Source organism: Sarcophilus harrisii, chromosome X (assembly GCF_902635505.1).
Source record: "Sarcophilus harrisii chromosome X, mSarHar1.11, whole genome shotgun sequence".
Taxonomy (NCBI): Eukaryota; Metazoa; Chordata; class Mammalia; order Dasyuromorphia; family Dasyuridae; genus Sarcophilus; species Sarcophilus harrisii.
In genome coordinates, this window is record NC_045432.1 from 6,001,190 (window position 1) to 6,073,278 (window position 72,089).

The following is a 72,089-nucleotide window of genomic DNA, read 5'->3' on the forward strand; positions in this document are numbered from 1 at the left end:
AGAAAAAATCTGGAGCATGGAATCTTACAAAAATGAATGTTGAAAATTATCTTTGCATGTATTTGAAAAAATGAAATCTTATTGAAAATTTTGAAAAAGAAAAAAAATCAAAAAAAAATCTAGCTAGAATCTGACCTCCATGTCCTTTCTGGCAACTATGAAGCACTGTACTTAGTGTTGTCTCTACCATTTAGGAGTCCCAGCTCTCTCCATGCATGAGGCAACAAACAAAACTGGTCACAGTAGTAGCGGTGTCGAGAAAGAGTGAAAAAAGAATAGAAGAAAGCAGGTGGCATCTGACGGGATTCTCCCAAGCATCTGCCAGGATGACTGGCAGATCAAGCCAGAAATCAAGCCAGAAATATTTTGTCAGGGGCAACAATCTGGAACCAGGGAATCCCTGCCATGGCCAAAGCTGAAGAAAACTGAGTAAACTACAGCCAAATCATGAAAGTGGGCGAGCAAATTGTTTTGACAAGGGTCTAGACTGCTTTGGTGTCTTATTATTATTATTGTTATGGCTTTTTATTTATAAAATATGTGCATGGATAATTTTTCAACATTGACCCTTGCAAAAACTTCTGTTCCAACTTTTCCCTTCCTTCCCTCCACTCCCTTCTTCCCTGTACCCCCTCCCCTAGAGGGCAGGTAGTCCCATACATGTTAAACATGTTAAAGTTTATGTTAAATCCAATATATGTATACATATTTATACAGTTTTCTCATTAATACAAGAAAAATCAGATTTAGAAAGAAGGTAAAATTAACCTGGGAAGAAAAACAAAAATGCAAGCAAACAGTAACAGAAAGAGTGGAAATGCTATGTTGTATCCACACTCATTTCCCGGTGTTCCTTCGCTGGGTGTAGCTGCTTCTATTTATTATTGACCAGTTGGAACTGATTTGGATCCTCTCATTGCTGAAGAGGGCGCGAATATAAGACACATAAGACAGCAAACTTAATCAGTAAAATGTGAGTATTCTGACTGCTCCACCAATTGACCCTTCCCCCCTTCTTTCTCTCACCTAAGACACAATAATATCCCAGGCCAATTAATAACCTTACAATGGTTTCTATTGTTGTTTATTCTTTTTCCTTGAAGAAGACCATGACCTCAGGGTGGTGAAGAAGACCATGACATGCAAGTGAATGGATTTAAGGGAAGGAGGTGTGTGCAAGGTCATCTGCCTCACTTTCCCCTCCAGAGCCAGCTGGGTCCAGAGGCAAGATATAGGTCAGAATGACTGGAGGTGGCCCTGGATGTAGTGGGAGACCTTGGCCTTTTAAAACTAAGGTCTTTCCCAAGTTTCTTCAAGTGAAAATCAAACTTCATTGCAGTCTTATTTTAAGAAATTGCCATAACCACCTCAACTTTTAGTAAGCACCACCCTGATCAGTCAACAGTCATAAACATCAACCCAAGACCCTCCACCACAAAAAGATTATGACTGCCTGATGGCTCAGATGATGATTTGCAATTGTTCAGGCAATAAAGTATTTTTAAATTAGGGGATATACATTTTTATATTACAGTATAGAATAAATATAATTTTTATATGCACTGCAAAACCCAAAAAAAATTGTCTGATTCGCTTTATTGTGGTGGTCTGGAACTGAACTCACAATATCTCTGAGATCACCTATATCACCTATATAGGATGGGGGAGATCTGGTTAAGAAGGAATTGGCCTGAAAAAGATCTGGAGACTTAAGTAAACTGCAAACTCACTCAGTCTTAGAATGGCCAAAAAGCTAGTACAACCTTGGGCCACATTAAGAAGACCAAACTCTGAGAAACAGGAGGCGAGAATTCAGGTGCATTTTCTTGATCAGATCCCATCTCGGGCCAAAAGTTGCCCAGGGCAACCAGAGTGGGGAAGTGCCTTGGGGCATTATCATATGAGAATGGGCTGAAGAACTGGACCAAATTAGCCTGGAAAAAAGAAGACATAGGACCTGAGGGCAAGGCTGCCATGTGGAAAGGAAATAAAAACAAAACACATACACCAATTTTAACTGTGCCAAGTGGCTGGTTTCCACATAGAAGGCGAATGATCACTTCCTTAATATCAGAGAAGCAATTTCTTTGGAGTACGGAATGTACAAGATGACCACGGAGGTCCAGTTCTGTGCATCGACAGTCACCAGCCCTTATATGAAACTCTATTACTTGCCTTCAAGTCTTAAAAGCTTAGGTGCTGACCTAATCATTTTGCCCCATCCCACTTCACTGTCAATTACAGGAGACCCATGCTACTTTCCAATAAATCTCTCGGTTTGTATCAGAGACCTCTGTCCCCAGATATTTAGCTAACTTCATTTAATGGGGCCTTGCTGAGAAATCCCTGGAATAAGGAGAAAGAAAAATTCCACTCAAAATAACTACAGAAGGTAGAACATATTTTGGAGTGTATCCACCAAGGGACTAAGTGAATTTAACTTATAAGACAACCTTTGCAGAAATAGACCATAAAAATTGGAAAAACATTAATTGTTCATGGGTAGGACTAGTCAAAATAATAAAACTGATGACACTGTCTACATGTGTTTATTTAGTGCTAAACCATTCAAGCTCCAAAAGAAATATTAACTTAGAAAATATAATAGCAAAATTTACATGGAGGAACAAAGATCAAGAATCTATTTAAAAAAATCTGATAAAAGTGGGAAGGAGGAAGACTTATCACTACCAGATCACAATCTTAGAAAGCAAAAATCATTAAAACCATTTTGAAAGTATTGATCTCACATAAAGTCAAACTTTAAAAAGATTCAATTAAGAGAGAAATCTATAATATATGTCAGCCATGTTAATATTGTTTTAGATATGTGTATATATGTGTGTATGCGTGTGTGTGGGTACGTGCACATACACACAAATATGTCCATGTTTAACGATAGCCTGCTTAGGGGAGGTGGGGAAAAAAAGAATAAAGTAAAAAGTTCACAGCAGAGAACAAAAGAAAACCTACAAGGAAGCAAAGAAAATATGGGCAGTTATGACTATAATGTCTTCTATTATTATATACTTTCTTGAAATGGGAATTTATTGTTACATATTTTGAAATCTCTCTGATGTTCTATTGGGCACATGACGATATATTTTGTTTCGTTTTGCTTTTCTCTGTTTCTATGCCTAATTTTGTTTTTTCTTATTTTGCACTTAAGTTTTAAATAAATACATTAAGAAATAAAAAATCATGTGGTACTAGTTAAAAAGAAAGAGAAAAGTTGGTCAGTGGAATAGATTAAGTACACAATTTACTGCAACAGCATAATGTTTAATAAACTCAAAGACCCCAAGGTACTGAGGAAGGATTCACTATTTGACAAAAACTACCGGGAAAACTGGATATCAGTCTAAAAAACGGCAATTCTGTTCTCAAAGAGGACCAATGACATCGTAGATGATGTCTTGACTTACACATGAATTTAAGTGAGGCAAAGCTGAAGTCATCAAAGTCCAGTGGTAAGACAAAAGTAAGAATGACCAGCGATGGCCCAGGATACAGTGGAATCTTTGATCTCTGAGCCCTCCACAATGCATGTTTCACCTAAGGCATGGCTCTTGGAACAAATTGTTCTCATCTGCCCATTCTGACGGGGAAGTCTTTGCATGTTTGGGGGAATCCCCTGACTTCCTGACAGAATTGAGGCCTCTTAGCTGCCCTCAATCTGTAATTTGTTTCCAATATCAATCCTTTGGATCTAAATGAGATATCTATAGGTATACATAGGAGAGATCTTGATCTATGCCTAGATTTTGATAGCCTGTAATTTTTAAAAATAGTTTTTAATGAATAGTTAGCTTTTGCCCCAGTAGCTGGGATCTTTGGATTTATCAAACATTAGGTTACTGTGCCCATTTGCTTCTATATATTTTTTATATAATGGTTCCATTATTTAATTTCTCTATTACCCAGTATCCAATTTTCTTTTCTTATTCAATTTCTCTGTTTCTTACCCTGTAGCCAATTTTCTTTTCATGGTTTTTATAGAATATGTTTAAATATGGTACTGTTAAACTCCCCTTCTTCCCAATATTTTTCATTAATTACTTTGATATTCTTGAACTTGAATTCATCTGAACTGCAGATGAATTGTTAGCTTTTCTAAATATATAAAGTAATACTTTAGTAGTTTTGTATGTCAATAAATAAGAAAATTAAATTAGGTAATCGTCATTTTTATTATACTGGCTCAGCTTACCCATGAACAATTAATATTTCTCTGATTATTTAGCTTTGTCTTTATACAAAGAATGTTTTATATTTATGTTCACAAACGTCCTGTGTGTGTATGTGTCTTGGCAGGTAGATTCCCTAGTATTTGTTATTGCTTGAAATTATTTTAAAGGAAATTTCTCTTTTTTTCTGCTAGATTTTGTTAGTGATAAACAAAAATGCAACTTCTAGGTCATGTGACCAACCAGATATCAGACTAAACATTTTCTCTGATCGCAACAACCCCTCAAACCTTTCCAAAACAGAAATTAAATGACAAAGATGAAGCAACTTCAAGTGCTTTTGTGGTCTAGTGGTTTCACACTCAAATAGAAATAGGGTCTACTCTTTTGTATATAAAGATTCTAGCATGACACATATTGACTAGGTTTTAAAATGCAATGTTATCTGTTTCATTATATTTTTTATTTTGCTAAATACATTTTAATCTACTTTAGGTGGCGCTTTGGACTAATAGGTCGTAAGTTTGACACCTCTGATTTCGGACACCTAGAACCCAAAAGAAAGTTTAAAAGACACAAGATGAATTGAAGCCCTCTCCCCACCACCCACCCCTTCCTTTTTCCCCTCCTCCCTAACATCTGCCCCACCACTGGTAGCTAGACTATACTTGCTGACCCAAGACTAACCCATGGAGTTACAACAAAACCCAGTTCTCTCTCCCTCTTCTTAATATTGTGAAGAGCTGGGCTTCAGGCTTCAGAAGTTTACTGGGCTTTGGTGGCTAATGCTGCAGTAGATTTGTGCTATAAAAGCTTTCTGGAGGACAGCAGAGAGAAGAAAAGGGGCAGAACATATGTCTGGACTAGAAAGAGTTCAACCCCATATGTCAACCCTGCTCACCTACCCAGAGCCTTATAGACCCAACATAGAAAAATCAATTCTATATCACCAATGTGGTGATAGTGCTCTGAACTGCCTATGTCAAGTGAGAGAGAAATGAGAAGCAGAAAGAGGGGAACATATTACTGAAGAGGAGAGGGAAAGAGCCAAGCATCCAGCTGGGGCCAGTTCTATCCCACCAAAAATGACTTGGACAAAGAGTGAAAGCTGGCAAGTCATGATTTTTCCAGTATGGGAGAAGACTGAGATGCTTTGAAGTCTAGTCTCCAAGGAAACCATCACTAGAGGGAAGGAAATCAGGAAGTGAGGGATAAGGGAAATCAAAAGGAAAAGGACTGAAATTACCAAAGACCTCAGGAAGAAGAAAACTCAAAGATTTTGACTACAAGTAAATGAATCAACAAGGAAAACCCTGAAAACAAAAGGAAATATGGCCTCTGAATCTAATAAATGTGTTCAGGCAATCTGAATAAGTAAAAAAAAAAGAACAACAAAGAAAAACAACCCAACACTTGATGAAACACATAGAATTTGAGAAGAGCATAAAACCACAACATAGTGCTTCTGAAAGGTTTAAGAGCAAAATGAGATTTCTAAGAGTAGAATTTATGGCCTACCCATAAGGCCCATAAGGGAAAAAGCAATGGGCACAATAGAAAAAAAATTGGATATTAAAGGCTAAGTCTTACAAAAGAAATAAAAGAGAGAACAGTAGATTGGGATATAAATACACAGAAATGAAAGCCAATCTAGAGATGAGAAGCAAAAAACAAGAACATTTTAAAAAGATGCTGTTTATCCAAGCAAAACAAACTGATCTCAAAGAGAGAGAAGATAGAGTGTAGAGAACCTAAGGATCATAGGTCTCTCAGATGAACCCAAATCAAAAAAACTGAACACTATAATACAAGAAACACCAAAAAACCCTGTCTAGGCTTTCTGAACACAAATAATAAAATACCAATTGAAAGAATTCATAGACCTCCAGAAAACAACTGCATAAAAAACAGAAGGCTGAAAATCTCAAGACCTAGTTAAATTTAACAATTCGATTCAGAAAACAAGTTCTACAAGTGACCTGGAGAAAATTCTTCTACTACAAAGGAAATTTGAAGAATACAAGACTATTCTGCCACCACTAAAAATGTGGAAGGGAATGGATTTAATGTTCTAAAGAGCAATGGAGTTTAGGATACAGCCCAGGGTAACCTACTCTGCAAATCTGAACTTAACCATAAATAAAAAAGACAGATGTTCAATAATAAAGAGGAGTTTGAAATATTCTTAGAAAGAAAACCAGACCCGAAGACATTATTTATTTCTTGAATACCCTGGACAATAGAAATACAGATGGGATAAAGGAATGTGAAAGCCAAAGACAGCTGAGTGATAACAGAGAGACCCAAAAAAGACGCTTTTCTAAATGTAATCAATGAGACAAGAGTGAAGGTGGAAATCAGGTTAAGGTAATAGTGAAGAGTTGGGCCTGGGGACAGAAAGGAAAAATATTCTGCCTCATTACCAAGAGGACAGGTTCACAAAAGTGGCAGGGGACTAGGGAAATAGAATGTAATGTGTGATGTTCCCAGGTCAAATGGAGGGCTCCTTTTAAGGGGAAGGTGATTTCTATAGTGTCTCATTAAGAGAAGAGTCTCCAGCAGAATAGGTGAGAAGAAGAGTGGAAGGATTTAAAAAGGGGAGGGGAATAGGGAAGCCTTGTTTTGGTGGTGAGATGGGTTCCTCTGCTCCTATGGGTTAAGGGTGATGTTCTTTGAAGGGCGCTAGGCATTGTCTGTGAGATTTGGTGACTGAAAAGCTCATTCATCCTACTTTTTAACAGGATGGGGAATTTGGGAGGCCATATACCTAGGGAAGAAATTTTGAGGCAAATGGAAATGAAAGTAATCAGGCGGCAGTGGTAGTGTCCTCCTTGTCACCTACAGGTATTGGCATTGTTCTGGAAATGAGGCACAATGGCAATTTATATTTGTGTTCACATTCATCCTGTGTGTGTATGTGTCTTGGCAAGTAGATCCCCAAGTATTTGTTATTGCTTGGAATTATTTTAAAGGACATTTCTCTTTTTTTCTGCTAGATTTTGTTAGTGATAAACAAAAAAAGCAACTTCTAGGTCATGTGACCAACCAGATATCAGACTAAACATTTTGTTTAGGGGCAGGGGCAGAAAGTTCTTAGAGAGTAGAGCCCTGAATGTACATCCCAGAAGTTTTGATTTCATGAGGAATACTAAATCATTATAGGGGTCATGAACTGAGAGTCTAGACTAGACAGAAAAGAGAATACAAATAATGAATGGAGAAATCCTTTTTGGAAAGATGTACCAAAAAAAGTTTAAAAAATTAATTAACAGGAGTAGTTGATAAAGAGAAGGAGGAATCTCTTTGATTAACTGAGAGAAAAAAGAATTCAATAACTAAATAAAATCAGAAAAGAAAGAAGAATTAATAAACAAAACTCCAAAGGAAAAGAGGTAACAAACAGAAGGGGAAAAGACCCAGGGGAAATAGGACCACCTTTAAAAATATCAAGGCAAAAAACAGAAGAGATATAGTATTGTATTTACAAGAGAAGAGGGGAGAAATCACAACTTGGAAAAAATTCTATAAATGAAGGAAACTATAAACCTCAATCATAACCTTATAAATGAATTAGCAATCCAATAAAACGAAAAAGAGTGGCAGATGAGATAAGAAAAGAAACTTGTGATAATATCCCGCTCTCGTTTTTGGACAAATCAAACTGAAAAATAAACAAAGGGGGAAATATAGAACTCAATAAATGGCTGGAGAAACTAGAGCTAAAAACCTTCTGACATCTTTTAAATAAGACTGAAAAACAATATACATATTTCTCAGCAGCACCGAACTTTTATTTTATTTTTTAAAAGCTATTGCTTATTTATTTTAAGCATTCAATTTTTTAATATTTTGAATTCCAAATTTTCTCCTTCCCTCTAGCTCCCCTCCCCAACCCCTTGAGGAGATAAGCAACATGGTATCAATCATATAATATGTGAAACTTTTATAAAAATTGATCATTTATTAGGGCACAGAGATATTGAAAATAAGTATAAATGGCAGAAATAGTAAATATATCCTTTACAAACCATAATAACATAATAAAGTTTTTGGTTCAAGGACTACAAATATAGGACAAAGATCCAAATGGAGATTTAATGGTGAAGATTAGGAAAAAAAAAAAGGAGGTACAAAGTCTCAAAGACGAAAATAATTTTTTGAAAATTAGAATATGGCAAGGGGAAGCCGGTGAAGTTATGAAATAACAAAACAGATTATAAAGAATGAGAAAATAGGACAGAATGTGAAACATTTTGAGTGGGACTGATTGGATGAAGCTTTCTCAATATTGAGACTAGTTATGGAGCAGAATTTAATTAAAGTCAGCAGGGATAAGAAAGAAGTATGTATATGTGTGTGGTGTGTATGTAAGTATATGTATACATATATCTTTTCTTAACTGTAGGTTGCTTGGGGGTGGGGAGGGAAGGAAAAGAGGAGAAAAGGAATAAAGTAAATAAGTTGTGCAGCACAGAACAAAAGAATAATTTATAAGGAAGTAAAGAAAAAATGGACATTCATGAGTATAATTTCTTCTACTAATAGATATACTTTTGATCTGGTCATTTGTTGTATATATTTTGAATCTTCCCTGGTGTTCTGCTGGCACATAACAATATTGTCTTTTGTTTTGCTTTATTTTGTTTTGTATTCCTTTTCTGTTTTGCTTACTCGGTTCTTTTTTCCAAATTAAAAAAAAAGAGAGAATTTTTTTTAAAAATAAGAATATACTGGAATTTTCCCAGTAACTACAAGAATGAAGCAAGGCTGCCCATTTTCTCCATTCTTATTTGATGAAGTTATGGAAATGCTAGCAACAATAATAAGAAGAGATAAAGAAATTAAAGGCATAAAGCAACTGGAAACAGAGTGGATGCCCATCAATTGGAGAATAGCTGACAAAGTTATGGTATATGAATGCTATGGAATATTATTGTTCTGTAAGAAACGATCAAGAGGATGACTTTAGAGAGGTCTGGAGAGACTGAAATGAACTGATGCTGAGTGAAATGAGCAGAATCAGGAGATCATTGTACATGGCAACAGCAAGATTATATGAATATCAATTCTGATGGGCGTGGCTCTCGTCAACAATGAGCTGATTCAGATCAGTTCCGATGGTCTTGTGATGAAGAGAGCCATCTGCACCCAGAGAAAGGATTGTGGGGACTGAAGGTGGATTACAACATACCATTTCACTCTTTTTGCTGTTGTTTGCTTGCATTTTGTTTTCTTTCTCTTTTTTTTCCTTTTGGATCTGATTTTTCCTGTTCAGTGTAATATTTGTGGAAATATGTATAGAGGAATCGCACATGTTTAACATATATTGGATCACTTGTCAACTGGGGGGGGGGGGGGGCAAGGGAGGGAAAAAATTTGAACACAGGGTTTTGTAGGGGTGAATGTCAAAAATTATCCATGTATATATTTTGAAAATAAAAAGCACAAAGATAGATAAAGAGGAAATAATACTATCCCTTTTTGCTGATAATAGGTTGTTGTTGTTGTTGATGGTCCTCTGTTTTCAAAGAGGACCAGTGACTTTATGGATGATGTCTTGATTTGTGTGTGAATTGGATTTAAGTGAGGTAGAGTTGCACAAAGTTATTGGTCTCACTCTCTCTTCCAGAATTACCAAACTCCAGCGTCTTGACAAAAGTCAAGATAATGTGATGGCCCAGGAAGCCATGGATGACTTGGCATCTTCAATGCATGATCAAATTTGAAGTGCTCCATAGTGCCTTCATGGCTCTTGGAACAAATTCTTCTCATTTCCCCATTCCCAAGGGGGAAGTTTTTATATGTTTGGGGTAGACGTCCCCCTATCTCACTAATGGATTTGAAACTTGTTGGTTACCCTAAACCCAGTTTAGCCTTTTGGTCAAGACAGTTTTACCAGGAGTGGGGTTACTGCACATGCTACGGCATCTTAGAATCACGGGTGAGAACTGGATGACAGGTGGATACCAAAGGGAGATGAAAAGCCCTAAAAGGGGCTTGGCAAGCCCTAACACCAGAGGTTCTAGTCCTCCCTGAGCACCCCGTATATCTCACAAGTCGTGGCCTATGTGATAGAATAATATCGTGTTATAAGAAATGGCAAAGAGATCGACTTCAGAGAAACCCCACAACATTTACATGAACTGATGTAAAGTGAAGTCAGCAGAACCAGGAGAATGTTGTATGCGGTAACAGCAATACTGAGTAATGGACAACTATAAATAACTTAGCTATTCTCAGCAATCCAATGATCCAAGACAATTCTGAAGGACTTATGACGCAAAATAGTACCCGCTTTCAGAGAAAGAACTGGTAAGAGTTTGAATCCAGTTCAAGCATACTGTTTTCACTTTCATTTTGGGGGGTTGGGTTTTCTTCCACAAAATGACTAATATGGAGTTGTTTTATATGATTGCACATTGCATAACCTAGTTCAGATTGCTTACCGTTTAAGGGAGGGGGAGAAGAGGGAAGAAGTGGGGAGGGGAGGGAGGGAGGAAAAAAATGTGGAATTCAAAATTTGGATTTTTCCAAACACATTCAAAGATCATTCACTTTTGCAAAACCTTGTGTGGAACTCAGTTTTTAAAAAATGAATGGCTCTTCCCTTGAGCTGTCCTAGGTAATCATTTAAAGTGGTGAGGTATTATTCTCTTGATCCAAAGAACTCCACGAAATCATGCAAGTCAAGGGGATCAAATCTCCGGGTCCACTCCAAGAGTACCTAGAAACAGCCCAAGCTATCAAGGGCACGCATATCCAAAAAGCTACCAAGTACTTGAAAGATGTCACATGGAAAAAATTCTATGTTCCTTTCCGCCGACATAATGGTGGAGTTGGCAGGTGTACTCAGGCTAAGCAATGGGGTTGGACACAGGGTCCGTGGCCCAAAAAGAGTGCTGAATTCTTGCTGCATATGCTTAAAAATGCAGAGAGTAATGCACAACTGAAGGGTTTGGATGTGGATTCTCTTGAGCATATTCAGGTTAACAAGGCCCCCCAAAATGCTTCAGTGTATGGTCAGCTCCTGACCATGGGTTTGAATTGCCCCATCCATGAGTTCTCCTTGCTACATCGAGATGATCCTTACTGAAAAGGAACAAATTGTTCCTAAACCAGAAGAGGAGGTTGCTCAAAAGAAAAAGATATCTCAGTGGAATTGTGAATACATCCAACCATTCTGGAGAGCAATTTGGAACTATGCTCAAAAAGTTATCAAACTGCATACACTTTGATCCAGCAGTGTTTCTACTGGGCTTATATCCCAAAGAGATACTAAAGAAGGGAAAGGGACCTGTATGTGCACGAATGTTTGTGGCAGCCCTCTTTATAGTGGCTAGAAACTGGAAACTGAGTGGATGCCCATCAACTGGAGAATGGCTGAATAAATTGTGGTATATGAATATTATGGGATATTATTGTTCTGTAAGAAATGACCAACAGAATGATTTCAGAAAGGCCTGGAGAGACTTACAGGAACTGATGCTGAGTGAAATGAGCAGGACCAGGAGATCATTATATACTTCAACAACAATACTATATGATGACCAATTCTGATGGACCAGGCCATCCTCAGCAACGAGATCAACCAAATCATTTCCAATGGAGCAGTAATAAACTGAACCAGCTACGCCCAGAGAAAGAACTCTGGGAGATGACTAAGAACCATGACATCGAATTCCCAATCCCTCTATTTTTGCCCACCTGCATTTTTGATCTCCTTCACAGGCCAATTGTACAATATTTCAGAGTCCGATTCTTTTTGTACAGCAAAATAACCGTTTGGTCATGTATACTTATTGTGTATCTAATTTATATTTTAATGTATTTAACATCTACTGGTTGTTCTGCCATCTGGGGGAGGGGGTGGGGGGAAGGAGGGGAAAAATTGGAACAAGAGGTTTGGCAATTGTCAATGCTATAAAGTTACCCATACATATAACCTGCAAATAAAAGGCTATTAAAAAAAAAAAAAGAAAAAAGAAAAAGATATCCCAAAAGAAATTAAAGAAGCAAAAGCTTATGGCAGGGGAGTAAATATGACAGTGCCATGAAATATTACACTAAAATATGAATGCTGAAAACTGTTTTGACATGTAATGAGAGGGAGACTTATTCATTCATTCATTTATTTAAGTCTAGAGTCCTGCTGCTATCCATGCATACCTGTGGTATTCCCCATCCTCTGGGCCTTTGCAAGCTATGTCCATAGCTCATTTACAAGTGAGGCCAGGGAGGAAAGAGTATGTAAGCTCTGCCCTTCAGTCATGGCCTGGGCTGTCATGCTCTGATTGCCCTTTCCTTGAGACTGTCCCATGGAGGGAGACAGTGCCCTGCTTCTGTGTCACCTTGAGCAGGTGAGGCTGGGAGAATCCCTGACACTACGGTCTGAGCCTCCTGTGCCTCATCCAAGCTCCAGGTTTGGTTTCCAAATCCTCAGAAAGGATGGCGTGATCAGTTCTGGGGCTCCAGAGGCTTGCAGGCCATGCCCAACATCTCCCTCCACCCCCAAAAGCTCCCAATCCCCACTGTACAAGACAAAGAAACTGAAGCAGAGGATCCTAATACAGGGGGGCAGAGAGCAGAGCTTGAGACAGCAAAGAGAGAAAGGAGGAAGGGAGAATGTGATAGTGCAAGCAGGCCACAGGAAGGCCCCGGCTTGTGGGCTCAAGGCAACAGCAATGTCATGAGACCAGGGTGGGGGGAGGAGAAAGGAGAAGCTGTTGTTGTTCTCACCCACCTTTCTTTCTTTGACACTGCTTTCCCCCAGTGCTGCCAGATCCCTCTTACTGGGGACTGTGGGGGAGATCCAGAAAGAAACTGTGGATTAAGAATCAGGAGCCCCCCGAGGCTGTCAGGTGGGGGTCACTATTTCCCTCACATGGAAGGCCCCTTAACAAGGGCCTTCTCTTCTGCAGGCCCCCACTTCCTCATCTGCACAATGAAAAGCTGAGCCTCACTAGTCTGTGAGAAAAACTGCGCGAAAAAACAAAAACCTGAATTTACACAAGATGAAGATACTCTCTGAGTTCAGCTCTGTTGGGGAAAAGAGGGGAGATGAAGTAGAAAGCACTGAATTAGGAGACAAAGGAACTTTGTAACCGTGTGATCTTGGACAAGTCTTTTCACTCTTCCTGAGTCTCAATTTCCTTCCCTGTAAAATGAGGGAGTTAGACCAATTCTCCAACTCTATGTTCACAGTTTATGGAGAAAACAAGGTCAAAGAGAAAGGTGTTTGGGCTGACTTTGGGCCACCGTGTGCTTCATTTATTGGACTTAGATAAAATGCATGGGCCCTTTTGTAAAGGAGATGGGACAATTACGGGTGTTGAGTGTCCTGACACAGTCAGTCAAGATCACCGTGTCAGGGGATTTGGCTTTGTTAGGAGAGAGGGCTCATTTAAGGGGGGAAAGGGTATACGAGGAAATGACTGTAATTTAGAAACAAAAAGCATCAATAAAAAAGGCTTTTTTAAGTTTAGGAGACAATGAAGCAGTCGGCAGCCTGGGGAATTAGGGTGTCTAGAAAACTAGTGTTTGGGGTTTAGTTACTGGTTTATAAATAATAAAACTGAAAACAAAATTAAAATAAAAGGGGGGGGGGTTTCTCAAGCATGGAATAACACTGCCCTAAATTGCAATGCCTTTGCCACTTAGGAAGGTCTCAGAGTTAGTATGGCCAGAATCTTCCTTCAGCCCCGCGCCATGGATGGGATGAGGGGCCTCTCAGACCTAGTCGGGTCACCCTTCCCTTAACAGCTTCACAATTGGTTGGGTTTGGGTTGGGTTTCTTGTTATTGTTGTTGTTTTTAAGGGGAGAGGTAAATGCAGAAGGTAATTTTAAGACATCACCTTATTCCTTCTGGAATGACACAATGGGGGCAGCTAGACGGCGCGGCGGTGGCCAGCACGGCGGTGGCCAGCACACCAGCCCTGAGGTCAGGAGGGCCCGAGTTCGAACGGGACCTCGGAGACTTGCCACTAGCTGGGCAAGTCGCTCAACCCCGATCGCCTCACAAAAGAAAAAGAAAAACAGAGAATGGCACAATGAGCCCCACGTGGCCAAAGTCCAACCTCGGCAGCTCCGCGGGGCATCCGCCACTGTACCACGACGGCCATTCCCAGCGGCTCAAACATTCTGGAGAGGAATGGGCAGCTCCGAGAGGGCCAGCAGATCAGGCCGTTAGAAGGGCTCATGGTGGGATGGCGGGCCTCGGCCCTCCAACTCCCCCAAAGGGCCACAGGGACCGACAGAAGGGGCTTCCAGCAGGTTTTGGGCTTTTTTTCTATTTGGCTCCAGCCTGAGCGCTCATTTGTGAGGAAAGTCCTTCCACTGGCTGAGGCTTTCCTCATGGCCGGCTAATCAGCCGAAGCCTTCAATTATTTCAACCCAGATAAGAAGGGGGGCTCTCGGGCTTCATTTTATCACAGCCACATGCTGCTTGGAACTCCCAGAATACTTCTGCTTCGGTGATCCATTTACAACTCGATTTCATGTCATTTTTCTTAGTTATCTTTTGCCCTCCTTCCTCTCCTGGAGTCCACCCTAAATTCCAGCGCAGCGGCTTTGAATGGAAATCTTTACCTTTCCCCGTGGCCCTTGTAAATTCCTTTCCCTTTTTTGGCAGCTGGAAATCCTAAGACGCATCTCCCTTCCTGGGACCAGCTGGAAACTATAGAAACCTCAGGAAACCTGAGGCTATTGCTCAGAGCTGATTTAGAAACCCCAAGGCTAAGCACTAGCAGTGTGACCCCTCGCTCAGTTCGCCTCAGTTTCCTTATCTGTAAAATGAGCTGAGAAGGAAATGGCAAAGCCCTCCAGTATCTCTGCCAAGAAAACCCCAGTGGGGTTGTGAAGACAAAGAGCCAGACAGGACTGAAATGAACAAACAGCACAATTGCTGAATGCTTTGACAAATCTGGGTGACCTCCTAGTTGTCAGGGTGACATGTAGAGGTGACAAATCTCAGTTATCTCCTAGATGTTGGGGTGACAAATCTGGGCAACCTCCTAGATGTCGGGTTGTTGAGAGTTTTGAATGGCAGCGAGGCCTATCAGTGACTCCTCAGCTATATTTTCCTGTCACTCCAAACATGGCCAGAGCTGTTTTAACTAGCGTAGCAAAAAGCTGACAATAGCCTCCGTGGTCAACAAGTGGATGTCGGTTGAATATATTTATGGGAGTGTGGAGAAGCACTGTGGCAGGCGTGGCACCCTGGAGACCACAGGACTTGGAGTCAGAAAGGTCTGGGTTCAAATTTACTAAGCAGCTGAAAGGGGCGGGGTAAGAAGTGGGGCTGGGGGGGGGGGGTGTGTCACTTCCCCTTTGGGACCCTCCAGCATTTGGTGACTGGCTGCAATCTGAATTATGCCAGAGAGCTGACACAGCAATGAAATCACAAGGAAGAAAGGAAAGAGGGAGGGAAGGAAGAACAGAGGGAGGAAGGGAGGAAGGAAGGAAAGGAGGGAGGGAGGGAGGAAGGAAGGAAAAAAGGAAGGAAGAAAGGAAGGTAGGAAGGAAGAAAGGAAGGGAGGAAAAAAGGAAGGAAGGAAGGAAGGGAGGAAGGGAGCAAGGAAAGGAGGGAGAAAGGAAGGGGAAAAGGAGGGAGGAAGAAAGAAAAAGGAGGGAGGGAGGAAGAAAGGAAAGAAGGAAAGAAAGAACAAAGAGGGAGGGAGGAAGAGCAAAGAGAACAGCTGACATTTATTTGGTGCTCTCAGGTTTGCCAAACACATCTCCAACATTCTCCTGCTAGCACCTCTCCCTCTCCCAGGTCGGGGCACAGGTCCATTTTACAGATGTGCACACCAAAATTCAGGGAGATAAAATGTTGCGGCCAATATCACTGTGCCCCAGTAGGTCCCCTAGTCCTCATCAGGAAGGCCCACCAGATCAGTGGTCCCAGAACTGAAGCAGCTGTTTGGCCTGGCTTTATTTATTTGGCTCAAACACTTTCAAACTGCTTACCCAAAGCCTCAGTTTCCTCATCTGCAAAATGGGGAAAGCAAACACTTGCACTCCCTTCCTCTCAAGCACTCGGGAAGAAGTGCTACTTTCTCTCCCAGAGCAGCTCAACACCTTCTTGTAGGGAGCTGCCGGGGACCCGAGAGTTGTGACCTATTCAAGGCCACACAGCCAGTACTTGGCAGAGGAAGAACCCGAACTCAAGCCTTCCTGAGTGAGCACACTGCCTCCCGGGATAGGGCCGATGTTCTTGTTCATAGAAACACTGAAGAGAAGGGGGCTGAGGGTTGGCCGAGCTCCAGTAGAAGCCAAGCTGTCGGCCAGGTAGGCCCACTTGCTCCCTGCCCACTTGCAAAAAGTCCAAGATGTTATCGTTGCGAATCCCCAGCCACAGTAGGTGGAAGGAGAGCGTGTACAGTGGCGATCTCCTGCCAAGAAAAGGGAGCTGATTTTCAGTTGTGTGACATCATTTCCTTCCGAGGGCTCCTGACCTCCTGCCTTTCATTTCCCTGCCCAATCAGGGCCCGGAGCACATGGGCCGGCAGGCAGGAGCGGGACCGCTGCCGATCTGTGTGTGAGTCACCCTTCTCTGCCTGTCTGCCCTGTGCTCACTGGCCCCATGACTGGTGGAACCGTTCGTAGCCACGGGTGATCTCGAAACCTGATGTTGGCTGACCTTCTGCCCCCTGCCAGATACAACTGGGATTAGTGTGAGGCTTGGAATAACTTCCTGCGATTGTCCTGGAGTGGGGGCCGTCTGGCAAGCTCGGTAGCTCTGTTTGTCTGGCTTGGGAACAGAGGGACAAAGTTCCTGCATCTTTGCAGTGGGATGGCCTTGGGAGGTGAGATGAGAGATCCTGAGGAAAAAATGTTCAGCACAGATAAGTGCGCTAAAATGGCCGCCCATGGGCCCTCCACCACCATCTGGCTTGGTCACGACCTTCTCCGTGCACCTTGGGGTCCCCTCGCTAAGCCCCCGTCACCTCTTCAGTACCGCAGAATCTCCCAATTGGAAGAGATCTTCGGAGGCATTTAGTCAAACCTCCCACCCACTGCAGGAATGTCCTGTTCAACGTTTTTTATCAACAACTTGGACAAAGGCAGGCTTATTCAATTTGCAGATGACACCGGGCTGGGGGTGGGGGCTCCGAGGGGGGGCTGGGGAGGGGAAAGCTAACATTCCAGATTCCCAAAGCTCCCCGTGGGCTGGAACAATGGCCAAATCTAAATAACCGAATGCAACCAGTCAAGGGAAGTCCTCTGTCAGGCTTTTACAAAAAAGACAATTAGACAAGTAGAGGCTGGGGGTGGGGGGAAGAGGGATACAGGGGTACAGGGGTGGACTGTAGTGCTGGGAGTCACCCCGAGCTCACTACAAGCAGCGGCCTGTAATGGGCCAGAACTCTGGAGAAATATACTTGAGGCAAGGATTCTTACAACAAGGTGTTAACTCAGTGGAACTGATGAGACGATGGTTGTCTAGTTTTGCCCGATCATTAAGAGTTCTCTAGTTCAGTAGGATTGAACTAATCTTACAACAAATAATGGTTCCCTAGCAAGAGAACGATATAACTCAGTATGATGAATGCATTTAATTGTAATAAAGTATTTAAGAGGTCAGAGTCACACCTAGAGGGGGGATTGAACAGACTCGGAGAGGACAGACGACTGGAGGCCGGAGCTGAAGCTTCCATCTTCATCAGCTGGCCTGTCCTCCTGCTTACCCCACTGACACCAAGGCTAACCGCAACATTACAACCGCCATGATAACATGGCAGCCAAAGTCGCAAGTTGGATCTTGAGTGGCCGAGTGGCCAAGATGAGAGAAATGTAGGCAAGCCACATCGAGAGGACTGGGTGTGGGACCAGGACCAGGACCAACCTTGGTTGGTGAGCAAGAGCAGACTTCCACACCCAGGGAAAGGCTGTCACCAGATAGACTTGTGACTGAAAAGATAAGCCAGTCAGATAGCGGGGGGGGGGGGGGGGGGGGGGGGGGGGGGGAGAGAAGGGCCTATACATGAATACACTCATGGACTCCTTGGAAGTGGTGCAATGTCAGGATGGGAGAAGGTGGCCCAACATATTAGGCCAACCCTCAAGCCGGCCAAGAGGCCTTTGTGGTGGAGATGGGTTGTGATCAAAATCGATGGAGGGGACGTCCACCACAGTAGATCCATCGCAGGCCAATAAGTCCATGGAGGACAGACAGGACATTGAAAGATTTCAAAATGATGCCATGTGAAGACTAGTTAAAAGGGATGACTGCACAATTTGGGGATTTCTTTGATTTCCACCTGCCCCTGCACTGGCTACATCCCCCTGCATCACCTTTCGCTTCCTTTCATGATCTGCCTTTCCTTATTAGATCATGTGCTTCTCAAGGCCAGAGGTTGTCCTTTGGATACCCAGTGTCCAATGCCTGGCCCATGGGCACTTAATAAATGTCTTTTGACTATTGATTAGGAATAGTAAGCTTGAAAAATAAAGCACACTGACTGACAGGCCTATTTGTGAACTTCAGAGAGCTCCCCTGAAGCAAGAAGATGAGCCCTGTTCTTCTTGACCCTTGAGGACGGACCCAGCAGCAGCATTAAAGGCAAATTGCAAAGAGGCCAAATTTCAAACATCAGACACTCTGAAGGAAAAAGGCCCCGAAAAGGTTCTTCATCTATCAGGGAAGGCCTCCTAGTCATTGCATATAACAGAGTTTGCCAATGGTTGTTAAGTAATTTTTCCATTGTGTTCAACTCCTTGTGACCCCATTTGGGTTTTTTTAGGGGGGGAGGCAAAAATGCTGGAGTGATTGGCCATTTCCTTTTCCAACTCATTTTACAGATTAAAACAAAAAAAACAAAAAACAAAGGCAAACAGGGTTAAGTGACTTGCCCAGGATCACACAGCTAGTAAGTATCTGAGGGCAGACTGGAACTCAGGAGATGGGTTTTTCCAAGGTCCAGGACTTTATCCACTGCAGCGCCACCTAGCTGCTCCCACTGCCATCTAGTTGCTAACAATTGTTTATCCTTTGTTCTTGAAGAGGACCAAGACGTCAGGGAGGTGACAAGCAAGTGAAGGGGTTATTTAAGTGAGGGAGGGCTGTGCAAAGTCACCTGCCTCACTTTCTCCTCCAGAGCCAGCTGGGGCCAGTGGCCAGGCAGAGATCAGGATAAACAATTCTAAAATGAAACCAGCTGCCTCACAAGGTACTGAGAGTGAGCTCCTCAAAACCACATGTCTCCAGCAAAGCCGGGCTGACCACATGTGAGGGATGCTAGAGACAAGACTGCTGCCTGGGGAGGAAATGAAAGCAAATGACCTCCATGAGCATCAGGCTGCCACCAAGAGTCTGGCCAGCTCCACTCCAGAAAAGCTTAAACTTGGAGCAAAAAGGAGCTTCCTAGTCCGTGAGGCCTAATTCAATTCCCCTGCAGCACTAATGCCGTTCAAGTCAAGTCAAGTCAAAATGCTGGAAGCACCTCCCAGGTCCCAGGCCCAAGGCCTAGAAACACCGGACAAGCAAGACAAACAAGGAAGTGTCTTACCCTCAAAGAGCTAACATTTGACTGGAGGAAGCAGCATATCTACAGAGAAGGCAAGCTGAGATACACCTAATGCAAAAACATTTGGAGGTGGAGAGGGAACGCCCTAACTATCAGGATAATAGAGAAAGGCCTCTTGGAGGAAATGGCACTGGAGCTGGGAGTGGCTGTGAGCAGGAAAGGGTTTCAGGTAGTCTTTCTTTACAAAGGTTCAGAGATGGACTATTCCATGCTAGGGCATTGACTGCAAGTAGAATCAGTGAGGAATAAAGGTGAATTCCGTCTAAAAAGAGAAGCTGGAACAGGTTGGGGTGGAGGGGGCAAACAAAGCAAGCTACATTTTACCCATCTCTCCCTGCCGAACCCCTTTGGCAGCATGTTGGTAAAGTTTAGAAACTCACAATCATATTTTTAAATGCATAAAATGAAATATATAAGATGACAAAGGAAACCGGTTCTATAAAGAACAATTTTTATAATATTCTATAAAGAGAATTTATTTTATATTAATATATATTGATTATATAAACATTAATATTAATGTCACATTATATTCTATAAACAGTTTTAATAAAGAAAATTTCGGTTTTTTCCATCCAAGTTTACAGGGCCCCTCAAATTTACGCACAGATGGTCTGGGAGGTAGAGTTCCCAAGGCAGCACTTCCCTCGAGACTCTCAGGAGCCGTTGAAGCTTCCTGCACTAGAAGGTGATGGTATAGAAGGTGGACTGCAGCAAAAATTACGCGTTGAGAAGCAAGTTATAAGAAGACTGGGAAGGGAGAAGGAGGTAGGGAATGACGGGCTTTGCTACCTAACAGAGACAATAGGGAGCCACTACAGTTTAATGAATAAGGAAGTGACATAGTCAGAGCTGTGCTTTGGTGGCTGGATGGAGAATGGATTGGAACTGGGAGAGATTTGAGGCAAACAGACCCATTAGCATCTACTGCAAAATCCAGATGTGGAGTGATGAGGGTATGCACCAGACAGGTGGCAGTGTAGCAGAGGAGAGAAAGGAACATATATAAAAGCTGTTCTGAAGGCAGGAATGAGAGGATTTGATGACATGGGGAGGAATGGGGTGTGAGTGATAGTGAGGAATCCAGGATGACGCAAGTTGGGAGCCTGAGGGACTTGAGAAGACGGCATTATCCTCGACAATAATAGGGAAAGTAGAAGGGGCAGAGGCATTATGGGAAAGATGAGTTCAGTGGTAGACATGTTGAGTTTCAGATGTCTACTAGCATCCAGTGTGAGATGTCTGAGGGGCAGTTTGTGGGACTGTAGGTCAGCAGAGAGGTCGAGGTAGGAAAGAGATGGGAGAATCATCAGCATAGAGATGGCCAATAAGTCCATGGAGCTGAGGAGATCCTCAAGTGAAGCAGGACAGAGAGAGGAGAGAGAAGAGGACCCAGTACAGAGCCCTGAGGGACATCTACAAGTAGGGGTAATGCTCTGGAGCAGGAGCCAACAAAGGACACGGAAAGGGCAGAGAAGTGGGAGGAGAACCAGGAGAGAGGAATGTCTCAATAAGCGAGGGAGAAGAGACTGTGAAAGGAGAAGAGGCTTTAAACTCCTAAACGTTCCCCAACTGGTTTGGCTTGCCCTAATCACTTCCTCCTTGGCCCTCTGAGGTCCCTTCCAATTCTAAATGGATGAGATCCCAGGATCCTAGAATTAGTGCTTCACAACATCAGGAGCTCAGCAACCCTTAAGGATACCAAACATGACCCCTTCGCTCTTTATTTGGCTCCAACAAAATACAGAACATCGATGTCAACAGTTTTATATTAGTCATGTTTCATTGGTACTGAATGAGAATAAATTTATTGCTTGCTGACCCTCACAAGAATTCAGAGAAACTTGGGAAAACTTATACGAACTGACGAAGGGTAAAATGAACAGAACCAGGAGCACAATTTGCAAAAACTCTGTAAAGGAAAACAACTTTGAGGTAATTTAGGAGACCTAGCAAAAGAGAAGAAGGAACAAGTACTTGGATAAGAGTAGTTCTAGAAGAGAGCCAAAGTTCATGGAGACTAGAAAGGCGAGGAGACCAACACTTAATAAAAGCTGTTGAAAGGTTGAGAAGAATGAGGACTGAGAATTGAGGATCGAGGACTTTAGAGTTAAGGGATCATTGGCAACTTTGGAGACAGCACAGGTTTAGCTGAATGACAAGGTCAGAAGCCAGAAGGCAGAGAGTTAAGAGAATGAGGGAAGCGGAAGTGGAGGCAGCTATTGTACACAACCTTCTCAAGAAATTTAGCCACAAAAGGAAGGAGAGATCAAGGATGATAGTTGGTGGGCAATGGTTAGATCAAATGTAGGTTTTCAGAGGATAAGTGACAAATGGTTGTGTTTCTAGGCAACATGGAAACAGTAGATAGGGAGAAATTGAAGATTAGAGATAAAGTGAGCAATCTTCTGGAGAAGATGGGATGTAAGGGGATCAAGATTGCACGTAGAAGGAAGGGCACACATTTGTGATGAAAAGAACCACTTCTTTGTGAGAGATGGGATGAAGGAAGGACGAGATATCTGCAGGATATTGGATGAGGTGGATGGTGGAAGGAAGGAAGGGAGGGAGGGAGGGAAAGAGGGGGGGAGAGAGGGAAGGAGGGAGAGAGGGAGAGAGGGAGAGAAAGAGAGAGAGAAGAAAGAAGGAAGAAAAGAGAGAAAAAAGAAAGAAAGAAAGAAAGAAGGAAGGAAGAAAAGAGAGAAATAGAGAGAAGGAAGAAAGAGAGAGAGAAGAAAGAAAGAAGAAAGAAAGAAAGAAAGAAAGAAAGAAGGAAGAAAAGCGAAAGAGAAAAAAGAAAGAAAGAGAAAGAAGAAAGAAAGAAAGAAAGGGAGGGAGGGAGGAAGGGAAGGAGGGAGGGAGGGAAGGAAGGAAGGAAGGAAGGAAGGAAGGAAGGAAGGAAGGAAGGAGGAAGGGAGGAAAGAAAGGAAGAAAGAAAGGAGGAAAGAAGGACCAGTGACCAATTATAACTTTTGAAGACTCATGATGAAACCTGGATCCTACCTTTCAGAAGAAGGTAGGTGCAGAAGGAAGTGGACACTGACAGACACGGCCAACGTGTCGCTTGGTTTTGCTTAACTATATTCCTTTGTTAGAAGGGAGCATGCTATTGGATGGTTGTGTTAATGAGTGTCACTAGAAAGTGACAGATGTGTTTTTAAAGCATCAATGAAGCATTTAAAAAGTCATTCCTCTTCACATCCAAGCCCCTTTTTATGAAGTCGCCTTTTCCATCTGCTAAGGCCTGCACGGCCCCGATGCCTTTCCCACGATACTCAGTGGAGAAAGTGGAGTTTCTGCGCTCACTGCTTTGAAAACAAAAACATTGCAATAAGCTGGCAAAGGAATGAAGCGTGAGGCAGAGACACTTAAAGCGAGCTTCCTGATCCTGGAAGCTTGCCAGGCAGCCCCGGTTAGTTAGCTGGGCCTCAGTTAAATGAACTAGCTTGCCTGAAGCCAAGCTAGGTCATGGCCCACATTTGTCTGTAACACGTGAAACCTAGCTTGTCTGCCCGCTTGCAGACTCCCCTTTCCAATCTGGCGTCTTATTAGCTGCCAGAACGATCTGTTAATGTTTGTTCCCTTTCTCGGAACTCCTCGGTGGCTCCCAGTGGCACGCAGGGTAAGACAAACATGTCAGCCTGGCACTTGGGGGCCGCCACGAGCTGGATGCCACCTTCCTTCCTAGGCACATTCCATATTCCTCTTCTCCCAAGTTGTTTACACTTCAGCCAGTCGACTCCGAGCTGTTCCCCAGACCCCGCTCCATCTCTGGATCCCAAGTATTAGAACAAACAAGCAGTGCCCCCCACGGCCTCCTTCCCTTGATGTCTCCTCATCCTTCAAAGATCAGCCGTGGCCCAGCTGTCAGGGTAGGGTCTTGCCCGGTCTCTCCCGTATTTGTTCATCTGCGCACACATTCTATCCTCCAGTAGAAGGCAGGCTCCCTGAGGAGAGGAATTGCTTTCTTCTTGCCTCTGAGTTCATCACCCCTTGTAAGTGTTCACTGAACTGATGCAAATGCAAAATACCAGAAGGCACCAGATGACTAAGGAAGTGCCCACCAGCTGAGAAGACCCCGGAAGCACCCCATGTGCCCAGCATGGCACGGAAGAGAAGGGAAACGTGGTACCCTAGCCACGCAAAGGAAGGCCGAAGACCCAGGCCCCAGCGCCTCATTATCTGCTGGCCTGGCAGGCAGTAAATCCCGGCCATGCACATGCACGGAGAGCCTGGAGATTTGAAGACAAACTCTTGCCGTGGAGGATTGCATTAGACAGAGACAGGGACAGGGACGGCCACGCTAGGGGCTGGATATTGCTCTCATTCCCCATTTAGAGATAAGAAAGCTCAGGTTTGGGAGAGGTGGTAACGTGCAGAGGGTCATGCAACTGTTACTGTGGAGGACAGGCCTTAAACCCAGGCCTCTCCTGATTTGAAATCCAAGTCACTCTACTATGACATGTGACCACTGGCCAATACTGCCCCGGGATAGGGCACTCAGGATGCGCTGCATATCCAAAGTGAAATCGACTTCCCAAGACTTCTGGGATCTAACAAAAACTGAAGGCAGAACCAGGAAAACAATACACGTGACAAGTACAGCCATGTCGACAGAAAGAACAAAAAAGACAACTGGATGCTAGGCAATTATCATGGCTACCTGGCCTTGAAAAGACATGAAGAATTTTCAGGTTAGAAATATATCTCCTGGGGCAGCTGGGGGGTACAGTGGATAGAGCACCAGCCCTGAAATCAGGAGGACCTGAGTCCAAATCTGGTCTCAGACATTTAACGCTTCCTAGCTGTGTGACCCTGGGCAAGTCACTTAATCCCAGTTACCTCAGCAAAATATATATATATATATATATATATATATCCTTCCTTCCTTTGCAAACGAGATAGACTAGAGGTACCAAACACAACCTGCTTTAGGTGGCTCAGCTAATGGGGTATGTTTGCTGAACTTTTGGGGTCTTTTTTAGTCTTTATAATGTAATAAGCGATTGGCTTTCTCTCATGTTGTTGTGCCACTAGGAAGGCAAGTGTGCATGGTGAAGGTAATGGGGGCCCGGCAAAAGAGTTAGTCCCTATGAGCCTTTGCAGAGCACTTGTTGATGCCATCCCTACAAGGACCTGGGAGCATGTACTTTGTAACCGGTTCTGCTAGGATAACCATTTGGATTGACTGAGTAACCACAGTGGCTCACCCTTGTTACCCACTAAGCATTGCTTTGGGCCACCGTTCCAGAGCTAAGCAGGGACATCTCCTCCTCTCAGGGTCCGACAATACCATGAGGCTTGGGGACGGGATAGCTTCTCTATCGGTCCGAATCCCCAGCACTGTATTCTCCGCCTCACCCTTTGCTAGTAAGTGCCAATAATTTGCACTTCAGTGCCATTTAGCACATCAATTAGTCCGACTGAACATTTAGCAAGGGCAAATGTATCCTGCCGTCCCCAATATTTGGGGGTCTAGTCTCCCCTCTACGGCCCTGGCCCCCGGAGAGAGTAGTTTCACTTAGCCCAGGTCCGACAGAACCCCGATCCCTACCAAGCTCATGCCCAAATGCCACCTGGCTGCCCCAAGAATGCTCATCTCAGCTTGGGCTAGTCTGGGTTTGGACGTGTACTCCCAGAGCGCGCTTCTTCCCGGGCTGCGGCTTCCAGCTTCCTATGGCTTGCTCTGCTGACCTTTCACAAGCTCAGACACTACTCCTTAAGAACAGAAAACAAGGATGAGGGCCTCCTGTTTCTTAAGGCCACTTGACCTCAGAGGAGAAGATCTCACACCTTTTCTCCTTACAGCATCATCTTTCACCAAAAAACACAATCAAAGGACTTTAACTACAAACAGAGTAGCCCAAAGGACTGAGGTGGGGTAGGGAGGGAGAGAGAGAGAGAGAGAGAGAGAGAGAGAGAGAGAGAGAGAGAGGACTGAAGCCCATGCAGGCCTTTGGAATATTGATGCAATCAATCAAAGAGCTTCCCATTCACCATATGGGTAGAAAAGCAGAACCAGCTCTTGACTATGTACACATGACCCCCTATCTTGCCAGAGTACTTCATTAAATGTCATTAGGAATCTCCCAGGAGGAGCCTTTCAGTCTCTCCATAGCAAAGGCGCATATACCAAACCCTCATCACACATTCAAAAAGCAAAAGCCATCCAGAGCCTGCCCCTCTTCTTTTGACTTCTTCATGCCTACTGGCTTTTTAGTCAGAGAAAAGAGACTGGGCCGTAAGAGGGAAAGGCCCTGAACCCTCTTCACCAAAGCCGGCATGGGGCCCATAAATAGGGATCTCAAATCTTTGCCTTATCATTTGCTCTTTGATTTCAGGGAAATAAAACTTCAGGCTGCAAATGTGGTGAACTTCCAAAAATTAGGAAAGCAAGGCAGCTGCAGGCCTAGAAGCAGAATCCATGCGGGAGTTCTCAGACAGCTAATCTATTTGTGAAGCTTTAAGGAATAAGGATTAATCTTTGGGACCCAGGCAGGAGTAGCTGAAATAAAGATCCATCCAGCAGCATAAGCCTTTTGATGTGAACTTGTCAGGAACAATGCTATGTGTACTTGGTGTTTTCCCAAGAGAGAGAAGTAGGAAGTATGTTCCAAGAGAGGAGGAAGTATGTTCCTCAGGTGTTGCAGGGAAATGTTTGTACTTCTGTCCTTGGTATATACCTTCAAAATGAATAGCACTTTTTAAAAGATAATTCACGACAGAGCCAAGATGGCAGGTAAGAGGCGGCCGCCAAGCTGAATTCTACCAACATTCCCCTCCAAACAATTTTAAAATAATTTTTTAAATGGCAGCAGAGCCAACAAAAATTCAGGACGAGGGATTCTCCCAGCCCAAGAAAACTTGAGTAGGCACGAGAATTCTGTAACATGGAGGAAGATTTCTGGTGGAAGGCTTTCTGGAGACCACACACGGGGCAGCGGCCTCAGTGGCCACAGCAGCCACAGCAGCTTCAGGAATTTTCAGCCCAGAGATGGTAAGCGGGTCTAGTCAGAAAAAGATTATAGGGGCCTTTGCTGGCATTGGGCAGAGCTGGTGCTGACTGGCAACTCTACCACTTACACAGGCTTCTGGATTACAGTTCCAGGGAGGAGATAAGCACTAGGCGCAGGTCACAAGGAAGCAAAAGCCCTGGTCACAATACCAACGCAGATAAGACGATTAGCGTGTGTGGCTTCAGGAGATCAGGGGCCCTTTCTTGGTAAAGATCAGAGTGCGATCAGAAGAGTAGTGATTGTACCTTTCCCAGGATCGCACCACTTTGGAAGGACTAAAAACTTGCAAACTCCCAGAACTGTCTCTGAAAACAAAAGCACAAAAAAGGCCTGAAACTTAGAACAATTCCTGCTCATCCTCAAGCGAGCAGATCTCAACTTTAACATGAAGTTCAAAGTGAAGAAATAGACAGAAAAAATGAGCAATATTTTTGCTCAACAAACAACAACAACAATAACAAAAAAGAGTCCAACCATAAAAAGCTACCATGGGGGCAGGGAATACCAAGACATAAACTCAGAAGAAGACAATAATGTGAAAACAGCTACAAAGCCTAAAAGAAAAATGCTAATTGGACTCAAGTCCAAAAAGAAGTCCTAAAAGAGGGAAGGAGGGAGGGAGGGAGTGTGGGGCGGAAGGGGGCTTGGAAAAGAAATGAAAATAAAGTAAGAAAATCATGAAAAAAGAGTCAACTGTTTGATAAAAGAGTCATAAAAATACTGAAGAAAATAATACCTAAAGAAAAGCAAAATTGGGCAAATGGGCAAAGAGGTACAAAAACTCAGTGAAGAAAATAATTCCTTAAAAATTAGAATTGGACAAGTGGAAACTAATGACTCCGTGAGGCATCAAGAAACAACAAAACAAAACCTAAAATGGTGACAAAGTTTAAAAATAAATGTAATATTTCATCAGAAAAACAACTGTCCAGTAAAATAGATTGAGGAAAGAGAACTTAAGAATTATAGGAATATAGCATTACTACTACTAGATCTCTATTCCAAAGAGAATTAAAAAAAAAAAAAAAGGAAAGGATCTACTAGCACAAAAATATTTATAGCAGCTCTTTTTGTAGTGGCAAAGTACTAGAAATTGAAGGAATGCCCATCAACTGTAATGGAATATGATTGTGCTAAAAGAAATGATGAACAGGATGCTTTCCAAAAAACTTGGAAAGACTTACATGAACTGATACAAAGTGAAGTGAGCAAAATCAAACACTGTACACAGTAATAGCAATACTGTCCAATGATCAACTGTGAATGACTTAGCTATTCTCAATGATACAATGATCCAAGACATTCGATGAAAAATGTTATCTATTTACAGAGAAAGAAATAACAGAGCCTGAATACAGATCAAAGTATACTATTTTTCACCTTTTTTGTGTTTTTTTCCTTTCGATCTGTTTCTTCCTTCACAACATGACTAACATGGGAATATATTTTACATGATTATACATATATAATCTATATCAAATTGCTTATCATCCTAGGGAAGAAGAGGGAAGGAGATATTTTGGAACTCAAATTTTTTTAAACAAATGTGAAAATTGTCTTTACATGTAACTGAAAAAAATACTATGTATATGTTTACCAAAAAAATAATATTTATATGTAACTGAAAAAAATACTATGTATATGTTTACAAATAAAAAGAATTGTAGGAGTACCTGCAGGCATGATGAAAGAAAGAGCCCGGACAACATATTTCAAGAATTATCCAAGAAATATAACCTATTATCTTGGATCCAGCGGGTAAACTGGAAATTGGAAGAATCCACCAATCACCTCTTGACACAGATAGCAAAATAAAAACTCCCAAGAATATTACAGCCAAATTCCAGAGCTCCCGGGTCAAAGAGAGAAGACTTTAGGCAGACAGAAAGAAACAATTCAAACATTGTGGAGCCATAGTCATGGGAAGTTTTAGTGGCTTCCACATAAAAGAACTGAAGAGTTTGGAATGGGATATTTTGGAAGGCAAAGAGCTAGGTTACAACCAAGAATCACCTACCCAAAAAACTAAGTGTGATCCTTCAGGGGAAAATAGATATTTAATGAAATGGAGGACTTTCGAGCATTCCTGATGTAAAGATCAACACTGAATAGAAAATTTTACATTCAAACACAAAACCCAAAAGAAACAAAAAGGTTTTTTTTAAAACCACCATAAAGTTAAAATGTTTACAATTCTATATGGGGAAGTGATACTTGTAGCTCATAAGAACTTTCTCATCATCGGGGCAGTTAAAAGGAGTTTACATAGAGAGGGGCATGGGTGTGAAATGACTATATTGGGAATGATCTCCAAGGAAAGGAAGGAGTTAGAAAAAAGAATGCATTGAGAGAAGAGGGAAAGGAGAGGTAGAACAGGGAAATATTTTTTCCATAAAAGAAGCAAGCAAGGAAGAGCTTTTACCATGGATTGTGAAAATGGGGAGGTGGACAGGTAATGCTTGAACCTCACTCTTATCAAAATTAGTTCAGAGAAAAAAAATATCTATCTATATACATATATGGGAGTTGTGCACATATACAGATAGATACATTTGTGTATAGAAATGGAACTTACCTAATAGGGAAATGGGAAGGGAAGGGGATGAAAGAAAGGGGGGGGGGGCATGTTGATAAAGGAAAGGGTAGATTAAGGGAGACATTGGTTAGAAGGAAAATAGAATCAAAATTCTGAGGAGGGAGAGGACAAAAAGAGAGAAAGGAAGAAACAGAAGAACTTAAGGTGGAGGGAAATGTGAATGTGAAGAGGATGAGCTCACCCGTAAAGCAGAAGCAGCTATCGGGATGGATTAGAAACCAGAATCCAACGATATGTTGTTTACAAGAGACGCACTTGAATCGACACACACAGTGAAGGGAAAAGATTGGGGCAGAATCTAATATGCTTGAGCTGAACTAATAAAAAAGAGGCAGGAAGACCAATCATGATCTGAAGCAAAGCAAAAGCAAAACCATACATAATTCAAAAGGATAATCAGAGAAACTACATTTTGCTAAAAGGGATCATAAACAATATCACAAAGTTTTACAGCAAGTTTCCATGACAAAGGCCTCATTTCTCAAATATATACTCTGCATATAGAAGTGAGTCAAGTTAATAAAAATAAGAACCACGCCCCAGCTGATAAAGAGTCAGAGAATCTAAACGGGCACTTTTCAGAAGAAAACATCCAAGTTATCTATGATTATATGAAAAACTGTTCTAAATAATTTTTGATTAGAGAACTACAAAACAAAGTAACGCTGAGGCATCATTTCCCACCTCTTAGAAATGACAAATGCTGGAGGAGAAGAGGGAAAAAGATATACAGTAGCGTGTATATCGGCACAAGCATTCTGGAAAACTTTGTAACTCTGACCAAAGGGCATGCTGACTCAGCAATACCATTGCTAGGCCTGCATCCCAAAGAGATCAAAAAAATATTTATAACAACTCTTTTTGTGGTGGCAAATAATTAGAAATGAGGGGAGGCTCATCAATTAAGAAATGGCTAAAATTGTGAAAGATTTAATTCTCTGATCAAAACAATGATCCGAGACAATTAATTCTAAAAGACTTATGATGAAAAAATATCATCCCCTTCTAGAGAGAAAACTGATGAACTCTGAGTGCAAAATGAAGCATCATTTTCACACTTTATTTTTCTTGCCTTTTCTGAAATATGATTGATGTGGAAATGTGTTTGGCATGATTTCATGTGTATAGCTGATATATTGCTTGCCTTCTGAGTCCATGGGGGAGGGACATGGGAGGAAAAGAATCTGGAGCTTCAAATTGAAAAAGAATATTAAAAAGAAATGTAAAAATTTATTAAGCCCCTACTATGTGCCAGGCATTTTGTTAAGCTCCAGGAATAGAAAGAAAGACAAACAGTCCCTGACCTCAAGGAGCTCACAATCTAATGGTATAAGCCAATAAGCAAAAACTATACACACAAAGCTGCAGGATATATAGGAAATAGTTATTAGAAGGAAGGCTTTAAGATTTTTTGAAACTTGAAGGAAGCTCCTAAGCCAGGAGACAGAGATGATGAAAGAGAGCATTCCAAGAATGGAGAGAAAATGCCTAGAGTGGGGAGATGGAGGGCCTCCTTCCTGGAACATCAAGAAACAGTCTGTGTCACTGGATCAAATAATCTGTGTTGGTCTGAGGTACCACCTCACACCTCTCTGATAGGCTAAGATGACAGGAAAAGATAGTGAGAAATGTGGGAGGGGATGTGGGAAAACTAGGCCACTAATGCATTGTTGGTAGAGTTGTGAACTGATCCAACCAGCCTGGACAGCAATCTGGAACTATGTCCAAAGGACCATGAAACTGTACATACACTTTGACCCCACGGTGCCATTACTGGGTCTGTATCCCAAGGAAAGAATAAAGGAGGGGAAAAAAAGTGTTTGCAGCGGCTCTTTTTGTGATATCAAAGAATTGGAAACTGAGTGGATGCCCATCAGTTGGGGAATGGCTGAACAAGCCGTGGTATGTGAATCTTATGGAATATGATGAACAAGCTGATTTGAGAAAGGCCTGGAAAGATTTACATGAACTGATGCTGAGTGAAAGGAGCAGAACCAGGAATACAGTGTGCACAATAACAGCCAGAATGTGTGATGATCAACTGTGAAAGGCTTGATTCTTCTCAGCGGTTAATTTCTCAAACATATACTGCATATAGAATTGAGTCACATTAATAAAAATAAGCAATCCCAATAGACTTTGGACAGAAAAGCTGTCTGCACATAGAAAAAGAACCAAGGAGACCGAATGTAAATCAACACGTGCTATGTTCGCTTCTTTTTCTGTTGTTTTTTTTCTAATTTCTCCCATGACGTTTCCCTTTTGCTCTGATTTTTCTCTCCCAACATGATTCATAAAGCAATGTATGTTAAATAAATAAAAAATTGAAACTGCTAAAAATAATAATAATAATAATAATATGTGTGGGGCCTTATAAGGTGTAAGTTATAAGAAGACTGGAAAGGTAGTGGAGGGGACCAGAGTATGAAGGGTTTTGAATGTCAAAGAATTTTGTATTTGATCCTGGAGGTGATAAGGAGCCACTAGAATCTATTGAGTAGGGCACGTGGCATGGTCAGAGCTGCACTTTAGTTTTTATTTTTACTTTTTTGCTGAGGCAATTGGGGTTAAGTGACTTGCCCAGGGTCACACAGCCAGGAAGTGTTAAGTCTCTGAGGTCACATTTGAACTCAGGTCCTCCTGACTTCAGGGCTCTATCCACTACACCAGCTAGCTGGCCCGAGAGCTTCACTTTAAGAAAATCCCCATGGTGACTGAATGGAGAATGGAGAGACTTGAGGCAGGCTGACCCTGCAGGAGACTACTGCAATAGTCCAGGTGGGAGGCGATGCAGGTGTGTACCAGGGGGTGGTGTGTCAGAGGAAAGAAACAGAGATAGCGCAAAGGTGAAATTCACAGGCCTTGACCACAAATCGGATACAGGAGATGAGAAAAAGTGGAGCGCAAGATGACGCCGCTTCTGAGTCTGAGGGATTTAGAAGCCGGTGTTGCCCTTGACAGAAATAGGGAAAGCGGGAGGAGGGAGAGCAGAGGGTTCAGAAGGGAAAATGGCACTTTCTCATTTTGGACATTTAAGATGCTATATAATTTAACCTGTATACCATATATTGCATTGCTGGCCATCTAGGGAAAGGGGTGGGAGGAAGGAGGGGAATCTGAAACACAAGGCTATGCAAGGGTCTATATTCAGAACTTATCTGTGCATATGTGTTGAAAAGAAAAAGCTTTAAAAATAAAAAATAAAATAAAATACATCCGATAACTGAAACAATTTGCACTAAAAAAAGACTAATAGGAGCACTATTTAGTCAAAAAGCATCAAAAAGCATGTATGTATGTGCAGTTTAGCAGCACTGAAGGCCTAGTTTCAAACTACTTTATAAAATGAAAATTTAAAAAAATGCTCACAGCAAAAAAAAAAAAAAAAAAAAAAAAAAGAAGAAGAAGATGCTACTGAAATCCAGTTCAAGATGTCTGAAAGCCATTAGACGTGAGACATTGGAGTCTGCAGAGTTTGGGCAGAAAAGGTATACGGGAGAATAATAAGCAGAGAGATGGTCATTAAATCCACAGAGCTAAGGAGACCATCAAATGAAGTAGTCTAGAGGGAAAAGAGGGCCCAAGACTGAACCTGGAGGGTACCTTTGATTTGGATGAAGTTTCGGCAAAGGAGACAGAGAAGGAGCAGTCAGAGAGATAGGAGGAGAACCTGCAGAGAGAAAGATGGCCCGAAAACCTGGAGAGTGTCCAGGAGGAGAGAGTGATGGGCAGTGGCAAAGGTTGCAGAGAAGTCAAGGAGAATGAGTAAGGAGGACTATGGATTTTTTTTTAATCATTCCTATGTTTAACTTTGACATTTTCTTTTTTATTATTAAAGCTTTTTATTTTTCAAAACATATGTATGTGGGGCAGCTAGGTGGCGCAGTGGTTAGAGCACCAGCCCTGAAGTCAAGAGGACCCGAGTTCAAATCTGGCCTCAGACATTTAACACTTCCTAGCTGTGTGACCCTGGGCAAGTCACTTAACCCCAATTATTTAAGTCAAAAAAAAAATATGCGTGGACAATTCTTGCAAAACCTTGTGTTCCAATTTCCCCCCCTTTCCTCACTCCCTCCCCTAGATGACAAGTAGTCAATTATATATTAAACATGGTAGAAATATGTTAAATCCAATATATGCATACATATTTATAAAATTATCATACTGTACAAGAAAATTCAAATCAAATCAGTTAAAAAAAAAGAAAGAGAAACAAAATAAAATGCAAGCAAACAACAACAAAAAGAGTCAGAGTGCTATGTTGTGAACCACACTCAGTTCCCGCAGGCCTCTCTCTGGGTGTAGTTGGCTCTCTTCCTCACCAAACAATTGGAACTGGTTTGAATCATCTCAGTGTTGAAGAGAGCCACGTTCATCAGAATTGATCATTGTATAGTCTTGTTGTTGCCGTGTATAATGATCTCCTGGTCTTGCTTGTTTTCCTCAGCATCAGTTCGTGTAAGTCTCTCCAGGCCTTTCTGAAATCATCCTGCTGGTCATTTCTCACAGAACAATAATATTCCATAATATTCATAAACCAACAATTGTGTTATAAAACATAATTCATAAACCACAGCCATTCCCCAACTGATGGGCATCCACTCAGTTTCTGGCCACTACAAACAGGGCTGCCACAAACATTCGTGCACATACAGCTCCATTTCCCTTCTTTAAGATCTGGGGTATAAGCCCAGTAGAAACACTGCTGGATCAAAGGGGATGCACAGTTTGATAACTTTTTGAGCATAGTTCCAAATCACTCTCCAGAATGGCTGGAACCTTTCACAGTTTCACCAACAATGTATCAGTGTCCCAGTTTTCCCACATCCCCTCCAACATTCCGCATTATCTTTTCCTGCCAATCTGAGAGGTGTGTCATGGAACCTCAGAGTTGTCTTAATTTGCATTTCTTTGATCAATAGTGATTTAGAGAAAAAAATAGTGATTTGGAGCACCTTTTCTAGACTAGAAATAGTTTCCATTTCTTCATCTGAAAATTGTCTCTTCATAGTCTTTGACCATTTATCAATTGGAGAACGGCTCAAATTCTTATACATTTGAGTCAATTCTCTCTATATTTTGGAAATGAGGCCTTTATCAGAACCTTTGACTGTAAAAATGTTTTCCCAACTTATTGCTTCCCTTCTAATCTTGTCTGCATTAGTTTTGCTTGTACAAAACCTTTTTAATTTAACATAATCAGAATTATTGATTCTGTGATCAATAATGATCTCCAGTTCTTTGGTCACAAATTCCTTCCTCCTGCACAGATCTGAGAGGCAAACTAGAGAATGATGGATTTGACAGCAAAAAGTTCACTGGTAACTTTGGAGAGAACAGTTCTGGTGAAATGATTTAGTTGGAAGCCAGAGAAGAAGAGGTAGAGGAAAAGCAGTGTTGTAGATGGCCTTCTCAACGTGTTTAGTCCTCAAAGGCAGGAAAGATATGGGATGATAATAAGAATGAATAGATCCAGTGAGGTTTTTCTGAGGTTGGGGAAAATCTGGGCATGTTTATAATGAGAAAGTAACCAGGAGGCAGGAAGAAATAAAATAAGTGAGAGATTCAGAATGACAGAGGAATAATCTACAGGAGAGGCCAAGCCAAAATGGGATCCTCTGTGCAGGTAGAAGAGCTGGCCTTGGCAAGGAGAAGGAATGACTTACCATGTGAGACAAGGATAAATGAGGAGAGAGTGGGAGAAGACATCTGGGTGATATGGGATAAAGGGGAAGAGAGAAGAGGAAGCCTCTGGTTTTTCTGTTAAAATATGAGACAAGGTTCTCAGTTGTAAAGGGGAAAGAGGGGGAGCCATGGGAAGTAAAGGAGAAATGAAAAGATTTGGAAGGACCACTATAGAGAATGGAACGGTGCATTGATAAGGATGGTGTAAAAGGATTGCTGAAGAGCAACAAGGGCCCAGTTGAGGTTATAAACATAGATTTGTAATGGACCAAGTTAAAACAGTCATATAGAAGAAAAGGCAGCAGATGGTGGGAGTGAGCCAACATTGAGACTTGACAGGACAAAATTAGCAAAATTGTCGAGGGAACTCCAGAAAAGAAAACTGAATCGATCCACCAAGGCAGTCAAGATGAGAAAAGGAGAAGAGTTTGGCTTAGATTGAGCAGGAGTGAATACTTGGGAGACAACTGAGACATCAAAGAATTGTAGGTCATGATGTGGAGAGAGTAGGATTTGGTGTGAGAAAGCAGAGGAAAAGGTGGAAAGGCAATAATATATTGGGAATAAATAAGAGAACCTCAGAGTTCTTGAACATGGAGATGGTGTATCTGGGGGTGCATCTCTGTGAATAGCTGAGGTGGGGTGGAGGAGTGAAGCAGGTCATGGGCAATGAGTAAGTTGAAGAACAGGGTGTTTGAGGATCCAAGGACCATGGGGACTGGAGATGGCTCTGGATGCAGTGGGAAACTCTATCCTTATTAAGCTGAGGTCTTTAACAGTCTGTTGATATGCATGTTGAGGTCCCCTAGCATCATGGCAAAAGTTGGGGAGGACAGTAAGACTCTGAGCCAAATACTGATTCACTGAGGAAGGAAGGGGAGTGTCCTGGAGGTCTGCGGAAAACAGCTACCAGAATTTTGATTGGGTGATAGAGAGTGTGTGTGTGGGGGGGGGGGAGGTGTGGGGTGTGTGTGTGTGTGTGTGTAAATGGAAATGAGGAGTGAAGAGGATTCCAACTCCCCCACCTCTAGTCAGGTAGGGAGATACTGAACAGTCTGTCCCAGGGAGGGAAGGAATAGAGTCTCTGAGAGCCAGAAGATGAAAAGATTTAAGATGAAAGCAAGTTTGTTGTCTATGGAATAAGCAATCCAGAGGGCACGGTGGGAGGGTGGACAGCTGTGGGATGGAACATTGGGGCAGAAATTGAGGGGACTGGAATTGAGGGATTGGTGATTGAAAGCCGGCAGCTCAGAATCACCGGAATGAGGACAGGAGTACAGGAGGCCAGGAAGGGTGAATGAATCAGTAAGCTTCATTTTTAGAAAGTTATCGATGTCAGAAGGAGAGGGATGCTTTCCTTCTCCTAAGGCAGACAAATCAGACTGGAAATGCCACCTCCTTCAGGGGCCAGACATCAAACGGGGCTTCTCTTTCCCCAGGCGGCCGGAGAGCAGACAGGAGGCTGACTGGGACGAATGGCTGCAGTGATGTCCTCCACCCTCCCCATAACAGCAGGGGACTAGAAGCCAACTTGGGGGGTGTCAGTGTGGGGCAATGTGAGGGGAGATGTTTCTCTAAAATTCCCCATGGCCTATAAGCAGAGTTAATTGGAAATGTCATTCTCTTGGAGGAAGATGGGGAATACTCAGTTAAAATGCTCTGAAAATGTTAACGACGACTTGAGCTAGAGCTAGGGCAAGGGACGGATGCCTCAGGTCAGCCACTTCAGGGGCATCCAATGCAGAAGGCACCTGTCTCATCTCAAAGCTGGAGCACTCACCGCATCTCATTAAGCAGCAGAACTGAGGCAAACAAGAAGCTGCCAGAGCCCTGCTCCCCCAGGAATGCTCCAGGCCACTCTTGCTCCCAGAGGGGCCCCAAACCACTCGCTACCCTTCTCTTTATGAGTCACTGACACTTATTGTATTGGTTTATTGTCTCTATTATGTTTATTAGTTTGTTGAGCCTTTAAAAAGTGACATCAGGCAGGAAGTAAATTGTTCCCGGGTCAGGCCAGGAACATAGGTCTGGGTGGGAAGGGCTAGGGAGCCCGGTGCATATTTGGGATTTAGCCTATGTTCGCCAAGAGGACCGGGATAGCAGGATGCCCTGACGTGCAAGTGAAGTGGATTTAAGTGAGGGAGGGCAGTGCAGCGTTAACAGTCTCACTCCTTCAGAGCCATTTGGGTCCAGTGACAATCAGTAATGGAGATGGCTCTGGATGATGCAGTGGGCAGCCCTGTCCTTATTAAGCTAAGGTCTTCAACAGTCTCTGTCTGAGGCAAGGCAAGTATATTAAGTGAATTCAAGTGTTTCCTAGGATATCTCCAAATCCCTCATTTCCCCAGAGAGATAGAAACCTGCATGTCTGTTCCTAGTCCCCATATAGGAAGAGGTTTGTCAGATTCCATGTTCAAAAATCCATCAAGCATATTTTGGATTACTTGCCATCTAGGGGAGGGGGTGGGGGAAAGGGAGGGAAAAACCTGAAATACAAGGTTTTGCAATGGTGAATGTTGAAAATTATCCATGCCTACGTTTTGAAAATAAAAAGCTTTAATAAAAAAAATCTGTTAAGATGTTTTCAGTGATTACAAAAACTTTTAAGGGACAGGCAGTTCCTGCTGAAATACAAGAATGGGGTTCTGGCCACTCCCAAACACTGTAAACCAGGGGTCCTCAAACTATGGCCCGTGGGCCAGATGCAGCAGCTGAGGCCGTTTATCCCCCTCCCCCAGGGCCAGGAAGTTTCTTTATTTAAAGGCCCACAAAACAAAGTTTTTGTTTTTACTCTAGTCCAGCCCTCCGACAGTCTGAGGGACAGGGAACTGGCCCCCTATTGAAAAAGTTTGAGGACCCCTGCTGTAAACAGATCACAAAAGACTTGACTGCCTACTTAACAGTTTTCCAAATTAAAAACCATACTCACCCTGCTTCTCTTCACCTTTTGGAATAGATTATGGTCTGGTGCAGGAATGCCAGGAAGGAAAGGGGCCCAGCTAGAGGAGGTGGGGCTGCTCTGAGGACAGATGTATGGCCTTGACACTTTGGCCCCGGGCCTGCCCTAGTCAACATTCATTCTATGGAACATCTTCTCCCAAAGTGGCTGTCTCCTGTTTGCTGAAGCAAGGCTCCTAGGGCAAGTGATTTTCAGAAGGAGGAAGGGAACTTTTCAAGTGAAAATCATTTTGGATGGTGATTCATAGGAAAGAGCAATAAAAAAGAAGAGCCCAGTAGAAGAGTAGGTGTGGCCCATGGAGCAATGCAAAGGCCTTTTCCTAAGGGCAGGAATAAAGACATTTCTGGTAGTTTTTTAATTGATTCTCTAAGTATACCATCATATCACCTGCAAAAAGTGATAGTTTTGTTTCCTCATTACTCACTTTAATTCCTTTAATTTCTTTTTCTTCTCTAATTGCTAAAGCTAACATTTCTAATATGATATAATAAAGACATTTCTTCTCAAAGAAGCATTACAGTTTCTAATCTGGATAAAAGGTAAGAAAGGACCCTTAGAAAGGGACCTATATGTGCACAAATGTTTGTGGCAGGTCTCTTTGTAGTGGCCAGAAACTGGAAATTGAATGGATGCCCATCAATTGGAGAATGGTTGGGTAAATTGTGGTATATGAATTTTATGGACTATTATTGTTCTGTAGGAAATGACCAGCAGGATGATTTCAGAAAGGCCTGGAGAGACTTACAGGAACTGATGCTGAGTGAAATGAGCGGGACTAGGAGATCATTATATACTTCAACAACAATACTATACGATAATTCTGATGGACCTGGCCATCCTCAGTAATGAGATGAACCAAATCAGTTCCAATAGAGCAGTAATGAACTGAACCAGCTACGCCCAGCAAAGAACTCTGGGAGATGACTATGAACCACTACATAGAATTTCCAATCCCTCTGTTTTTGCCCGCCTGTATTTTTGATTTCCTTCACAGGCTCATTGTACACTATTTCAGAGTCCGATTCTTTTTGTACAGCAAAATAATGGTTTTGACATGTATACTTATTTTCTATTTAATTTATACTTTAACATAAATAACACGTATTGGTCATCCTGCCATCTAGGGGAGGGGGTGAGGGGAAGGAGGGGATAACTTGCAATGAAAGGTCTGGCAATTGTCAAGGCTGTAAAATTACCCATGCATATATCTTGTAAATAAAAAGCTATTAAAAATTTGAAAAAAATAAAGAAAGAAAGGACCCTTAGTGAGTCCCATAATCTGTGGCCTAGCTGACAAAAAGGAACTGAACAGCTGAAGAACACACCTAGGAGAGGCAGCATGGTCCAGTCAATTTCCCTGATCTTCAATTTCTTCACCATTAGACAGTAAGTTCCTTGAGGGCAAGAACTGCCTTTCGCCTCTTTTTGTATCCCTGGCCTTTAGTTCAGTGCCTGCCACAGTTAGGTACTTAATGTTGACTGATTGATCCACCTGCAAAAACAATATGAATAATAACACCAATGTCTTAACATTGTTATGAATGTTGTGGAGGAAATGGACAAACACCTGGAGCTGTGGATTTGGGGGAGATATCCCCCCAGAAATAGTAACCTTATACAACAAAGAAATAGGCCTACAGGATTGAGTCAATTCTGTCTCGAAAGGGGGGCCTCCAGTCCAGTCCCAACTAGGTATTCTGATGAGAGTAATACCTCTATGTGAACAGATCTGAGTTCAAATGTTGCTCCCTCACCCCTGCATGACCCCCCAATTTATTTGTCAATCAGTCCTTCTGATGAGGTTTAGATTTTTGGGTTCCCTTTGGTCAGGGAACTAAAATTTTGATGAGGTCTAGATTTAGGGTGGTCAGGGAGTTTAAATGATGAGGTCTAGTGTCAGGTTTGGGGTTCAGGGAACCAAATGAAGAGGTTTGGCTCCCCTAAATCCCTTAGGATTAGGCACATGGGTAGGGAGCCCCTCTTCTGGTGGCACAGAGATTCTTCGTAAAGGAGTTTACAAACCTGAAAAGGCTAGACTGATTAAAAGAAGTTTATTCTAGGCATTAGGAAGTAAAGTTTAGAGAAATCCCAACAGAGAGGCATAAAGTCTTGTTAGGGAAATAGGTGAGGGAGATAAAGAGATGGTAGCATGGGAAGAGAATATTATTCCAGCGGGCAGAGGTTTCCTTGGCCTAGCGTGGCATAGCATAGCATGGCATGGCATGGCATGGCCATGTTAGGACCTCTGCAAGGAGAGGATTTTAGATTGGCTCTTTTATAAGCCTTGGCTACAAGCTGGGGGTTGCATTCCCAAAGTGCGAGAGAGAAAGAGAAAGAGTTTGGGGGCTCCCTTTGTCATTTCCACTACTCTCAAAATAAGCAAAGTGGCTGAGCAGCTGGGAAAAACTCTTATGTGTATTGCCCTGTATTCTGCTATCTATCGGTGCATGCTAATTAAACTTCGATTTTCCATCCCAGCCTCCCGATTTATTGCGCTCTAAAGAAGGAATGATCTCCGAGCTGAGGAATTCCCCAACAACAGGGATGATGAGACTGGAATTTGTGAGGAGCCTAGGGAAGACTTGTGGACTCCAGGATGGCTGAGACCAGGCAGACTTTTTAGCCACATCAGCCTCCTGGGACCAGAGAGTCTCTGATGTTCCACTTTGATGAGTCACATTTCTCAAATTTGGAGACTACACAAGTTTAGTAGAAAATAACTCAAGGAGACCTCTCAGAAATTCAGCTAGAAAGACCTCCAACCCAGTGTGAAGGCAGCCTAAATCCTTTGGCACATCTCAGAGACGGATCCACTGCTTCCACAAGTCCTGAACCCCCTAACAGTGCAGATGCTTGCTAACTTTCTTTTTCCTTTGGTTTTTCCCTTCCTTTGGTACCTTGTGATGTGAACCATCTAGCTTATTCTCAGGAATGATTAAAATGAGACTCATAATCGGATCAATTTTCCCAGACCGTCCTGTTTGTACCGAACTGTGAGAAGGCCGAATTGTTAAAACGAGAATAAGCGAACTGAGGGTTCATGTTATCTGGATGTCTCTTAAGATATAAAGATTTGGTGGCCATTTCTTTTTCTTTTTTAATTGAATTTTTTGGGTTATATTTTAAATTCCAAACTGTGTCCATCCTCCCTCCACACCCCACACTAGAAAAGGCCACCACTTGATCTAGATTTATAAATATATGTAAAACCATCCTATTTATACTTCTACTTAGCAGTTCTCGCTCTGGAGGGGAATAGCATCTTCCTTTATAGGTCCTTTGTAACCAATTTATAATAATACTCAGAAGAAATTAATCACTCACAGTTGTTCTTAGAAGGATATTGCTTTCAACGTATACTCTTTTCTCTTGATTCTGCTCATTTCACTCTTGATTATTTCATCCAAGTCTTTCCATGCTTTTCTAAAATCAATCAGCTGGTCATGTCTTATAGCCCAGTAGTATTCCATCACAATCGTACAGTACAACTTGTTCCGCCATTTACTAATTGGTAATAGGCATCCCCTCAGTTTCTAGCTCTTTGCCACCACAAAGAGCTAGCTGTAAACATTTAAAAATAGATGGGTTCTTTTCCTTTCCATGTCCCACCTCTCCCCCATCACCTTAGGAAGCAGATCTAATAGTGACATTGTTGGATCAAAGGGTACATACGGTTTTCGAACTCTTTGGGCATAATTCCAGATTGCTCTCCACCCCTATCTCTTAATGAGCAACTCATGCTACCTCTGAAAGAGAAAGCAAGAGTTTGGTCAAAGAGCCCCAAGCTCCATAGGAGGGCTATCCTGGCCAGCAGGAACAAGAGAAATCTGAATCCTGTCGATGGCCACCTGATATCATCCCACAGGCTAATGAGCAAGAGAGCCAATCATTCCGCTTCCCCCCCCCCACACATCTTTAACTTGGCATCTGTGTGTTACCGTGTCTTGGGGTTCAGGCAAGAGCCTGAGGATAGAGAGGATGGAATTGTCTTAAAATAGAGGTCCCGACTAGATTGAAGCACGCCAACCAATACGGCCACGGGGCTAAATTTATGATTGAAATATAATCTTCATAAAATGAATTTTCAAATCACAATGGGAGTGTGGTTGAATGTTTTAGATATGTTGAAATCGTTTAATGGCTTTGGGGAAGTGCAGATCCTTAGGACTATTAAAAGTAGAGACTTTGTGGAATTTACATACAAATAATATCCAGACATCTCCCTTCCTAAGAGAGTGGAGGAAAAAAACCATTTTTCTTGGTTTAATTGTTTTACTGTAAGTGAAGAAGGTGATTTCACCAGTGGAGATGGTTAGCTTTAAATTGAACTAAAGCCAGTTTAGAAGTTTTGCCTCTAATAATTCCAGAAGCCAAAAAGAGAAAAAAAAAATGGCTTTGCAGTCTGGGAAATTTCAAAGCTTTATCTGGTTCTTGAGAATCACCAGAATGAACAACTTTCTAACTTAGAGGTTTGCTGTAAGTCAAAAGCAAATTTAGAAAAGTGTTTGAAAGTGGGCAATTGTGGTCTTCTATCAATGATTTAGTAGAATGTAATTGCCTCGGTAAAGTAGAAGCAAGGTCACCTTGAAATTAAAATAGACCATCCATCTGAAAGGTTCAAAACAAGCAATCAAATTGCATGCATTTTGGTCGGGGAAATGAGTAATTGTTTCTAAGTCTTGAAGTTTCCAAGTTGAGCAGGAAAAAAGTAAAAAGTTTTTGCCACAAATTTCAGTTATATACGAAAATAGTACAGAAGTGGATTTGAGATATGATGGGGAAATAAAGATATGAGGTAGCACGAAAGTAGAAGAGAATGAAAGTGTGCCGTAAAATACAGGGTGTAAAATTCATTCTGCAGGGAATGCAAACAAATACAGAGAGTAGAAAAGGAAGGAGTCATTGTAAGCCCAGCTACCTTTCATCACTTCAAAAGAGGAAGGAATCTGTAAAATACAGTGAAAGGATCAAAATATAGATGGCAAAAAAATCACAAGGAAAATCTTTCAGAAAAAAACGAGCAGTGAAAGTGTAGTAATGAGCATACAAAAAGAGCTCCAAATATAAAGAGTAAATAATATTCGTTAAAAGTTAGTTTTGAAAAATCTCCAAAAGAAAATAACAACAGTGTAACACCAACTAGACCCCAAAACACAACAGTGGAACTATCACAAAGACCCCCAGAATAATTGAAAAACTGATAAAAAGGACTGAAATTTTCAAAGGGGAAATTGAAATCCTTCAAATAGAATTTTAAAAGAGAAAGAAAATTCATAGTTCAGAACAGAAGGTAGAACTTTGCCCATACACTGAAAAGAGAGTAACATTCTAATCCACAAAAAGGAATACGAGAACAAAGTAAAAAATCGGCAAATTGGAAGAAGTACAGAGGTTTCTATTGACAAAAGCAAAATAACTGTCCTTGAAGAGAGAAACTGATGAGACAATCCGAGAACTACTGGCACCCTAGGAAAAAAAGAGACAAAGAGCCCTACTCCCATATTTTAATAAATAACACACAGAAAGAGCCCACAAAAAATTAGAGATCTAGATAAATCCAAGAACACACACTTCTTTGGTAAGGACTGCCTATTTGATAAGAACCTCTGAGAAAATGGGAAATATTTGGCCAGAAATGAGCTTTAGACCTCCAACTCATACCCAAATAAACTACAAATGACTATGAAACTCAAATTTAAATGGTTACATTGTGAAAAATAAAGAGGAAAGGAGCAAATTCTTTCCTTTTTTACAACTATATTAAAGAATTCTTGATCAAATCATAGATAGAAGCTATAGCTCAAAACAAAAGAGACAATTAAGTTCAAAAGTTTTTGCGCAAAGAAAAGTAATGCCCTTAGATTTATAAAACACTTTTAGCACAGGGCCTAGGCACATAGTAGGCACTATATAAATATTTTTTGCTGTCCCTTTTCCTCCTGGTCATTGAATGCAAGTGCTATAGAAAGCCAAAAATTGGTCGATTGACAAATGATTTCTGTGGCTTCTAGAGATGCCTTCAACTAGATTGGTGTCATCTGACTGGCAATGAGTCTGTTTTGTGTTGTATGTCTTAAATCCATGACTCGTTATAAAAATTCTGTTAGTGTTGCATTTGTGAGTCTTTTGCCTTGTGCTATCTCTGTCCAGGAATGCTGTTGAACTGTGGGAATATGATTTATTTACAAATGTAGCCTTAGAAGGTCAGCTCCTCTTTTTGATCTGAATGCTGTGATTTTAATAACAAGGCAAAATGTCCTTCTGCTTAATGACTGTATCGAGTTATTGAAATGGTTCTGCTCTGCTTTGTTACAATTAACTTAGGATCTTGGAAAATCATCATCGTGGCTGAGAAGTTTATTGAGACTGCCAGACCCTCTAAGTTTTTGCACTCTTCCTAAGATCATAACCCTTACCAGCTCTGTGAAAGTAGTCACCAGGAAGAGTATGCATATGAGTCTTATAAATTCTACCCCAGAGGTCATTTTGAGAGCTTTAGATTTGGTTTGCCAAGGAACTAAAATCTCTTTAACAAACACTGGTCACCAGTTCTAATGGTCTTGTGATGAAGCCCAGAGAGAAGACTGTGGGGACTGAGTGTGGAGCACAAGAAAGCATCTTCACCTTTTTTTGGTTGTTGTTTGCTTGCTTTTTTCTCATTTGTCCCCTTTTTGATGTGATTTTTCTTGTGCAGCATGATAATTGTGGAACTATATATATTGGAAATGTTCAACATATAGGATTACTTGCTGTCAAGGGGAGGAGTCGGGGGGGGGGGGGGGGGGAGGAAGGAGAAAAATTTGGAACACAAAGTTTTGCAAGAGTGAGTGTTGAGGGGCAGCTAGATGGCGCAATGGCTAGAGCACCAGCCCTGAAGTCAGGAGGACCTGAGTTCAAAACTGATCTCACACACTTCCTAGCTGTGTGACTCTGGGCAAGTCACCTAACCCCAATTGTCTCAGCAGAAAAAATAAAGAGTGGTGTTGAAACGTGATGATTGATACCAGCTCCAATGATCTTGTGATGAAGAGAGCCATCTATACCCAAAGAAAAGGCTGTGGGCACTGAGCATACTTTCACTCTATTTGATGTTGTTCACTTCCATTTTTTTCTTACTCATTTTCCTTCCTTTTTGACTTGATTTTTCTTGTGTAGTAAGAGAATTGTATAAATATTGGATTTAACATATATTTTTTTATTTATAAGATATATGCATGGATAATTTTTCAGCATTGACCCTTGCAAAACCTTCTGCTCCAATTTTTCCCCTCCTTCTCCCCGTCCCCTTCCCTAGATGGCAGGTAGACCCATACATGTTAAATATGTTAAAGTATAATTAACATATATTTCTAACACATATAACATTGGGGGAGGGGGTGGGGGAAACAAGGCGAAAACCTGAAACAAGGGTATGCTTATTTTCAAAACATATGCATAGATAATTTTCAACTCTTTTTTTTATTTAAAGCTTTTTATTTTCAAAACATATGCACGGATAATTTTTCAACACTGAGTGTAGATGGCATCACTGAACTATTAGAACTGGTTTGAATCACCTCATTGTTGAAGAGGGCCACGTCCAGCAGAATTGATCACCGTATGATCCTGTTGTTGCCATGTATAATGATCTCCTGGTCCTGCTCATTTCACTCAACATCAGTTCCTGCAAGTCTCTCCAGGCCTCTCTGAAATCCTCCTGCTGGTCATTTCTTACAGAACAATCATATTCCATAACATTCATATACCTACCACACTTTATTCAGCCATTCTCCAACTGATGGGCATCCACTCGGTTTCCAGTTTCTGGTCACTACAAAAAGGGCTGCCACAAACAATAAAAAAAAATCACATATTCTGTGGAATGGAAGGATGAGCACCATTTGTTCCAATAGCCACGAAAGTGGCTGAAACAGGCCAGGGAGCATTTAGAGTTTGGTCAGACATCAAAGATGCCAAGGTCATCTACTGCATCCCACCATTGTGACTAGAAGAGAGAATGAAGCTGATGACTTTATGCAACTCTGCCTCACTTCAATCTGACTCATGTGCAAGTCATCATCCTGGTGAAGTCATTGGTCCTCTTTGAAAACAAAAAAATGAACATATTCTTAATTAGTACTAAGACTGAAGATTTCTACTAATTGTTATGTTTTTTATTATTATTATCAGTGCACTGACTTATGCTGCCTTACCTTGGGAGATATTTGTATTCTGCACTTTACAAGCTGTGAAAAGGGAAACTTACTACGTGAAGTGGAACATTTGGGGATTTATTCTTTCATTTTTTTATTTTCTCTGAGTTTGAATCCAAGCATGATTGTTCAAATTATTAAACTGATTGACGTCAGAATCCAGCATTCATGGGAAAATGCCAAGAACTGTTCAAAGGGAGTGATGAGACAGGTAGGTGTGAATTATATGGAAAGATAGAGATGATGGCAGGAGTTTCTTAACTCAGTTTCCCCACTGTACTGTGACGCCCTGTGAATAATGTGGAATTCTGTTGTGTGACGGGCTGTTCCAAAAAAGCATTGGTGACTATACCTGGAATCAAAGGGAGTTAAAGTTCTCCTGGTGCCTAATGATGTCAATCTGGGACTTTAGACTTGGGCCTGGAGGAACAGTCTTGACTTGATGTTTTTGCAGCCAGGTCCCTCCTTTTAATAGTAGCTTTCTTTGACCGTGACAGGAGAAGTGCAGCTGTTTTACAATCTTATTACTAGAATCACCTGGCATATCTAAGCCTACTATAATGGGATACAGGCATCAAAGATCCTTTTGCTTTATTTATACTGTTCTGAATAACAACTACTGTCCACTGACTCTTAAAGCGCCCTAACCTCTTTCAATGGTTAAGACCTAGATTATTTAAACTGCTTTTATTCCTTCCCAGATCCACTGAAATGTAACTGATATCTGCTATTTAGTCTTTAATATAAGAGTCTGGATTTTGTATGATTTATTCTCCACATTTTTTGTTTCATTCCCCCGTAACCCTCCTTGGACCAAGCTTCCCATTTTACTGTACAAAACAATTTACTGTATTGTAAACCTATACACTGAGCAGTCCAGAGATGATGACATCAAGGGGGAAGGGAGTATTATAAAGGAAGTGTACAAAAACTGTATACAGTGAGTTTGGGGAAGATATCTCCCTAAAAGCGGTAACCTTACACATCAAAGAAATGAACCTACAGGGTTGTGCCCATCCTGTCTCAAAAGGGAAGGCTCCAGTCCAGTCCCACCTAAACAATCTCCTCCCCCCCCCCCACTTAACAGTATTTTTTTCCAATTACTTGCAAAGATAGTTTTCAGTATTCATTTTTGTAAAACTTTGTATTCCAAACTTTGTCTCCCTCCTTCCCTTTCCTCCCCCCTCCCTAAGATAGCGAGTAATCAATATAGGTTATACATGTACAATCATTTTAAACCTATTTCCATGTTGGTCATGTTGTGAAAGAAAAATCAAAAATAAAGGGGAAAAACCACCAGAAAGCAAACCAGTGAAAACAGTATGTTCTGAGCCATGCTCAGCCTCCATTGTTCTTTCTCTGGCTGGGGATGGCATTTTCTATTCCGAGTCTACTGGAAGTGTCTTGGATCACTTTATTGCCGAGAAGAGCTAAATCTGTCATTGTTGATCATAGAACAATGTTACTGAGACTGTGTCAAATGTTCTCCTGGTTCTGCTCACTTCACTCAAGCATCGGTTCTTGTAAATCGTTATATCCACCTGGCTCTCATTTCTTTTCGAACAACAGGATTCTCTGATATTCATATATCACAACTTGTTCAGCCATTCCCCAACTGATGGGCATTCCCTCGATTTCCAATTCCTTGCCACCACAAAAAAGCCACGGAGAAATTCTGATATTAACACCCCTAATCCAACTTGTCCCTCTTCTGCCTCCAAAATAAATGAAGCCACTGAGCAGCCTTACCTGGTAACTTCCTTTTATCACCTACCCTAAAACTGGGTAAACCCCTCTCTTCTGCCCTTCCCATAACTACCCATTAGTGGATAATAATGAAATTTTGATCTTCTTTCCTAGCCATCTGATTTGTTGACATCCACTATAAATCTAAGTTGACATCCAGTTGACATCCCACTTGTGTGGGAGGAATTACTCTCTGGGAAAATCTCAGGATCTCCGGATGGAGGAATTTCCCAGTCCTGAAATCCCAAATCAGCTAATCCATGTAAAGTGCTTTATTTTCTAAATGTGTCAAGCATAGGCAGGTCACAACTTCTCCAAACTTCAGTTTTCTCCTCGGTAAAATGGGAATGATTCTTCCTGTAATACCTATTTCAAGGCCCTTGTAAGGCTCAAACACATTAATTACTCTAGCAACCTTAAGGGACCACCTAAATGTCAGTTGTTTTCTGACCCATTTAGCCTCCTCCAATTTGGAGAATTAGCCAAACGTCTGAAGGGCAAATAATAACAGTTCTAAGGAAGACTTAGCAATTTGACCTCTCTAAGGTCTGTCTCCTTCTGTGTAAGATGAAAGGGTTGGAATAGATGAAATCTAGGGCCTTTGAGCTCAAAATCAAATCTAAGATCTCTCCTCTCTTGTTTTAGAGGTCAAAAGAGAGCCAATGAGCTAGCTCTCCAACCACAAACATCTCCACATGAGGAAAAGAAATACCACTTGGTCAACGGAAGCAAAATACTTGGTACCAGCAGGGATCAAGGTGCCCTCCTTGGGTTTAAGCCTGAGCCTGAATGGTTACAATGATTAAAAAAAACAAACTAAAAACAAAAAAAAAGAAGCCCAGTCCATGCAGTTGATTCACCTGGGGATGGGGAGGAAGCTGGCATTGTTGAGACTAACCACATTTTTCATTCTCCCACCAGATGTTTTTTGTCATGGTGATCTGGGAGCAAATGCACACAGTTACAGCCAAAAGATAAATTGCTGGGCAGGAAATGGTTATGACAATACCTAGGCTTGATGCCTTTGGCTGATAGAGCACAGAAGCAGCAGCAGCAGCAGCAGCAGCAGCAGCAGCATCACAATGAATGCATCGCATGCATGAAGCAACTGTAGTGTCCTTCAGGGCAAAACACTGGGGAGCCATTAGAAATACTAATAAACTAAGTAGAAATGAAGAGGTCATAATGGAGAGAAAAAGATTTCGGAGGCCACAGGAGAGGAAGGCGTATTCTATTTCTTGGAAGACTTCCGTGGCCTGGGCCACTGGACTGAAGGGACTCCAAACTCACCGGCGGGGGTCCAGAATATCATTTTGGAAAAGCATCCATGTCTTCCATAAAGAAGCGCTCGGAGGAGACGCACAATTTTCAGAACAAGCGCAAATGCTCAAAAGGCAGATGAAAGTTGTCAATCTTTCATCAAATCTGTGATAATCCAAGAGTGGGAAATTAAAATAGCTCTGACACAGTTTCACTCTCATCCAGCAAACTGGCAGTGATAAAAGCTATCACTAAAAGAGGGGAGTGGGCTCAATACAACGTCTGGCCACAAGTGCAGAGGACAGATGATGAGGCAGGCTACCCACGTACTGACACAGAGGTGATGGGCTCAAGGTACACAACGAGGTTCACATTTTCAGACGTGGCCAATGTGAAGATTTCTTTTGCTTGACTATACACATCTTATACAATATTTTCCCCCTTTCTTTTAATGGGGAAAGGAAGAGGAAATGGATTTGACAAAAGAAAAGAGAATCACTGAAGCATTTAAAATGCAAAGGAAAAGAGTAGCAGAAGCTGCTCTCCCAGGGCCCAACCCCAAACCAAACCAAAAAACTTCTCCAAACAGTTCTGGAAAACACACCAAAACAAGTACTCCTGGGTAAATCCAAGAAAAAAAGCACAGTGACTTTTCCAGCCCAGGTCAGCCCAGTATCATTCTGTGGATACTGGGGATTGGGTCTGTCCAGAAGTTGCCCAAAAGGGCACTTCAAATCTCAGGGAGAGGCTGTGTCCCAGTGCAAAAGGAGGGTCAGACCCAGACTGTGGAACTTCACAAGGAATGAGTGTCCCCTGGCAGCTTTGTTATCCACTGCCCGTTTTGGGTCGCAGACCCCAGGTGGACTGAGGAGGAATCTGTGCTCAAGGTTGGTGTTTCAGGGTAATAAATGACTGCAGACCTTAAGCAGTGTGAAGATAGGGGAATAAATTCAGAAGCATGAATCAGAATAAAATCAGAAGCAGAAGGTGGAGGAGGAGGAGGAGGAGGAGGAGGAAGAGAAGTGACATGGCTGAGACTCCAGGAGCAGAACAGGGTCTCAGTTCCAGAATGTAACTCAGTCTGCAGCAGAATCATCAGGGTAGGAATCTCAGAGCAAAGGGAAGCCCACATTTCTGCCTCTGAAACCGGCCAAGTTTCCCTGCTAACTGATAAAAGCAGAGTCCGGCAGCACTGACTCTTGCTCAGACCTAAAGCTACATCAAACCCTCAGATTTAGAGTTACCCTGGATTAGTCCCCTTTAGGAGCCCTGAAAGCTTGCCCATCCCCAGTCGGAGCTTTTCCTAAGAGTCCGAAATACGGCCACATTCAGTACACGGACCAGGAGAGAAGCAGCAGGACTAACTCCAGCTTTCCTTCCAGAAATGCCACAGAGCCCAGCCGAAACATAAAATTTCAAGTCAGGAAGTAGGCTAGAAAAATGAATTTTAAAATACCTTATAATTCCTTATAAAAAGCTATTATCATGACCCGGATACTCAAGACGAAGACTAGAACGACTCCAAAATAACCACAAGCAAAGCTCCAGAAATCAAAGCCAAACTTAACTAGAATCCCTCAAAGACATAAAGCAAGAGTTAAAGAAAAAGTCTGGACTGTTTTTACAAATGAAAATGGGAGTGCCAGAAGAAAAAATGCAAAAAACCTAAACAAACAAACAACCCAACAGCTATGGAAGAACTGGAAGAGTTGGAAAACTTAACCTAAATACTAAAGCCTAAATACTAAAAACCTAAAGCCTGACCAAGAAACCCTGAAACAATTCAAATGGATTAAAGAGAAGCCATTTAATAATTCTCTAAGACAACAACAAATATTTAAACAAAATATCAAAAGACTAAAGAAGAAAGAAGACAATACCTGGAAAATAGATTGAAAAACAAATTAAGAATCACTGAACCATCTGAACATCACGCCTCCCCCCAAAAGAGTCCAGGCATCATGTTTCACGAAATCATAAAAGACAAACTGCCCAGATCTCTTAGAATCAGAGGGGAAAGTGGGAACAGAAAGAATCTATTGCTCATCTCCTGAAAGAAACCTCAATAAGAAGACCCCTGCAAACATCATAGCCCAAGTCCAGAACTCCCAGATCAAACTAGCTAAAACACTGCAGTCAAAAGGAAAGAATTCAACTGTGGAGGAGTCACAGTCAAGAAGAACTTGGGGAACGCTATTGCAGAGTAAGGGATGTAGGTTTACAGCCCACCAAAACGGAGGGTAACCCTACAGGGGGAAAATGGATCTTTAATGAAATAGAGAAGTGTTCCTGGTGAAAATACCAGAAAACTAAGGAGAAACACTGAAGTTCAAACACATGAAAAAGTAAACATGAATGAACAATGCAAGGACCAAACAAGGAAAAATTGTTTACATTCAAATATGGGGAGATGAGATACGTGTCCCCTTTGAATTCTATTATCATCAGGAGTCAGAAAAATAATCAAATTAATTAAGACCTGAAAGTAGTCCTGTTATGTCTTGATGATCTTAAGAGAAGAATGGAGAGAGGGGAAGAGGAATATACTGAGGTGGGGGTGGGAGAGAATGACTAGGAAAAGTGATCTCACATATTCAAAGTGTTCAAGTAGAGTCTGGGCAAACAGGAAGGTGGAGGATAGAGAGCCTCTGGTGCTTGAACCTCAATCTTATCTGAACTGGTCAAAGGAGAGACAGATATACACACATGATGATGGGTTTATTATTCACCTAAAAAGAAAAAAAAGATGCACCCAATTTACAGCTTCATTTGCAATGCTCTTTTTCTGTTTTCCTTTGTATCTGGAAAAGCTCATCTCCCTCAGTGTTGAGTGAAGTTCGAAAGAAAAGAAGAAAAGAGCCAAGTGAAGTTGGAATCTGAAAAAAGCAAAATATATAGTAGTAGTGTTGGAGAGGCTGTGGGGAGATAGGCACACCAGGGCCCACTGATGGAGCTGCTCGGAAAAACCACAGGAGAAGCTGCTGTTTGGCCTCTCCGACCCAGCAGAACCACTACTGGTCATTACTGACCCTAAGGAGGTCAGACACCAAGAGCAAGACCCTCTCTAGAGGACAGTATTCAAAGAAGCACTCGTTCTGAGGCGAAGATCTTGGAGACGAGGCAGGCAATGGGAATGACCCAACGGATATGAATGCGGCGAAGTATTATTTCAGTATTTTAAACACGAGAAGTCCCGATCAATGTGGGAAGGATTACAAGAACTGAAACAGAATCAAGACAGCAGAAGCAAGAAAACAAGCCAGACACAAACACGCATATGTATGTAGAGTGACCACAACACTGCAAAGGAAAGCAGAAGCCTAAGCAAGCTCTGAGAAAGCCAGCAAGCTCTTGGGCTGCAGAGGGGGCGGCTCACCTGCCTGCCGGCCTGCTCACTCTCCAGCTCACTTCCTCAGTCTCCAGGAGATGGAGGGGAGGGTCAGATGCGGGATGAGGCATCCATGAGCAAGCGTGGTCACGCTGCTTTCTTTTGCTTAGCTTCTCTGTGAAAAGAAAGGGCCAGCCGAGATGGCTGCCCAAAGGGTACACGTGCTGCCCAGCACTCACAGAGCAGCTCAAGCAGAACTCTGTACTTGATAGGAGATAGAATCATGAGCAACAAATTCATTCGGAAACTAAAAGTAACGTCAATACATCCCCGGACTACACAGGCCGGAGATCAACAAGAGCAATAGGAAAGGGGGCCGTTAGCAGTGGGACGCCTCCCAGGGCAAACAGAGAAGGGCCGGGGATGCTTGCAGCCTGCCAAACTATGGGCTAAGAGGGCGACAGGAATGGAAGTCTCTCCTGAAAAAGCTCCAGAAAGCCTCAAGGTGGAACGTTAGAAATTCTAAGGAAAGGGCAGCAGCAGTGAGCAACCCAGTGTGGCAACTCTCACACGGAGACATCGGAGGCCCCCAGCCCCCCGGCCCAAGATGCCAAAGAGCATGTTGGAAATCCAGCATTCGAAACTTAAGAGATCCAGGCCAGGTCCAAACCCAAAGGGCTAAGATCTTCCTTAAGAAGCCGGGGGACCCCGGAGAGAGCAGTATAAGAAATCATCACAAATAATATCTAATAGCTGGCACTTATATAGTGTTTTATGGCTTGCAAAGTGCTTTACTTAACTAGTCTGTTTTTCACAACAACCCTCAGACGGAGGTTCAAGTATAATCAAAAATTTGGCAAATTTTCCCCGAATCCAGAACTCCTACCTCAAAGAAAACAATTCTTGCAGCGTCTGAAAAGAAGCCCCAGCAGCTGCAACTGAAAACCAGAAGAGATCTTACAGCACAATTTTCTAAAAGGCAAAAGATTAGACTTACAACCAAAAATACCTTACCCTGCAAAGCTGAGGACAAACCTACAGGGAAAAGAATGGATCTCTAATGGAATAAGGAATTTTGAAGCATTTCTGGTGAAAAGAAAACCAATCGGAAATCTGAACTACAAATGGTCGAGTCTGGCAAAACCTAGAAAGGTGGATTTATTTAAGCAATTAGAAAGAGCTGTGAGAGGATGCAGGGCTAACATTCTAATGAGGGAAACAAAACAACTTTCCCTTCAGAACCTTAATAGCTTTGAAGAGTGTCCAGTGAGTTAAATATAAAACACAAAGGACTTGGGGCAACTAGAGGGCACCGTGGATAGAATACCTGCCCTGAAGTCAGGAGGACCTAAGTTCAAATCCAGCCTCAGACAGGCTGTGTGATCCTGAGTCAATCACTTAACCCCAATTGCCTCAGCAAAAAAAAAAAAAAAAAACCCAAAAAAACAAACGACTTAGGGGTGCATTGGTTCTGTTCTGGGGCTTTGAAGAAGAGATAAAAAGAGAAGGAAGGATAAAGGAGGAACACACTAGTATAGGAAAAAAAGGGGAAATAGTTCTGATAATTGAGGTTGGGCATAGAAACATGTAGGAAAAGGTAAAGACAATAAGCATTAGATGAATCTCATTCTTATCTGAAAAGAACAAAGGAGAATGTTTAGTGTAGAAATATTAGAAACCACAGAGAACAGAACAGAGGGGGAAGATAATGAGGGAGGGAACAGCAAGCGAAACACACTTCCTAATTATTAAAGGGAAGAAAAAAGGAAGGGGGAAAGGGAAATGATAAGAAAAGAATCGGAACCTAAGGAGGTGCCTTTGATTGCCCCAGAAACATTTGGGGAATGGCTGAATGAGTTGTGCTATATGGACATACTGGCATGTTACCGTAGCATAAGACATGACAAGAGATAATTGCAGAGAATGCTAGGTAGTGAGAACTAAAGCAGAGGGAGGTGAGCAAAACCAGGAGAATATTTTATAACTGTTAGGATTCTTACCAGGTGCTAAGTCAGTGGAATTGGTAGAGACGATGGTTGTTCAGCAGGGTGCTTAACAGTTCTCTAAATGTACTTAGTACATTAGAGTTCCACAAGGTTCACACCTTTAAGAGAGCATATATAACGAGGAGCCCACTAAAGCACAAGCCCACTCTCAGAGGCGGAGACAGATTCATTCCATGTTCCACCTTTGCGCTGGCTGGAGATTCGGAGGGAGCTAGAGGCAGAAGCTGGCAGAGGCAAAGGACTAGCTGCAAGAGCTCTTGGAACCAAGGAGAGAATAGGCCTTGGAGAAAGCTAACCGGGCCCAGGAAGGAGACAAGACTGGAAAGGAGACAATAAAGGATTTGGACTGTAACAGCTGGCTGCATTCAGGGTGATTACACTGAACTGAAACGAAAGCTGCCTCCAGAAGCCCCCAAGAAATCTGCTCCCAGAGAACTTTATATTTTAGAGAAGAATATTACAGATAACAGCATCATAAAGAAAAATATCTTCTGAAAGAGTTAGAAACGCTGCTGACTGCCGATGTCTCCAGAGGACTTGGGATGAAGCATCTTACATCTCTGACAGAGAGGCGATAGACTCATGCTGCAGAAGGAGACTTACCTTTTTTGAAGAGGTCACTCTGTGGAGTCCTTTTTTTGTTGTTTTTGTTTTTAAAAAGTTGACTTTTTCTTTCTTTCTTTCAGTTAACTGGGAGATGAGCAGGGGAGGATGGGGGAGGGATAATTACAATGCTTCAGAAGTGAAGAGAAGTTCAGAAAGAAGCACAGATAAGCAGGACAGTTTTTCAAGTTTTAAAAAGAATTTATCATATATGGGGCAGCTAGGTGGCATGGTAAATAGAGCACCAGCCCCGAAGTCAGGCGGACCTGAGTTCAAATCTGGCCTCAAACACTTAACACTTCCTAGCTGTGTGACCCTGGGCAAGTCACTTAAACCCAACTGCCTCAGCAAAAAAAAAAAAAATTATCATGCACTTAAAAATTTAACCAAGTGGAATGAAATGGAGGTTTGTGGCTTTACTGAGGACCATTTCTGTATGCTGCTTGTTGGTGGTTTTACTATTAAGTTTCAGATGTTTTTAAATGACAGGATAGTTATTGAAAAATAATAGCAATATATTGTTATTTTAATAGTATTTTATTTTTCCAAATACATGCAAAGATAGTTTCCAACATTCACCTTTGAAAAATCCTCTGTTCCCATGTGCAAAAATGTTTGTGGCAGCCCTCTTTGTAGTGGCCAGAAACTGGAAACTGAGCAGATGCCCATTAATTGGAGAATGGCTGGATAAGTTCTGGTATATGAATATTATGGGATATTATTGTTCTATAAGAAATGACCAGCAGGAGGATTTCAGAAAGGCCTGGAGAGAGTCATAGGAACTGATGCTGAGTGAAATGAGCAGGGTCAGGAGCTCATTGAACACGACAACAACAATATCATCCGACGATCGATTCTGATGGACGTGACTCTTTCCAACAGTGAGATGACCGAGACCAGTTCCAACAATCTTGTGATGGAGAGAGCCATCTGCACCCAGAGAGAGGACTGTGGGAACTGAGTGTGGCACGCAGCACAGCATTTTCACTCTTTTTGTTGTTCACTTGCATTTTGTTTTCTCTCTCATTTTTTTTCCTTCTTGATGTGATTTTTCTTGTGCAGCCCGATCATTGTATAAATATGTATGCCTATATTGGATTTAACATATTTTTACCATGTCTAATATATATTGGATTACTTGCCATCTAGGGGAGGGGGTGGGGATAAGGGGGGGGAAATTTGGAACACAAGGTTTTGCCAGGGTCAATGGTGAAAAATTATCCATGCATAAGTTTTGCAAATAAAATGCTTTGATTAAACAAAAGAAAAACCCCATGTTCCAAATTTTTCTCTCTCCTTTTCCCCTCCCCCTTCCCCAAGACAGTAAGCAATCAGATATAAGCTAAACATGTGATAGCATTATAGTTATTAAAAAAAAACTCCAGCTTTCCTCCCCTCCTTTTCCCTTCCAATAATGAGTTTCCAATATGGCACACTGATGATGTGGGACTTCTGAGGCAGAAAGAGTCCCTTGCAGCCCCATTTTTCACCTCTTGAGTGTAGATACCACACGTGTCAGGCTACAGAGCTAGGCTGTCTCCTGCACCTCCAGCTATCCTCAAAATCTTGAGCTGTCACCAACCACCTCCTAAGAGGGCCCTCCTCTGATCCCCAGCCCTCCAAATCTTTGTGCTCTTCTTCTTGAAATGCTTTGTACAACCTTCTCTTTACATTTTCCCATCATGTATTCACAAGTCATTTCCCACCCCCAATATAAATGATCTGAAGGCAGGGGCGGTTTCATTATGTCCGAGTATTCCCAGAACCTGGCACAGTACATACTTGGTACCCACTCGGTGGATTTCATTGAGCTGGCCCTTGACAGAGTGAGCCGGTCTCCAGTGAGGTAACGCAGGAAGGAGAGTGTAAATCCTGGGAGTTGGGAAGCCGGCAGCTCCAGAAGCAGCTTGAGAAGTGTTGGGAGAGCCCATCGTCCCTCACACAGGTGGAGCTAGTGTATAGATATTGATAACATCTTGATAGATACTGAAAACATCTTTGAAACCGAGGGACTGAGACTCAGAACTCTGAAGTAACTCCCTGGTGGGCTTAGATCAATTATGTCTAATTCAAATAGAAACAGGGCCACTGACGTGTATATAAGGATCCCTGCAAGCTGCGTATTGACTTCAAAAATCATTTATGTTGTATTGTGTTTTTATTCATTTTGTTAAATGTGGCCCAATTATGTTGCAATCTGCTTCAGCCTACTAAGAATTCCAGACCTCTGGCCTAGAGCACAAGGAATTAGGGGCTTTTCCCTCACGTATGTATGACCTTCATAACAGCATGGAGTCGGTTCTGATTCGCCTATTTTGTAGCTAAATACATTTTGTTCATTTTGTTACTCGTCAGGTGGTTTATCAGTGTTCCAGCCCTGAATGTGAGCCACCAGACTGCCCTGAGTCAAGGTTATTCTCCTCTGGGATGGAAGAATCATTTCTTACCTCTGGAGGGAGAGGGAATTTCTGTCTCAGTGTTACTCCCCCCAGCTCTTGAGTGCCGTGCCTAGTCTGAAGGACAGGAGGCTCCTTGGCCACAGATGTTTTCTAAACATGTGCTGCTGAACGACCTAGTCGACATTTTGGAAATGCTATGTTACTATAATTTTTACAATGCTGTCTCAATAAATGTCTGATTTAATTGTATCTACTATCTATTAAAGGTAAGTACACGGTGGGGAATTCTGAATTATAGTTTTAGGAACGTGGAGACCACAGAGCCAAGAGCTCAAAGTGATCTCCCCTTTAGGACCCAACCTTTAAGTCCAAGTTGTAAGGAGGTAGCCCCAGAAGGGAGCGCTAAACAATAGGCAAACTGCCGGGCATGCTTATCTTAGAGTTGGATGGCCACGTCCCAGTTGTCATTTATCCTTCACTCTTAAAGACCAAAATGACATCACTATGTTTGGGTCATTGTGTGGTGCGTCTGTGGCTGGTCAGCCTAGCACAAGCTCAGAAGGTTCTAGCATAGGTCGGACACAGTCCATACACCCATTTGGGAGGGAGATGTCGCTACATCTGTGCCTCTCCCCTTTCTTTTGAGTCCCTTCAATTTTGCTTCCTTCTCAGAGCACGGCACCTTTTTTAATCAGCAGGTAATGCTGATGCTGGGTGATCCTGTCCCTGTATCTCCCATCCCACGTAATCAATTCCAAAGTCCTTCAGAGAGACCTGGCCAATGTCTTTATACTGCTTCTTCTGACCTCGGTGTGACTGCTTGCCTTATGTGAGATCTCCATAAAATAGTCTTTTAGGCAAGTTTCCATTTGGTGTTTGGGCAATGTGGTCAACCCACTGGCGCTGAGCTCTCTTCAGTAGAGTTTAAATGCTACTGCACTGCCAATAAACTACTTAACTTCAACAGGCTACAAGTCAAGAATAAAGTGAGGGGAGAGTTGGTGACTGACTTTTTGTTTGCAGATGATTGTGCACTGATGTACTGCCTTGATAAGGCTTCTAAGGTTGAGCTGCAGCAGAGCATGGATCTGCCTCTTGTCATGGTACATAATAACATTGTAAGTACTTAAATCTTCTGCATTTCCCTTTCCTGAGGATACCAGTATCCTTCCAGTCATCCAGGTTCACAAGCTCTTAATCATCCTGAACTCCTCACTCCCCCTCACCGCACATGCCCAATCGATGGACAAGTCTTGTCAGTTCTCTATCAGCCCACTTCTCTTCAGTCATATGACCTGTACCCTATGGTAGATCCTCGTCATCTCTTGCCGGGTCTACTGCAATGGCTTCCTATTTGGTAGCCTTGACTCCAAAGTGTATCTCCACGCCACCTCATTTTCTTCCCACTGCTAAAGTATGGAAGTGACAATGTCACTTACTTTCTCAATAGGAAGCAGGAGCTTCCTATCGGCTCTAAGATCAATTAGAATATTCCCGTTTAACTTTCCATGCCCTTCACAACCTGACCAGTGCCACCTTCCCAGGTTCATTGGACAATAATGCTGTTCCCGCCCTCAGACACTCTGCTCTGTGCTTCACTCACAGCCCACCATCACCCATGGCTCTGCCTTTGAAGTCACCCGATGGTCTTCTGTGCATATGTCCTCTCAACGCTCTCCTTCTGCAAACAGGCATTGACCCACATCTAACACCATATACAAAGATAAGGTCGAAATGGGTTCAAGGAAAAAAGGATACTATAAGCAAATTAGCAGAACAAAGGATAGTGTCTCTCTCAGATCTGTGGAGGAGGAAGGAATTTGTGAGCAAAGAAGAACAAGAGTACATTCTGGAATGCAAAATGGATAATTTTGATTTTATGAAGTTTAAAAGTTTTGGTACAAACAAAACCCATGCAGACAAGTTTAAAGGGAAGCAATAAACTGGGAGGAAATTTTTCTCTCCAATGGTTCTGATAAGGGCCTCATTTGTAAAATATAGGGAGAATTGACTCAAATTTATAAGAATTCAAGCCATTTTCCAACTGACAAATGATCAAAGAATATGAACAGACAATTTTCAGATGAAGAAATTGAAACCATTTCTACTCATATGAAAAGTGCTCTAACTCACTATTGATCAGAGAAATGCAAATGAAGACAACTCTGAGATGCCATGACACACCTCTCAGATTGGCTAAGATGACAGGAAAAGATAATGCTGAATGATGGAGGGGATGCAGGAAAGCTGGAACACTGATGCGTTGTTGGTGAAACTGTGCAAGGATCCAACCATTCTGGAGAGTGATTTGGAATTATGCCTAAAAAGTTATCAAACTGTGCATCCCCTTTGATCCAGCAGTGTCTCTACTGGGCTTATACTCCAAAGAGATACTGAAGAAGGGAAAGGGAGCCACATGTGCAAGAATGTTTGTGGCAGCCCTCTTTGTAGTGGCCAGAAACTGGAAACCGGGTGGATGCCCATCATTGGACACTGACATTGGACATCGTTGGACAATGGCTGAATAAATTGTGGTATAGGAATGTTATGGAATATTATTGTTCTGTAAGAAACCATCAGCAGGATGATTTTAGAGAAGCCTGGAGAGACTTCGACCAACTGATGTTAAATGAAATGAGTAGAACCAGGAGATTATTGTACACGGCTACAACAAGATTATATGATGATCAATTCTAATGGACGGGGCGCTCTTTTCAAGCCAGTTCCAGCGATCTTGTGATGAAGAGAGCCATCAGAGAGAGGACTGTGGGAACTGAGGGTGGATCATAACACATCATTATCACTTTTTGTGTTGTTTGCTTGCATTTTATTTTCTTTCTCGTTTTTTTTCCCTTTTTGATCTGATTTTTCTTGTGCAGCAAGATATTTGTGAAAATAGGTATAGAAGAATTGCACATATTTCACATGTATTGGATTACTTGCCATCTACAGAAGGGGGCAAAGGGAAGAAATTTTGGAACATCGGGTTTTCCAAGGGTGAGTGTTGAAAATTATCTATGCATGTCTTTTAAAAATAAAAGGCTTCAATAATAACTTAATTAATTGAGTAATTTTTAAAAGAAAGAATTATTTTTAAAAAAAGAACTCTCCTTCTGCTAGATTGGATGGCTTTGCAAACTCATTTCTGCATGGCATTGCAAAAGATAATTTGGAAGGAAGGGTTCACGCATTGGTTGCAAAAATGCCCACATCACCATCCTCCTGCTGGCACAATCTGCCACCATCACAAGGCAGTCAAATGCCTCTGTTGGGCTATGGCTCTTTGAACCCCATTCCTTTGGGGGTATCTCAGAAGGAGCAAGGGGAGGCGGGAGAGGGTCAGGGCAGCCTGGAGCTGAGCAAATTGGCAAAGTTCCTGTGCCAATCACTCTTTAGTGTTTGAATGAGGGCAAAAGGCCTTCCACAGCAGCCCAGGCTGCCTTAAACTGAAGTGCGACAGAGCAAACACGAAAAGCCAAACCTCAAACCCCACTTGGCTGCTGCTGCAGGCCATGACTGTTCCTAAAATAACAACGGCATCTGTTAGTTTCAAACCACAACTTTACAATGGCACACAAAAAACCCCCAACAACAACAACAGCCAAAGCCACAGGGTGGGGTAACCTTTTTTTCTGAGTTGTGAGAGTTCCACTCAGTTCCCAGAATGCACAGCCCATTTGCCTGTCTCGACTGCCACCCTCCTCTGAAGTCTCACTGTGGCATGGAGAGGCCCCTGGGGGCTCGGCCAGGGTTCACCAAGCTGGAAAGGTTTCAAAGGAGGGCCTAGCCGTGGACTGGGCTGTGTGTCTGCTATTCAAGGCTCAGCCCAGCTAAATTCAAGATTGACCGTCACCGGGTTGAATAGAAAATAATGAATTTTTTTGACCAAAGCTACTGGGATTCATACTGTTAGAGAGATGGTCCATATCAACGTGAAACTCTTTCCACACTGGTCCTATTCTACCTTTCCTTCCTTATTGTGCATGACCCTTTCCCCATGCATCCATGGATCATCCAAACGGGTTCCATCTTCTACCTTCCGTAACCAGCTGCCACTCATTCATAGAATGATCTCCCACTCCACACCTCCACTTCTGGGAAAGCTCAGAAACTTCAAGGCTCAGCTTACAGTTCCCATTCCTCCTCCCCAAATGAGCAAGTTATCAGTTTTGAACATACTTTCTGCCCATTAGGACAGAAGCTCCAAGAAGGGAGGAGGCTGCTTTGCTTTTATCTTCACCTCCCAAGCACCTAGCACTCCAACGCCTGCACCTTGCACAGGTATTTTTCTTCTTTTTTTATTGAAGCTTTTTATTCTCAAAACATCTGCATGGATAATTTTTCAACAGTAACCCTTGCAAAACCTCGTGTTCTAGTTTCCCCCTCTTCTCCTACATTCTCCCCTCGATGGCAGGCAATCCTCTATATGTTAAACATGGTAGAAATATGTGTTAAATCCAATAGATGCGTACATATTTATATAATTATCTTCCTCCACAAGAAAAAAAATCAAATCAAAAAGAAAAGACCAGAAAGAAAACGAAATGCAAGCAAACAACAACAAAAAGGGTGTAAATGCTGTGTTGTGGTCCACACTCAGTTCCCACAGTCCTCTCTCTAGGTACAGATGGCTCTCTTCAGCACTGAACAATTGGAACTGGTTTGTTCCATTGTTCTCATTGTTGAACAGAGTCCCAGCCACCAGAATTGATCATCTTATAACCTTCTTGTTGCCATATATAAACATCTCCTGGTTTGGCTCATTTCACTTAGCATCAGTTCATGGGATTCTCTCCGCCTCTCTGAAATCCTCCTGCTGGTCGTTTCTTCTTGTAAAGGTATTTACTCAGCACTGGAGACTGATCAACTGTTATTCTGGTCTCCTGGCCATCTCCACAATGCACTCTACTCCCTACTCCTCCATCTTGCTTTCCTGCTGTCCACCAAAACTAGGACTCCTCTCCCAAGACAGTGAATTCTCAATTCTTTCACCTCATAGTGCCTGAAACCAGGCCAGAGCCATTTCTCATCATCTCCATGCTATACTGGTCATTGAATACCCCATCTTCCAGCTCCCTCCCCCCGCCATTAGAATGTAAGCCTTAAGAGCTTCTTCAACAACCTTGCTTCTATTTGTACTTGGATCCCAGAACTTAGCACCACGACTGGCACATAATTAGAAATAAATGCTTTCGCTCTTTATTATCCAAGAAGTTACCCAACTTCCCCCCCCCCAAACAAATCTAGGAATGATGCTTTGGAAAAACTCCATCCCATTCACCCAAATAAACACTGGGGTCCCTTCGTCTTTGTCTGCCTATACATAAATACTTCAGGAATCTTGAATTTCATGGGCATGGGAACTCCCTCCACTGATAAGAGGTTGCAAATCCCCTATGATTCAACACATGGCTCTGGAGAGCTGGTAGGGTCAACAACATTTCTCTTCCTCCAGCCAATGTTAAATTTAAAGCTGGAAGTGCCCTCTCAGTTTAGTGATGAGGATAACAAAGCTTGGAAGTTGTGCAAGTTGACCAAAGTCACACACAAGCAAAGCCGGGATTCAAACTCAAGTTTTTCGCCTTTCAATTTAACATTCCATATATTATTCCATTAATATTTCCATTACATATCTCTACATCCCCGTCCAAGATTCCTGGTGAGTCCTCTGACCTTGGCCATGTTAATTCTTGGATTACAGACATCACTAAGCCCATGCAGAAAGGCTTTCCGATAGTCTTTGCACCGAATCCCAGAGCAGCCATCATCTAGTCTAGTCCACCTCTGAGCAAGAATCCAGCCTATAACTCACCTGACAAATGGCCACCTGCTTTGCTAGGTGAATTTCAGTGGGGGTGGGGGTGGGGATCCACTTCTTGAAGCAGCCTATGGTCTCAGAACTCTTTCCTAAACGGCTAGACTGATTCACAGTATCACCAGTGTGCCTGTTTTCCCTACAGCCCCACCAACATTCTTATTTTCCTCTTTTGTCATCTTTACCAGGATGATGAATAGGCTGAGTTTTAATGTTACTTCAATTTGTTTTCCTCTCATTAGTAGTAAATTAGAACTTTTCGGTGGTCATTGCTAGCTTGGATTTCTTTCACTGGAAACTTCCTGTTCATACATGGACTTGGACTATGGCTTATAAATCGAAAATAATTCTTTCTACGTTATATCTTGGATAAGAGACCTTTATCAGAGAAGCTTGTAAAGATGATTGGGTTTTCCTTAGATTAGGAAATGGCTGTAGAATGAAACAATTTTTAAATCTAGAATTTCTGAACCAGCCATTTAGATCAGCCATCTTGCTCTTAAATAATGTGTCAAGATTATTGGAATAAATTAACATAACATAAATTACACATTAAGCGTAATTACTCTATAATTGCTGAGTCAGTATTATTAAAACAGTTTGGAAATTAGTAAAGTCTTAAGTAGGGAATGAATAGGCAATGTCTCAAATTTTGCTGGTGCCACAAAAGCCTAAATATTTTTCTTCAGATTACTGCTTTTAGAAATTCCAATTTTAAAAATCTTATAAATTTCACTGTTTTCATGATAAGAGATGTTACTCAGTGATTGTCAGAAGAATCATTCGTATCTTAATCCTAATTGCATTTCATCTTATGTGAATTCGGAATTTGAAAGTGGAATCACACTACCAGCAATAGATAGTATTGTTGAAGAGATTAAGAAGGAATAATCCATGTTCCAGAATAACTTTTAAATCCGAAACTAAAATTATTGGTATGGTAGCAATCACAAATTTGGTTTCTTTTAATACTTTTTTAATCCTTTAGAATGTTTTTATAAACTTTTTTTATTAATAGTTAATCATAACATGGAAAACTGTTGTCCAGTTGCTGTGCTCCAAACTCTACAGCCAAAGATCACAAAAAGTTCTTCCAGAATTTTCTATTAAGTATGTGTTAAGTACACATGATGGGTTAAAGAATTTGATAGTGGTGAGGAAATGCCATGAAATTAATACTTGTAGAGCAGCTAGACAACACAGTAGATAGAGCACCAGCCTTAAGTCAGGAGGACCCGAGTTCAAATGCAGCTTCAGACACTTAACATATTTCCTAGATGTGTGACCCTGGGCAAATCACTTAACCCCAACTTGCCTCCCAAACCCCCAAAACAAACAAAAAACAACAAAATAATACCTGCGATCCAACCTGTCGTAGTTTACACTTTTCTATATATATTAAAGCTTTTTATTTACAAAACCTTCTGTTCCAAATTATCCCCTCCTTCCCTCCACCCCCTCCCCTAGATGGCAGCCCAATACATGTTAAACATGTTAAAATATATGTTAAATCCAATATATGTATATCTATTTATACAGTTATGTTGCTGCACAAGAAAAATCGGATCAAAAATAGAAAACTGAGAAAGAAAACAAAATACAAGCAAAGACCAACAGAAAGAATGAATGCTATGTTGTGATCCACACTCAGTTGCCACGGTCCTCCCTCTGGGTGTAGATGGTTCTCTTCATCACTGAACAAGTGGCACTGGTTAGAATCATCTCATTGTTGAAGAGCCACCGCCATCATTTTCTATGTTTTAAACCAGGTATGTAGCATTTGTGCTGAGCATACCACAGAATGAGAATTATCCAAAGTCCATTGATTTTAATTTTGGTTTGTAAACAAAATTACAGTAATTCCTTGAACCTTTTAGGAAAATAATTGTATAAGAATTAAAGAATTAAAAGTTTTATTCATAAAATTTTTAAAAAAGATATTTGGGTTCCTTTCCCCAAATAAAACACTAAGTTTAGAGTCATGGGTTCAAATACAGCTTTCAGCAGGGAATAGAGACACATATTCTCTAGAGAGAAGACAGAGAGGTAAAACTCACAGGCAAAAAGCAGCTTCAACCTGAAACAATGGGGGAAAGAGGAATGAAGGGAAGGAAAAAGAGGGAGAAAGATAGAAGGATGAGGGGACAGTAGGAAATGGAAGAAAAACAAGAGAAGGACAGATGCTCCAATCTGCCCTCTGAGTTCATCACTTCTCTTTCTGGAGATGGATAACATGTTTCATCTTGAGTCCTTCAGAACATTGACGATGCTTTGTATCGATTAGAGTTGATCATCATTACAATATTGCTATTACTGTATAAATTATTCTTCTGATTCTAATCACTTCACTTTGCATCAACTCATAAAAGTCTTCTCAGGTTTTTCTGAAACCATCCCTTCATCATTTCTTATAGCACAATAGTCTTTCATCACAATCATAGACCATAACTTGTTCAGCCATTCCCCAACTGATGCCCCTCCCTCAGTTTCTGACTCTTAGCTAACTCAAAAAAAGAGCTGCTATAAATATATTTTTCTACATATGAGTCATTTTCTTCTTTTTGACCTCTTTGAGTATAGACCTACTCTTGTATTGCTGGATAAATATTTAATAGCTTTGGGGGTATAATTCCAAATTGTTCTCCAAATAATTGAACCATTCCACAACTAATATATGTGTTTTTTTACGGTTCCTCCAACATTTGTCATTTTCTTTTTTTGTCAACTTTGCCAAACTGATGGGGGTTAGAGGGTACCTCGAAATTGTTTTAATTAGCATTTTTTAAATTATAAAATAAGATAGTATTTGTAAAGCTCTTATCACTGTGCCTCACACATAAAATATGTTACATAAATGCTTATTCCTTTCCCTTCCCATATCAGTGATTTAAAGCATTTTTTTTTCATATGGCTATTAATAGCTTGAATTTCTTCTTCTGAAAATGACCTATTCTTATCCTTTAACCACTTATCAGTTGGAGAATGCCTCTTATTCTTACAAGTTTGACTCAGTTCCATATATACCTTAGAAATTAGACCTTTATCAGTGAAATTTGCTAAAAAGATCACCCCCATCCCTGCCGATTTCCTGCTTCTCTCCTAATTTTAGCTGCATTGGTTTTGTTTATGCCAAACCTTTTCAGTCTTATGTAATCAATGCCAGTTTTGCCCTCTGTGAACTTATCTTTCTCTTATTCGGTGATAAACTCTTTCTCTATCCATAAGTCTGATAGGCAGTTTCTTCCATGCTCTTGTAATTTGCTTATGTTGTCAACCTTTATGTACTGAGTTTGAATCTCAGCTTTGATATCTACTAGATTGTAAACTGAGGCAAGGGATCTCTCTCTGTGTCTCATCTATAACATATTTCCTCTTCTGTAAAATGGGGACAATGGATGTACTACTTACCTTAGCTACTTTACCCTCATATATTCATATGGAGAAACATGCATGGTGAATAGAGAGTTGGCTTCAAAGTTGGGAAGACACGGATTCAAGTACCACTTCTGACATGTATTGGCTGTGTGACCTTGAGTAAGTCATTCAACCTCTTAGTGTCTCTAGACAACTCTCTGAGACTAGACACTATAGCATAGGTGCCCACTGGCATTGGTAGAGGGAGTACAAGGGGAGGAGGATTTATTAAGCACCTTCTCCATGCCAGGCACTATGCTAAGTACTTTACAAATTTTCTTATTTGGTCCTTATACCAATCTTAGCATATAGGTGCTATTATACTCCCATTTTAAAAGTGAGGAAACTGAGACAGACATAGGTAAAATGACTTGCCCAGGATCACCCTGCTAGCAAGTGTCTGAAGGTGTATTTGAACACAGGCATTCCCAACTCTAGTCTGAGAACTTTCTTTACCACATCACCTGGCTGCTTCTAGAAGAAATTTTCTCAGAGGGAGTTCTCTATCTATATCACCAGCATCACAGGTCTGATCCCAAAAAAGTAACAATGATGATGATAACCTATTGTTTGTCTTTTGTTTTCAAAGAGGACCAATAATCTCACAGAGTGATGTCTTGACTTATACAGGAATTGGGTTTAAGTAAGCCAGAGGTGGACAAAGTCACCAACCCCACTCTCTCTTCTAGAGACGAACGTCAGGATGACTAGCAATTGCCAGAATGCATTTAGGGTTGGGATGACGTTGACGTCTTTGATGTCTGACCAAGTTCTAAGAGCTCCACGGCCCCTGCTTCGGCCACATTCGTGGCCGTTGGAACAAATTATTCTCATCTACCTATTCCACTGAGGGAAGTCTTCACGTGCTTGTGGTAAACATCCCCCCACCTCACCAATGGATTTGAAGACCACTGGTTATTTCATGGGACTGAGACGCTTTTGCTGGGTTGTGGTGGCTAAATATATAGCTTCTCGGAGCCACAGGTGAGAATCAGGTGAAGGTGGAACCAAAAGTACACGAGCAGCCCTGAAAAGGACTTGGTGCATCCTCACATCAGAGACGCAATGAATATCTACTGACTATCTACTCTCTTCGGTCCTCCTGAATACCCTATACATGCCTGATAATAATCTAACTCAGTGTTGTTGGGATAACCAAGGGTGATCACCCTATACATGCCTGATAATAATCTAACTCAGTGTTGTTGGGATAACCAAGGGTGATCAAGTGCTTTATAAAAAACATTGCCATCTGAAAGTTTTTTTATTGTTGGGATAAAATGAATAGATAAGTAAACAAAGAAAGAAAGAAATGGAAGTTTTTCAAGCCCAGCATTTCTTCACTGAAACCTAACCTAAGTTAGGTAAGTTCTTTCTACTGGTATTAAGCTCTTCACTGAAAAGCTTAATATCAGTAGAAAGAACTTACCTAACTTATCTCCTATACCACTGAAAACTTCCTGGCACCTTTAGTCACTCTATCCCCATACCCTCCAACCACAAAGAAATAGATCCCCAATTCCTTGTGAAGGTTACCTGATACCATTCCTTCCTGCTTCTGCCATGCCTCTTTCTATTTCATCTTTCTATGTACCAGCATCTTCCCACTTGCCTCCCAACATACTCAGGTCATCCCAAACCCAAAAATGCCTTTACGTGATCATCCTACCTCATCTAGTCACTATCCTCATTTTCACTTTCCTTAAGAAAAGATGGTTTTAAAAGTTGTCTATAATTCTAATCTACTATTTTCTCATCACTCATCATCTTTTCAGCCCCTTGCAAGATAATATTCATCCTTCAAGTGTCATTAGACTTCCTAATGACCAAACTGAATTTTTCTCCTCAGACTTTCCCAGCACTTGATACCACTAGATATTGTCATCTCCCTTGCTGATCTCCTCTTAGCTCTCTAGATATTCCTTTTCAAGTTCCTCAGCCTTTTCATAATTCCTCAAGATGGGTATTCTGCAAAGGTCTTTCATTTCCTGATCTCTTTTTCCACTCTTCCTGGGCAATCTCATTCATTCACTCACATGGATTCGATGATCGATTCTACAGAGATTATTCCCAATTCTAGAGTTTTAGTCCTCACCTCCCAGATTCACATCTCCAGTCACCAACCTTTCGGTCACAACCACCCAGATGTATTAGCAGCATCTCAAATGTACTACGTCAATAACACCAAGATTATTCTCTTTCCCCCAAATCTGTTCCTATCTCTGATTCCACCAGTTTTGCAAGGACATTACTATTCACCCAATCTCCTATACATGAAATCTTGGCATCATCTTTGGCTTTTCCCACACGTCTTATATCCAATCAGGTACGGAGTCAAGTCAAGCCTTCTAAGATCCATTCCTTCCACTTGATGTAGTGTGTTCCTAGGGAGGATATAGCAATAACTCTAGGGCTACCTGGCCTTGGGAGTACTGTAGTTCCACAAACAATGCTGGCTGTCAGTAACAATCTGTGGGTCAGGAACAACAAAGTTTCTGAGACAATCTAAGCCATAGAATTCAATAATGGGACACAACTCCACCTGTAAGCCAAAGAATACTAGACTCTTCAACTCCACGTCAAAAACCACTCCTCAATTTTACCTCTAAGCCGTAAAATTAGCATATCAGTAACATGAAGCACTGTATCTTTCTCTCTTTGTCCTATAAATTTATCTTCTTGCTCCCGGTTCTTTGCTGAATTCTTTCAGAACTTGGCCCCTTTAACTGGTGCTACAACTTTGCCCCTTGACTTGGAGATGGGCCTGCAAATTGTTTTGAAACACACCTTGCGACACTGGTCTGGAATCTTAGCTTTTTGGGGGTCTTCTTTGAACCCCAATATACTTCTTTCCACGGCAAAAAGTTTCAGGTAAGAAATTAAAGACCTTAGAGGCACAGGTAGAATTTTCATCTTCAACCTCTCTCTGCCTATTGCTCATTCCCTACGGCCTACAAACATTTCCATGTAGCCCCCATCAAAAAACAAACAAACGACTTGATCTATCCATCCGCAGTAACGATCACCCTATATCTCTGTTATAGTCGATGGTACCACCATCCTCGCAGGTCCCTAGTTTTACAAATTAACTGTCATCCTCAACGATTTACTCTCTCTTACCCCCATATATAATTTATTGTAAAGGATTAGTGATTTTACTTTTGTAACTACTCTGTTACTCCCACAGTCCTGGTGAAGGCGCTCCCAGTCTCATCAAAACACAGGTGTGACCACATTATGCACCCCTCTATCACTCAGTCAACTCTAGTGACTCCCTATCAACCCTAGAATTAAATATACAAAATAGACAATCCTCTGTTTGACATTCAAACATTTTCACCTCTCCCCATCTTAATCTTTCCAATCTTCTTATAACTTTTAGCCCCCTCTCAGTATTCTTTGATCCAGTGCCATCGGCCTCAAGATACTCAATTTCTTGTTTCTGAGCATTTTTTTCTGGCCATTCCTCCTGTCTGAAATGCTCTCCCTCTTCATCTCCACTTCCTGACTTTCCTGGCTTCCTTCAGGTCTCATGTCACCTAAAACTCCACCTTTTCCAATCCCTTGAGTATTAGTGCTCCTTGGGTCCACTATCTCCAATCTCCTTTGCACATAAATGCTCGCATATTGTCTCTTCCAGTAGACTGTGAGCTCCCAGAGGGAGTCCTCTTTTGCCTTAGTGGGTCTAGTGCACAGCATAGTGTCTGGCTTACAATAATTAGTCATTGCTTACTGACTGACTAGAGGTCATCCTGTTTGAGGAGCCTGACTGACATGTGGCAATAGAAATCAGGAGAAAGATTAAGATTAATTTTTTGGCTTGACTATACTTTTTAGTTAAAAGAGAAAACATGTCAATAATTAATGATAAGATACCTAAAGAAGGAAGGACAGAAAGGGAAGAAAGGAAAAGAGTAAATTGTGGAGATATAGGAAAGAGGAAAGGAGGGAGACAAGAAGGGTGAGAAGAAAGGTGGAAGAGAAAGGGAAGGCAAAAAGAAAGGGAAGGGAGAGATTCTACCTGGAATGGACTTAAATCAGCCCAAGAGGAATAAGAAGCTTTCAAGAATGAAATTCTCACTATATAAAGTGAATTTAGGACTACAGAAGCTATGCCCCAAGGCCGGAAGCACCAGAATAGGGGTCCCTGAACTAGTAGAGGGTGGGGAAACAGGTGACATCTGGCAGTTGAGGTAAAAATAACCTATCCAGGGTGGACTGAGGAAGGGACTTGTGCCTAGAGGTGTCAGAGAAGCATGGTTTCAAGGCCAGGCCCTAGTCGTGTTCTGATTGAGGAATAAGTTTAGAAGTGAACTCTGACCTCTGGAGCAAAGCCGGGACTCAGTTCTAGATTCCAGCCCCAGCTGAGACCAACAGTGGAATAATCGTGGCAAGATTCTGAGACAACCGTGGAGTCTCTCAAAAAACTAACAGTGGCCGAATCAGGCAGCAGTCACTGAAATTGATAACCGGGGAAAAGTTGACAAATTCTTGCTCAGATTCAAAGCTGGGTTCTCCAGGATCACATTACTTTGAAAGTACTGCAAGTTTACAGGTCCTCAACCCGAGCTTGCCTCTGAGATTTTAGAATAACATAATAATCAGTAGCCTAAAGCAAGACCCAATAATACAAGATGCTAAGCCCAGGCTGCCTCCCAGAAGTGAGAAGAGCCCAGGTCTGATATAAAATTAAGAAGTAGGCTGGAAAAATGAGAAAACATGAAACAGACTAAGAAACATCATTAAAGATGTTATGACAACAAGGATCCTCAGGACAGAAATTCAGAATAAGAGAATGATTCCCAAACATCTATAAGCCTCTAAGAAAAAGAGAATCTTGCAGTTTGAGCAAAAGTACAGCCTGAAAGAGATAAAGCAAGAGGAGGATTCTGGGAAGATGGTAGAATAGGTTGGTAAATTTCAAGCTTTCCCAATTTCCCCCACAAATAGAACAAATATGGGACTCGGGGCCATCACAGACTGGTGAAAAACCAAAGAGTATAGAGGCAGGGGGCCAGGGACACTGCTGGATGTGGGCACTCGCAGGAGGGGGGAGCTCTTGGTTTGGGGTTCCTGGTCAGAGTGGAAGCTTGTGGCACCATTCCCCCACCCCACGATTAAAGGTGCTTACATTATTGCCTCTTATTTAAAAAAATTAACTGGCAAAGAAGAACCCCACCATTGAAACATTATGGAAACAAGGAAGACCAAGGTTCATCTTCAGAGGAGCACACTGAAGTAAAAAAAAAAAGTTTCCACCCCAAAGAAATGGCTTCCTACCCAGAGAGAATTTATAGAAGAACTCAAAAAAGGAATTCAAAAATCGAATGAGAGACATTGAAGAAAAACTAAAGAAAA

At 41.8% G+C, this 72,089-nt stretch overlaps 1 pseudogene; it reads left to right on the forward strand.

Annotated features, from left to right (window-relative positions):
* The first annotated feature begins 10,839 nt into the window (after positions 1-10,839).
* On the forward strand, positions 10,840-49,020 carry LOC100928238 (annotated as a pseudogene).
* The last annotated feature ends 23,069 nt before the right edge of the window (positions 49,021-72,089 follow it).